The following is a 52,442-nucleotide window of genomic DNA, read 5'->3' as shown; positions in this document are numbered from 1 at the left end:
TAGGCACTCAACATATTTTTTGAATTAATGACTGAACGTGTGTCCCTAGCTTGCATATAGCAGGTATTCAAAACTCTTCTTCTTTTTTTTAAGATTTATTTAGCTATTTATTTTTATTTTTTGGCTGTCATGGGTCTTTGCTGCTGCACGCAGCAAAGTAGTTGTGGCACATGGGCTTAGTTGCTCCACAGCATGTGGGATCTTCCCCAACCAGGGATAGAGCATATGTCCCCTGCATTGCAAGGCAGATTAACCACTGGACCGCCAGGGAAGTCCCAGAACATTTCTTAACCAATATCTTTGGGTTTACTGGTGGGACCATAGATGGTCTCCAGGGAGTGTGCAAACACTTGAAATTGTCTAAAATTTTGAGCATGTGTGCATTTTTCTGGACATAGTCCTCCTAGGTTAGGTTATTAATCCTGAAACAGATGTGAAGTACTTTGAATGAATGAAGGAATGACTGTGTCTCACAGTCTGAACCCATGAGTGACGGTAACTCTGTGTTGAGTGCATCTCAGGGCCATCGGTGACACTGCCTGTATACAGAACACATGCTGTGTCACTCTTGGCGGAGGCGGGGAGGAGGTGCCACCACAGAGGTGATTCAGGCATTTCTTCCAAATCGCTTCACGGACTCCAACACCAAACAAAGCCTAGATCCCCATCAGAGCGGGAGAGGGTCAGGGCTACACTACTCAGGGGAGGGAGGCCAAAGGGGCTTCCTTGAGGAGCGACTGCTTAAATTGGGCTTTGAGGACAGCAGTTCAGCAGAGAAGGGCATGCAGGAAGTGGGAAGGAATGCCGGGCATGTTCCAGGACCTATGATTTGTTCAGTATGGCCAGAGTACAAGGAATGTATCAGGCGGCAGCAGCAGATAAGAGGAGGCAGTCAGAGGAGCTGGGTCTTGCTGGTTCCTTGAACCAGAGGTGGTCACTTCCTGTGCTTCGGCTGCTCCATCTCAGCACAGATTTCCCCTGCTGTCCTAAGGCAAAGTGGCAGAAAGTGAAAAAGCAGTCGCCCTACGATACATCTTGCTATTGGATGTTTAAAATAAATCTGAATGAAGCACAGACGCTCACAGACAGTTCAAGGCTATGGAGGCTTTATGCTGAGTTTGTAGTTCTTGGGGAAGGAGCTTGCGGTGCCAGTCTTGCAGCTCTGGGTGCAAGATGCCTTTGTAACAGCTCACTGGGAATGCTATCTTTGCTTTTTGCCTTTTTTGTGAGAGTGAAAATCTTCGGGTTTCTTTTGGTCAGCAAAAACCAGTACTAAAATAGGTCTTTTGTAAAAAGCAAGGGATAACTGTACTGAGAGAGAGTCTCATTCTGCCTATTCCCCAGGTGTAACATGCTCAAATGAGTTTTTGGGCCTATACAATACCAGACAAGAGGCATGGGTGAGTCTATTCCTAAACAAGGTTACACCTCAAAGCTCTCAGACATTGAGGGCTTCATCTCCCCATTTGACAGATAGAGACACTGGGACCCAAAGGAGGGTGGAAAGGGGTCCAGAATTATTAGGTGTCACTGCTTTGGTCTTGTCTTCCCTCCCTCCCTTGAGCTCTGTGGCATCTAGTCAAGCAAGGTATTTTTGCTTTGTTTTTTTTTTTTTTTTTTCTTTTTTAAAATTTATTTTATTATTATTTTTTGGCTGGATGGGGTCTTAGTTGCAGCACACCAGATCTTTCACTGCAGTTTGTGGGCTTCTCTCTAGTTGGGGTGAGCGGGCTCTGTAGTTGCAGAGTGTAGGTTTAGTTGCCCCACGGCATGTGGGATCTTAGTTCCCTAACCAGGGATTGAACCCATCTCCCCTGCATTGGAAGGTGGATTCTTAACCACTGGGCCACCATGGAAGTCCCTCAAGTGAGTTATTGATGCCTCTGGAAGCTAACACAGGTGGCTCCTCTTTGGGTTGAAACACACCGTGGCAGGTTCCCTGGGCCTCGACCCTTTAAGAACTCCTACATCCACGTCCTAACATTCCAACAAAAATAGGATGTGGTGGAAAGAATACTAAACTCCAGGGCAAGGTTTTGGAATTCCAACTGCTGTCACTTATTGTGTGTGTGGTTTCCAGAAAATCCTTTCTCCTCTCTGGGCCTGGTTGCCCACTGTGTAATATGCACGGGATGAACTGCACTGCTTTTCAAAGTGTGGTCAGGATCATATGTGCTTGTTAAAAATGCACATTCTTGCTCCCACCCTAGAAATGCTAACGTAGTATCTTAAGGTGTGGCTGGGACCTAAATTTTCAGAAGCCACTCTGGTACTATTCTGCTGCACAGCAGGAATTTGGGAACATCTGGTCTCTTGTGACTAAGTGTGATTCCTTTCTGTTCTAGGTGACTCAGATGGTCTGAGTGTCTGTATGGAGATTGTTGTTGTTCAGTCACCCAGTCGTGTCTGACTCTTTGCAACCCCATGGACTGCAGCACGCCAGACCTCCATGTCCCTCACCATCTCCCGAAGTTTGCCAAGTTCTTGTCCATTGCATTGGTGATGCCATCCAGCCATCTCATCCTCTGACGCCCTCTTCTCCTTCTGCCCTCAATCTTTCCCAGCATCAGGGACTTTTCCAATGAGACGGCTGTTCGAATCAGATGACCAAAATACTTCAGCTTCAGCGTCAGTTTTTCCAACAAGTATTTAGGGTTGATTTCCCTTAAGATTGACTGGTTTGATCTCCTTGCTGTCCTAGGGACTGTCAGGAGTCTTCAGCATCACAGTTTGAAGGTATCAATTGTATAAAAAAACAAAAAGATATGGTGATTGAGGGGTACTGAATTTCCCAAAGACCCCTGGTGAATATGGGTCCAGAAGAGATCACAGATCCCTGAGGTCAGAGTTCTCTGGCCTGATGACTAGGATGAGAGAAGGAGGAGCCTGAAGTGTTTTTAGAGCAAAAGAGACTAAAAAGACTGTATTGAGAAGTGCCACATGGGGGTGAGCCCTTGCCCCTTCTTAACATCTGTTCCTTCATAGATACATGAGTACCTACCACATGCTACATTCCATGGGGTCACAAAGAGTCAGACACCACTGAGCGACTGATCGACACTACATGCTAGATAGAAACTATCTATCGCGGTGCTGAAAGATACAGTAGTGAACACAACAAAAATCTCTGCCTTCATAAACTTACTGCTCTACTGGGAGTGACACGTAATGAAGAATGAAATAAAATACCTAAGTGCTAAGGGGAAAAACAAAGCAGGAAGGGGGACAGAAACTCTTTCATGTTAAGCAGTAGTTTTAGACAGGGTGTTTTGGAAAATGCTGTAATGTCATTGCTTGCTTTAACTTGGGAAAGAATAAGGGAGACTGCCAAGGCTCCCAGGGACGTCACGACTGGCTCTGTGACGCCGGCCAGGGCGTTCCTCGGAGACGGTGGTCTCCTCTATGAAGTCAGCAGCCAGGCCCAGTTACAAAGGAGAGGGTTGCGGCAGGCCACGGGGCCCACCGGCTGCACGCAGGGTTGAGGGGTCCGGGCGGCGCGCACCAGCTGGAGGGCTGAGGGCCTTGGAGGCCACGACGGTGCCTTTGGCGTCGGAAGGCCACAGCCCCGGGTCAGGATGCGGCGAAGCCCTCGCCCGGGTTCAGCCGCGTCCCAGCACAAGCACACGCCTAACTTCTACAGCGACAACAGCAACAGCTCTGTGAGCGTCACCTCGGGGGACAGCTGCGGGCACCGGTCAGCTGGGCCGGGGCCCGGGGAGCCCGAGGGCAGACGAGCCCGGGGCTCGAGCTGCGGTGAGCCCGCCTTGAGCGCTGGAGTGCCCGGAGGAACCACATGGGCTGGAAGCTCTCGGCAGAAGCCGGCGCCTCGGAGCCACAATGGGCAGACCGCCTGTGGCGCGGCAACCGTGAGGGGCGGGGCCTCGGGTGCGGGCGGGGTCGAACCCGGGTGAGCGGAGGGAAGGGCTGGGACCTAGAGGGTGGGGTTTGGCGCGGAAGTGGGATAAAACTATCTGGGCACCACCTAGGGGGCGGGGCCTGAAGGGGGAAAAAAGAGTAGGCAATGAATAAGAGGGTCTTGGTGAGGTGGATGGTCCTGGGAAGGGGCGTGGAAAAGCTTGTGATTGGGCACCGCCTAGGAGGCGTGGCCTCGGTTGTTAGCTTCAGCGGCTACCAGGCAAATAGGGCCGCATCAAGACCTAAAGCTGGGGGCGGCACCACTGTTTGCGGGTTGGGACAACGACTAGACTGAGCTTCCCGGGGTGGTGGGGGGTGGGGGTGGCCTCAGAGTGCTGCAGGACCCCAGGGTTGTGGATTCTGTGCGACCAAAACCTGTGAGGCTGCCCTGCTTCTGGGCTAAGAGAACCTGCAGCCAGGTCCTGAGGAAACAGTGGGCCTGCGGTGCACAAGGCCCCAATGGAGCCCTTGGGCTCCCACAGAACTGGCTGGCTCTCCCGCAGTCTCTGAGGAGCAGCTCGACCTTCTCCCGACTCTGGATCTGAGGCAGGAGATGCCTTCCCCGCAAGTGTCCAAGAGCTTCCTGAGTACGGGTCAAGCCAGCCCAGATCCCCTCTGACTCCTCTGGCTCCCTTCTCCGAACTCCATTTCTCACCTCTGAAGCCCTGTTTTCAGTTCTGAGCCCCCGGCCCATGTCTGATTGTCTAGCCCCTTCCCAGAGCCCGACCCACCTTCTCCAAGAATGAGAATCCATTTTCCTTCTCCCCACCTAAGTCTCCTAGCCCACCCCTCTCTTCCTGAGTCCACTTCCTAGGTTTTTCTGAACCTCCAACACCACTCTGTGAGCTCCTCCCCCACCATCTCTTTCCCTCCCTAAGCCTAGTTCCTTCCCTGAGCCCCCTTTCTTCTTCTCAGGCCTACTCTTCCAGGTGCTGAGCGTGTTGTTATCCCTGGTAGGAGACGTGCTGGTCAGTGTGTACAGGTCAGAGGGAGGGAAGGGGGAGCCCCAGGGGCTGCTCTTTGGAGGGGGTGGGGAGCAGGGCCAGACCCAGCTGAGGCTTGAGCCGATTCATACCTGTGTTCACAGGAGCTGGGTCTAGGACCCTGGGGTGGGGGCTGGGGATTCTCTGGGGTCTCCCAGCCTCAGCCTCCCTTCGGTTCCTCAGGGAGGTCTGTTCCATCCGCTTCCTGCTCACGGCTGTGTCACTGCTGAGCCTCTTTCTGGCAGGTGAGAGGGTGATCAGTTCCCGGGGCCCCAGCCCTGGAAGCTCTGAAGCCAAACCAGGTACACTTTCCTTCAGCCCACTCAGTCCCTTCAGAGGCTCACAGTTCTTCACACTCCCCTTCAGAGCCTTCCCTCCTCAGACTGAGCTCCTTCAAGCCTCTTTGCCCCCACTGTCCCCTTTTCGACTGAGAAACCTCCTCCCTTCCCTTCCCCTGAGACCACTCCTTCTTTCTCCAGCACTCTGGTGGGGACTCCTATACCTCGCCCCTCCTTTGGAAAATGTGAGTCGGGGAAACTGTCCTGGGTTTGGATGGTTGGCAGGCTATAAACCTGGAGGTTGTGGGGAGTCCCCTGGGCCACTGGGGAGGGGGACAGTGCCGGAGGCTATCACCCTAAGGAAAGGCTGGCTATAAACAGGAGATTTCTGGGGGATTGTGCGCAGAGGTGCTTGAGGGTCTGTCTTGGAGAGATGCTGGAAGATCAGGAAAAAGGGGTAGGCAGTCCTCAGAGAGAAGGCCTTTTGTATCTGGCCACTCCCACTCTGAGGTGGGAGCTAAGCATTGCTGTTTTTTGTCCCTCCCTCCAATAGGAACCTAAGGAGATGCTGACTCTAAGGTGAAAGAGGGCACTGGGGTGGGGAATTGGGGGCCTCAAAGGTGCTTCTGTTGGGGGTGGGGAGATCCTACGGAAAGTGGCCAGGGGGACAGGGAGCCAACTGCAGCGTGCCAACCTTCTGCCTGCAGCGAATACCACGAGCGCGTGCGCTCCCAGGGGCAGCAGCTGCAGCAGCTCCAGGCTGAACTGGTTAAACTCCACAAGGAGATGTCCAGCGTTCGCGCCGCCAACAGCGAGGTGAGTCCCGCAGACGCAGCCTGCCCTCAGAACCCGGTCCAGGAGCTCGGCAGCTGGGAACCGTGCTCCCTCCGCCCTGAGTCTTAAGGCCCTCCTGAGTGTTAAGGCCCGAACCAGAGCCCCGGAGAACTCCGCCCCAGTATAAAACCTGCCCGCAAGCCCGCCCCTCCAGGCTCCGCCCTCTCTCTTTTCAGAGAGTGGCCCAACTCGTATTCCAGAGGCTGAGTGAGGACTTTGTGCAGAAACCCGACTATGCGCTGAGTTCTGTCGGTAAGACCCAGGGAGGGACTGAGACTCAGAGACGCAGACAGAACTATGCACAAGATCGGCCCAGACAGACCGACCTCAGACGGACACTGCCTTTGCTGTGGGTCTGGCCTGAGAGCCCCTGACTAGTTGCTTCTTCCTGCTCTAGGAGCCTCCATCGACCTAGAGAAGACATCCCAGGACTATGAGGATGCGAACACTGCCTACTTCTGGAATCGCTTCAGCTTCTGGAACTACGCAAGACCGCCCACGGTTATCCTGGAGGTGGGCCTGGAACGCAGATCCCAAAAAGGAACCAGGGGCGGATTCTGGAGAAAGGATCCCACAGCTTCCTGGGGTTGGACCTGACTTAGCTGAGGGCGTGGCACCAGGGAGACCCTGCTGGGCATAATTTGGCCGCCCGGAGGCGGAGGCGGGCCTGGCTTGCCTGGGGTGAGACTCTGGGTGAGGTGGAGGACAACATAATACTGGAGAGACCTGGCAGTGCTTCCTGGTGGCTCAGACGGTGAGGAATCTGCCTGCAATGCTGAGTTCGATCCCTGCATCAGGAAGATCCCATGGAGAAGGGAATGGCTACCCATTCCAGTTTTCTTGCCTGGAGAGTTCCATGGACAGAGGAGCCTGGCGGGCTACTCCATGGGGTCACAAAGAGTCGGACACGACTGAGCAACTAACACTTTCTGGCACTGCTAGGGACTGGAGTCCTGGGTGGGCCCTTGATAGGGTCAAACTGATGGAGGGGCCTACCAGTACAAATGCCCGGGAGGGTGGGGAAGGGCCACAGTTGCTCAGTCCTGTGGTTCTGAAGATCTATCCACCCCCACTGCAGCCAGACGTGTTCCCTGGAAATTGCTGGGCTTTTGAAGGCGACCAGGGCCAGGTGGTGATCCGGTTGCCGGGTCGTGTGCAGCTGAGCGACATCACTCTGCAGCATCCACCGCCCACTGTGGCACACACCCGGGGAGCTAACAGCGCCCCCCGTGACTTTGCAGTCTATGTAAGTGGGGCTGAGGCCAAGGAGGTGGGGGATTTTCCTACAGAGCACAAGGCAGGCATGAAAACTGGGGCTACTGAGTCTTTGCTTGCTCATCCATAAATGGAGATACTACCACTTGCCTCTCAGGGTTGCCATAGGTCTTAAATAACCATACCATACTCAAATATCGGTTATGGTTTATTGAGTCCTTAATCTGTTTTGAGTACTTTACATGGATTATATATCCTTGCATCCACACAACCTATGAAGTGCTATCTCCCCCCTTCATTGATGAGAAAAAGTAATTCTCAGATAGGGGAGGTAACTTGCCCAAGGTCACACAGCTAACAAGTGGTCAGGCTTAAATTTGCAACTTGATTTCTTTGAGCCCAGATTCCACACTCTATCATCCTAACACTGAAAAATAAATGAGAGTGTGCATACAACTACTGAACACAAAGTAGGTTCTCAACACCTCCACTTCCACCTGTCTCTGTTCCTCCACTCATTCTTCACTTATCAGGGCCTCCAAGTTGACGGCGAGACTGAGGTCTTCTTGGGGAAATTTACCTTTGACGTGGAGAAATCTGAGATTCAGACTTTCCACCTACAGGTATGTTGGTCTCTGGGAGGTGAAGGGTCTAAGAGAATGGGACAGTAAGGGAAGATAGGGGAGGAAGGCAGCCCCTTGGGAGAGCAGACACTGGCATCATCCATTTTTCTCTCCAGAATGACCCCCCAGCTGCCTTTCCCAAGGTGAAGATCCAGATTCTAAGCAACTGGGGCCACCCTCGTTTCACATGCTTGTATCGAGTCCGAGCCCATGGTATTCGAACCTCAGAGGGGGCAGGGGACAGTGCCACAGGGGGCGCCCATTAAACATGCTGATTGTTGGAGTAGAGTGGAAGTCTGCTGAAAGAAGCTGATCAGTGCTGGGAGGTCTGTTGTGGGCAGGGAGGCTGGCACTCTAGTTGCCTTTGGTACATAAATGTGGTGGGGGGCGTCTATCAAAGTGCCTTCTTGGAGAAGCCCAGATCAGTACAGCAGCAGCAGTAGTGTGTGTGGAGTGTTTACCATGCACCTAAGATAGTACTCTGGATGTTACATGCCTTTTCTAACTAATCTTCACAACCACAGAGGGAGAAACCGCTCAGATCAGGAAAGTTGCAAGGTCACACAGCTAGTGAAGACCTGAGCCACAGTGGGACCCTGAGCCTACCTTTCTCTGCTGCTGCTGCTGCTAAGTCGCTTCAGTCGTGTCCGACTCTGTGCGACCCCATAGACGGAAGCCCACCAGGCTCCCCCGTCCCTGGGATTCTCCAGGCAAGAACACTGGAGTGGGCTGCCATTTCCTTCTCCAATGCATGCAAGTGAAAAGTGAAAGTGAAGTCGCTCAGTCACGTCTGACTCTTAGCTACCCTGTGGACTGCAGCCTACCAGGCTTTGCCATCCATGGGATTTTCCAGGCAAGAGTGGGGTGCCATGGCCTTCTCCGACCTTTCTCTGGAGGTTGCCTTCTTGCAGAGCCACCAGTCGGCATGAAGCTGTGCTGTGCCCCTCACTTTTCACCCCAACTCTTGCTAGGTGCAGGTGGAGGCAGAACCTTCCCTTTTTTCAGGTAAAATCCTAGGGAGACTTGAGAACCTGTAGGGGGCATTTGAGTCAGAAATGATGCAGGCCTGATTGTCCCTACTCAGGCTGTTTTCACTAAAACTTGAGTGTTCAACTATGCTAGGAACAGTACAGGTGGTAGAGTGTTGACCAGTCCCTGCCCTCCAGGAGCCTGACAGGGAACAGAAGACGCTCCAGAAAATGGGACCATTCATTTATTGATCCAAGAACTCTTCATTCCAAGGGTCAAGAGTAGAATTGGAGGGAAAAAGATGGAGGAGACGGACATCAAAGGATTAATGAGTTCTACCTGGGCAGAGGGCTCGAAAAGGGGAAGAAGTGTCAAAGAAACACATGCAACATCTTGACTGTTAGGATCCTTTCCCGTGTGTTCATGTTTTGGAAGAATCTACAGACTATCAACAGTGCTGTACCTCTAGGAAGTGGAATGCAAGAGTATGTGTGAGGATGGAACATGTATCCCTTTAAGTTTGGGGATTATTACTTTTGTAATTTGAAGACAGAGGGAAAAGAATCTATTGAGTACTCTTAAAAGTCTCAAGTTTTCTAACTAATGAACTAATACAACTTTTCTGGAGGGGGCATTTTCACAATAGGTGCTGAAAAGTCTTAACTTTTTTATACTTTTTAATCACAGCAATTCCATTTCTAAGAATGGATCCAAAGGATACACAGATATAATCTAAGTTACTACTTTAAGGATGTCGAACACACTATTGTTTATAAAGGAAAAAATGGAAATAGTATCTAAGAAGATAAAGTACACTATAAAAATAATATGTAGCCAATAGAAATGGTAATATAAGAGACTGTTTAATGTCATGAAAAGTAAGTAATAATACATGGATAATTTTTTAAAAACCAAGCTAGGTTACATACACAAACATACATACACAAAAGCAAGCTAGGCTGACATAACATAAAATTTTTAAATTTCCATATCAAAAGAGTTACATAGACCAAAAGACACTATAACTGAAAAGATAATAGCCTGGGAGGAAATATTTTTGACATGTATAAGAGATAAAGATTTGCTGAATAACTATAACAATAAAGCTATTCATAAGAGATACAATTGAAAAGTAAACATATAAAATGATACCCAGCCTTTGTAATTCAATAAATTCAACTAAAACTGAGGGTTTTTTTTGCCTGTCATATTAATGAAATGGGTAAAAAACTGTTATGAAATGCAATTTACAGTATCTATTAAAATATTACGTATTCATATCTTTTGATGGAACATTTTCACTTGTAGGAATAAAATTTTCAGAAATATTACTATATAAACGCACAGATAAATGTATTAGGATATTCCTTACAGCATTGTTTGTTGTAATGGAAGAAAACCAGAAGGGACCCAAATCTTGATAAATTAGGGATTGGCTAAGTAAGCTATCACTCCAGTACTCTTGCCTGGAAAATCCCATGGATGGAGGAGCCTGGTAGGCTGCAGTCCGTGGGGTTGCTAAGAGTTGGACACGACTGAGCGACTTCACTTTCACGCATTCGAGAAGGAAATGGCAACCCACTCCAGTATTCTTGCCTGGAGAATCCCAGGGATGGGGGAGCCTGGTGGGCTGCTGTCTATAGGGTTGCACAGAGTCGGACACGACTGAAGCGACTTAGCAGCAGCAGCAGCAGCAAGTAAGCTATAATACACTCATACACAGAGTAATCTATAGGCATTAAAAAGAATGAAGTCAGTAATAAGTTCTAATGGGTAAAATACCCAAAATACAATAAAACAAAGTGCAAACAGTGTAGTAATTTAGAGAAAAAAATTTGTCAGACGTAGGAAATAACACCCTGCCCGTTATCTATCTCATACATGTGAAATCATTTTGTACTAACTAGCATACATTTAAAACACAGTTAAGGCATACAAAAATAGTACATACAGTATGGTCCCAATTCTGTAAAAAAACATGCATCACTGTAAATACGTATAAAGTATTAAAAAATATGCACCAAATATTTTAATGGGACACGGGAGTTTGGGTGGTATTTTTCCCTATAATGAATATACATATTAATTTTCTAGTAAGAAAAAGAATAGCTAATAAAAAAAGTGAGGCTTGTAGCCTATTTTTAGAACTAGAACCACCACTGCTCCACCTTCCAAGGAGTCAGGCATAGCCCTTGATCCCCTCCCCTAACACTTTCCACCTTGTCTGTGTTCCCAGCTCAGCTCTGCTCTGACGCAGGTTGGGCTAGGTGTTTGGCTTATACTCAGTCTTTTCTGACGCAGGTTAGGCTAGGTGTTTGGCTTATACTCAGTCTTTGCATTTTCCAAAACAGAGTCAGTGTCTCTAGATATCTGGCAGGGAATACCCAATTTCTTTGAGTGGGGGCTATTATGTCAGAGGACTCCTTCACTCCAACAACCCCTAAAGTCAACAAGTAAGTTCAGAGAGGAGAACTAACCATGGCTAATAGCAGATTCCCACCTAAAACACAGAGTAGTAGCAAAGGAGTGGGTTTCATCTTTATTGAATGAGGGATTCCAGGGGCAAGCAGGTGAGATCGAGGGCAGCAACAGCAGGATTAAGTATAAAAGTATAAAACCTAAGTACAAGCACGAGGGAATGTGTGTTCAGGGCTGGGGACCTTAACATGGGACTGAGAAATGGCCACGGTCGACCCCTTCAAGGGAATCTAAGCCTGGGGGGCCTGTGCAGGGCCCTTGGCTGCAGGTGGAGGTGGCTTGAATGGGGCCCAACCTTGGGCCCTGAAGTAGGAGACCAGTTGCGTGGGTACTTCTGCAAGTACAGTCTGCGCCAGTGCCTCTCGAGGGGCCTGCCAGGAGAAGAGGGGCAAGTTCAGTGATGGGCCATAACGGCTTCATTTGTACAAGGTCTACATTTCACACCCAAGAAAGGATACAGAATCCAAAACCTAACCCTGCCCCAGGCTCAGGTGAAGGGATAAGTATCCCCACACACATCAGGGAGAGGTGGAAGGCTGAACTCCCAGCTCTGTTCTGTCCCCAAGCTTGCCCCTACTCACATTCTGGAAACGCCGGTAGGGCACAAACTGCACTATGTCACGAGCGGCTGCCTCCCCGGAGCGTGTGTGCAGGGGTCCACCATCAGCGTCCAGCTGCTCCATGGCCTCGAAGTCAGCACAACCCACACCCACTATGATCACTGACATGGGCAGGTAGGAAGCACGAACCACAGCCTCACGTGTGGCCTCCACATCTGTCACAGCACCATCAGTCAGCAGCAACAGCACGAAGTATTGCTAAAAGCAAGTCCATTCATATATTGAGGCAGACCCTCTAAACATCCCAGCTACACATTCCCACACTGACAAGAAGTCTCTTGTTAAATAGTCCTCAAGGGAGCACCCCCCCTCCCCTTCCTCGCCCACTACATCCCATAACCCTCACCGAAGCATTCCTCTGATTTGCAGCCTGGGCTGCAAACCTAGCCACATGGTTGATGATGGGTGCAAAGTTGGTGGGACCAAAGAGCCGAACTTGGGGCAGGGCCTGGCGGTAGGCATCCACAATGCCCTGGATGCCTAGAGAAGCAAGGCAAAAAATACCATAAGACACTGGGCCTCTTGGGGTTCTGCCAGCCCTGACGACACTTGATCCTGGCCATGGAGATTTGGGAACTTGGGTGCATTTCATTCACTCGCCCCTGTAACCCAAGGTTCTTAACCTTACCCTACAGATGAAAAAATTAGGGCCAAAGAGAGGAAGGGCACGTGCCCTGAACCACAGCTTGAATTAAAATCCAGATTGGGGGAATCCCCTGAACAAATGCAGGAGAGTTGAGCATCAAATTATAATGCACCTAATGAATAATAACCCATTTTATAAAATAAGAATCCACAGAGATATAATAGACAAGGAAAAGCTCTTAATGTAGAAGAAATTATAGAATCATTTGACAATCAGAGATAATTGATTAAGGCAAGGATCATCAATGGATGCCAAAAGGTAAAAATTGATGAGTGATTGGATATTTATATAGTCTTAAAGCATCCTCCCAAAGGATGATGATTATTAGTTAAAAAACAAACAAACAAACAAAAAAAACAGGCCCACTCACCCACAGTCAATTAACAAAGGAGGCAAAAACATACAACGGATAAAAGACAGTCTCTTCACCAAGTGGTGCTGGAAAAGCTCAACTGCCACAAGTAAACGAATGAAGTTAGAACACTCCCTCATACCATATGTAAAAATAAACTCTAAATGGCCTAAAGACTTAAATATAAAACATGACACCATAAAACTAAAAAGGAATATAGGCAAAACATTTCTCAAGGAAATAGGAATAAAAGCAAAACTAAACAAATGGGACTTAATCAAACTTACAAGCTTCAGTACAGCAAAGGAAACTATAAACAAGACGACAAACTACAGACTGTGAAAAAATGTTTGGAAATGATGTGATCAACAAGGGCTTAAATTCCAAAATATACAAATAGCTCATTCAACAAAACCCAAATAATCCAATCAAAAAGTGGGCAAAAGACCTAAATAGACAAATCTTCAAAGAAGATACAGATGGCCAGTAGTCACATGAAAAGATGCTCAACATTGGTAATTATTAGAGAAATGCAGGGAATTTCCTGACGGTCCAGTGGTTAGGACTCTGCTTCCACTGCAGGGGGCACATGTTTGATCCCTGGTAAGGAACTAGGATTCTGCATGCTGTGTGGCATGGCCCCCCACAAGTGAAGAGCTGCAAATCAAAATTACAGTAAGGTATCCCCTCACACCAGTCAGAAGGGCCATCATTAAAAAATTTACAAGTAACAAATGCTGGAAAGATGTGGAAGAAAGGGAATTCTACACTATTAGTGGGAATGTAAAATTGGTGCGGCCACTAGGGAAACAGTATGGAGGCTCCTTAAAAACCTAAAAATATAGTTGCCAAATGATCCAGCAATCCCACTCCTGGGCATATATTTGAAGAAAACACTAATTCAAAAAGATACATACACCCCAATGTTCATAGCAGCATTATTTACAGTTGCCAAGACATGGAAGCATCCTAGATGTCCATCAACAGATGAAGAAAGCTGTGGTATATGAATAAAGCTGTCTACGAAACAGAAACAGAACCACAGAGAGATACACTAGTGGTTGCCAAGCGGGAAGGTGTTGCGGGAGGGATGCGAGTGGGAGGTTGGGGTTAGCAGATTTAAGCTTTTATATACAGAATGGATAAACAAGTCCTACTATATAACAGTACTGATTACTATATTAAATATCTTATGATAAACCATAATGGAAAAGAGTATTAAAAAAGAATATATATATAACTGAATCACTTTGGTATACAGCAGAAATTAACACATTATAAATCAACTATACTTCAATTAAAAAATACTAAAATAAAAAATAGATTCAAATAATTTTGAGAAAGATAATGTGTCTTAACTGTTTCTTTAAAAAAACAAAGAATTCCCTGGTGGTCCAGCGGTTAGGAATCCACACTTCCACTGCAGGGTGCCTGGGTATGATCCATAGAAACTAAGTTCCCGCATGCTGCATGGCACGACCAAAAAAGAGAATATTTTTTAAACTAAAAATGAATAAAAATTAGTTAAATATGTGTGTGTGTGTGTGTGTGTGTGTATAAAGGAATGAGATATTGCCATTTGCAGCACCATGGATGGACCTAGCGATTAGCACACTAAGTAATCCAGAAAGACAAATGCCATAGGATGTGTGGTATTTAGAATCTAAAATATGATACATATGAGCCTGTATACAAAACAGAAACAGACAAAGAAAACAAATTTATGGTTAACAAAGAGGAAAGAGCGTAGTGGAGTGGTAAATTAGGAGTCTGAGATCAGCAGATACAAATTACTATATATAAAATAAACAAGGTCCTCCTTTATAACACAGGGAACTATATTCAATATCCTGTAATAAATGATAATGGAAAAGAATATGTTTATATATATAAACTGAATCATTCTGCTGTACATTAGGAACTAATACAACATTGTACATAAACTATCCTTCAATTAAAAATGTTTAAAATTACATATAAAGAAAAAAACTGTACTTGTATAGAAGAGAAACCTGGTAGATTCCGCCTCAACCAAATGATCAAAGTTAATAAGACTGGTAAGAGGAGAAATCAACATGTGCCTCCGGAACATACAGCATGGCTTCTGTGGTATTCCCGCCAAAAATGCGTAACTTGAATCTAACTATGAGGAAATAGGTAAACCCAAACTGAAGGACATTCTACATATTAACTGACCTGTAATCTTAATAAAAATCAGATTAGATCAAGTCAAGTTTTCAACTTCAGCTTGTTTACATGCGGGTGGCTAGGGAAACATGGGGTTTGGTCCTCTCTAGACAAAAGAACCTGGGGCAAAAAGTACCCTGAATAGAGCTGCAAGGAGGCACCAATGCTTCTACTGATGCCCAAGTAAGTACCTGTGAGCCTCTAGGCAAAGATAATAATGATAATATAACAGCTACCATAGTTTAGAGAGCACTTATGATGTACCAGGATTACTGCTTCAAGCTTTATATGCATTTTCTTAAAATATTCAATATCCTATAATATTTCTTACTATGAAGCCAAAGCACACAGAAGCTAAGCAACTGGCCCCAAGTCACATGATTATCAAGTGGCAGGATGAAGATTTGACTCCAGAGGCCTAGTTGTAAAATCCACTACTCTAGACAATGGAGTCAGGTGTCTGTCTCCCCACCCTCATTCTCCCTTGCCCACACGAACTTGGCAGAGATTGGACAGATACACCTTATGCTGGAGGATGGGGGGCTTACCTGCACAAAAGGGGTTACTGGGGTTGAAGTTCAAAGCAAATTCATGGGAAACCTGAGGGCAAGAATAGAACTGAGGTAATGAGGTTCTTTCCCCATGACCACTTGTGTGCTAAGAAAAAGGGCACTAGGATATGTACAAAGTGTTATTTAGGAGGTATTCAGTCCTGAGCATCTGTTGTATACATGTCTGTACGGATGACTCCCTGCAATTCCACATAAAGCTGGGTGCCAAGTAGCAAGTTTACCACATCCCCCCTGATCAGGACCATGAAACCAAAAACAGGAGCAGTGGAGGGGAGAAAACACTCACCTGCCAGTCAGGGGGTACCTGGGCCCCAAATCCAAATGCTGGGAACAGCTTGTCCCTGTGAGAAGACAGCAAAGGAGGGAAGAGGCAGTGAGAGGACCACAAGCCCAGAGCTAACAGCGTCTGCAGGGAGCGGCGAGGAGTAAGACAAAGCTGCTTACGAGTCATAGTCCTGAACCACACTGCCCACGCTCCACAGTGCTGTAAGGTACTCATTGACCCCTGTTGGGCTCAGGTAGTGCAGAGAATCAGGTGAGGAAGGGTCTCCGTTGGAGCCTGTGAAGTCCACGCCCACCTGCGGGGAGGGGAGGAGCAGAGTTGAAGGCCATCTTCGAGCCTCAGATCTGTCTTCTTGCCCCTGATGAAGCAACTTACAGTGAAGTTGATTTGACAGCCTCCCATCACATAGTCCAGGAATGAATGTTCTGTTTCTACCTGTAGTTGAAACCAGGGTTATAGCTGGAGTGAAGGGATTGGGGTCATGGAGCTTAGGAGTCAAAGGCTGGGTCACATGGGCTACTGTCTCACCTGACACATCTTGACACAGATAGTTCCAGAGTTCTTGTAACTTTTCTTTTTCTGCTGTTTCTCAGGATGAATGCATTCAAACTCAGCCTGGTAAGGAAAGAAAAATTAGAGTAGAAAACTTCCAGAGCCTCAGCCAGGATGGGAGCTGCCGTGCATTCCCTCTATTCCTGAGGCTGCAGTCCCTAAGTCCACCTCAATATCCCTGAGCCAGCACTCACTGGGGCTGCCTGCAGCTGAGCCAAGCTGGTGTGGAAGGTACCAATGAGGTCATGTGAACCATCACTGTCATAATCGGAGCATCGCACCTAGGAGGGAAGGCGTGTGTGTATGTAAAGACCAGGAGGCGGGTGGCAGGTGAGAATACATCCCTCCCTAGACTCTGCCCCTGCTCAGTCCATTCAGAAGGCAAGCTCCTCACCTGGATGGGTGTACTGGCATCTCCCCCACAGAAATGTTGAAGGGGAACAGAGAACCGTTTCCAAGTAGGATTCAGGTTGTTCTTGATGACCTGAGGGTGGAGTACAAAGCTTCCAGTGAGTGCTGAGTTGGCCTGTGGGGAGCTGCCATCCTTCCCTAGCCATAAGCAGGCTCCTCCCTGTGCTCCAAATCTTGGTAGTCACAAACCCCAGGAGATTCTCTCCTGCTCCATCACACCCAATCCCAGGGGGCTCACACCTCTGATCTGTATGCCAGGTGCCATTTCCCATCACCCTGACGGAAAAACTCCAAGAACGGATCCGATTTTCCCAGGAAGTCCTGTCAATGTCACAGAGACCCTAGTTATAAGACTCAGGCAGACAAACACTATGAAAGACCTCTATCCCCTCCCACCCTCCCACCTCCAGTACACCACCCCTGTCTGCTTAATTCTTGAACCCCCAGGGCCTCCTTCCATACACACCTTCTTATCCAGGTTTCTGGCTTCCACCTCCATGGTCACTACACGATTATCTTTCAACTCCTGAGCTGAGACCTAGGTAGGGGAGGCAGGAGACTGTATCGTCTCATGAATTCCTCCTCACTGATATGAGCACACTCCCCCACCAAACCCCAGTCTTACCGTGATGGTCCCCCGCCCAGCAGGCTTTCCAGGCTTCAGCATCAAGGGCAGAGTTAGCATCCGACTGGATACAATCTAGGGCAGGGGATGGGCGAACAAGATCTCAGACAAGGTTAGGTCCTGTTGACCCCCACCTCCAAGTTCTAGGCTTTCTGGGTTATTTCATAGGGCTCTGACTCAACCTGTGTCTGAAGGATTCTAATCCTTGGACCTACATACCTGTCCCAGGGAACACTCAGCTCCTCCTAGGAAGTCATCGTCCCCCAGCTCAGGTGTCTTGTTGTCTATGTCATAGATGCCAAATCGGAGCTTTTGGACTGTTTCAAAGTGGTACTCCAGCTGTAGAGTCTTGGAGAACTCAGGGCTCGAGCAGTTCTGTACTCGCTCAGTCCGGCCAAGCTGTGGGCAAGAAGCCAATAAACATTACAGTCATGTACCTTCCACCCTCAAACAGTCCTAGCATCCCTCCACGACTTTAACCCCCATAGTCCTTCTCACCTCAGTCCAGTTACCCCCTCCCACATCCTGCAAAAGGACACAGAGTGGGTCAGACTTGGAGCCGATGTCCTTGTCGATGAGGTGGTCACATGAAACAGACAGCTGAACCAAGGTCACACAGTGGGCCATCTGGGGGCGGGGGCGGGGAGGGGGGGTCGGAAAAGACACAAATTAGCCACCGAGGACCCTTTTCCACCTTTCCCTGACTGTAGGTCCCAACTTGTAAAGCCAGTCAGCTTTAGCCAGGCAAGGCTGAGCCTGTGTCTATCCCCATGACACCTAAGGAAAAGACGGCCCTATAGGTTCCAAACTCCTCCAATCCCCTTGGGTAGGCTCAATGGGATGGGAGATGGCGATTACAGCCAACCCTGATCCAAGAAAATTACGGTAAAATGCACAAACAGTGTACTGGCCTCCATCAACAACTCTGGCCCGAAACTAGTCCTCAGCCCCAAATTGGGTCCTAATCCCAGAGACCAATCAATCTCACTCTGATGCCTTTACTGGCCTCAGATCAGACCTGAGTCCGAGTTCTAAGCCCAACACTGCCCAAAATACAACCGTGATCCAGATTCTGCTCCCCAAAGTCTCTTCCTTCAGTGATTCCCCACTAACCCTGGGGATCTACATCTTGAGGTAGCGTGACAATCCTCATGCTGATTCTCCTAGCCTCTAATCAGCTGTTCAGGTCCAGCTCCTATTTGCACAACCTAGTCCAAGCCCATCACCTCTCACCAGCCTTACTGCGTCACCTTTTAAGAGGTCTCCTTAGCCTACCTATGCCATTCTCACCTCTTCTCATCCTCACACCAACAGGTTACTCTCAATACAGCAACTATGGTGACCCTGTTAAAACACGGGTCATGTCATACCTCTACCAAAACCCAATAAAGATTTCCCATTCCTTAGAAAAAACCCAAACTCTGTGTTGGCCTACAAGGTCATGTAGTGGTAAAGAATCTGCCTGCCAATGCAGAAGCTGCAGGAGATGAAGGTTCAATCCCTAGGTCAGGAAGATCCCCTGGAGGATGGCAATTCACTCCAGTATTCTTGCCTGGGAAATCCCACAGACAGAGGAGCCTAGTGAGTTACAGTCCATGGGGTTGCTCAGAGTCGGACACCACTGAGTGACTGTGCACACACACAAGCACACACTAACAAGGTCTTGAAAGATCTAGATCTGACTTGACCCCTCTTGCTCATTCTGTTCCGGCCACACAGTCTGCTTGTCATTCCACAAATATGCTTGTTTCTACCTCAACACCCAGAAGGTTCTTCCCTCTTTTAATCCACATGGCTTGCTTTTGCCTTACAATGTCTCTAGGTCTCTATTCAAAACCATCTTCTCTATTTTGAATGAAAAGGTTCTCCTTTTCTGGCCATTCTGAAATTTCAACTCTACTTCTACTGATACATCACACACTTATTTCCTGCTTTTTTTCTCTTTAGTATTTATCACCAACATACTGTATATATTTATATGCTTTGTCTTCCCCATTAGAATGTACACTCCATGAGGGAAGGGATACTTATCTGTTCTTTCCACTGCTCTATCTCAAGCACCTAGATAATATTTGTTGCATGAAATCTGAAAGGCCATCTCCAGCCCCTGCTTCCATCTCATCCTGGTCTCAACTGATTGGCTGTCAAACAGCACCAAAGCATCTCCGGTTCATCCATCTCCTTTGCTAGAAACACTATCTTCTTGCATGGATCACCATGACGTCCATATAAACCCGTTTTCCTAAGTCACTGTAACAGTTATCCTCAGACTCTTCACTAACCCTCTGTCCCCGCTGACCAATACACCTGCAGACCATCTGTGCCAAGAGTGCAGATGAGATCAGATCCCTCACCTAGCCTCATCTAGCATCCCAGGTTTCCCAGCACTATACCCCAGGATGCCTCTAGCCTCAGCCTCCCCTAAATCAACCCTCAAGTCAATCCCTTGCCCAACCCAGCCCACAGTCAGTGCTATTCCTATCTTGGTGCCTCACGGTCTCCATCTCAAATGCTGTTATCAAGCAAAACTGGAATGATTTTTAAGAGTTCAATCTGCTTCATATACTGTCCTTCCATAGCATCTGAGCCTTTGCTTGAATGTATCCAATGATGGAAAACCCACCACTCTTATAATTCAATTATCAGAAAGTCCTGCTCCATCAAGTTCTATCCAAATCAACCCAAGTGAATTCTCACTTCTATACATTATTCCTATTTCTTCAATCTAAAATTCGACAAGAAAGCTTTATTTCATCGCCCTCTGAGAACCATCTAAAACCTGGAAGCAGTGAACCCCAAGCTAAAATCTGGAGAAATAGCCCTAGTTCTTTTGAATATTGCCACCAAAATGTGGATTTTAGACTTCTGACCAGAAGTCACTGCTTTGCAGATTCCCCAGGACAGATCTCAGAGAACGACACATACTCCCTAAGGGAATGGGACTGTAACTTAAGCCCAGGTCATAACTGGACCCCACACTTCTCACTTTGCACGTTCTCTCAGGCAGTGTTCGCACAGTACGGAGACAAGGAAGAATGCTCATTTCACTACTGCTAAAAAGTGGAAAACGTGAGACAGCTTAAAGGTCTATCAGTTAGGTGGTGACTAAGTAAATTACGGTAATTAGTCAATGGAATGCTGAGCAGCAAGTAAATAAACAATTAAGGCAGAAGTATATTGGTAGAATATGAAAAAATAAAGTTGCAAAAAATGGTAAGAAAAGTTAACCCCATTTCAAACTTCAGTTGTATGTGAATACACAATAGATTTAAATATATATGCAAAATAAATACAGTCACATTAAAAAATGGAAGACACACCAAATAAATGCAACTTTTAGGTACACTTCAGAGGAACAGAATAAAGGTGGTAATTTTATATACTCTTAGACACTTCTAAACAACAACCTAGGTGGCATAGTGGTAAAGAATCTGCCTGCCAATTCAGGAGACGCAGGTTTGATCCCTCGGTCAGGAAGACCCCCTGGAGAAGGAAATCGCAACCCACTCCAGTGTTCTTGCCTGGAGAATCCCATGGACAGAGGAGCCTGGCGGGCTACAGCCCATGGGGTCACAAAGAGTTGGACACAACTGAGCAACTCTCACGCACAGACACTTCTATATTATTTCAATATTTTAAACTATTTTGTATTTTTTAAAGGGACTCAACTTTTCCCCCCAATCCACTCCTCCAGGTCCTCCTGACAATATCCTAACCCCAAGCCTCCACACATAACACCTTGCACATAACTCCAGACCGCTTTGTTTCCTGCCTCCTGTTTTTTCATCCTCTCAGTCTTACCTAGTCGTCCTTGACACTTTCCTGAAAGTCTCCACGCTAACTAGAAGCCCTGTATATATCTGCTCACGGCCCTTAGGTTCAAAGCCTAATTCCCTAGCACAGCCACCTCGTGGCCCAACTCTAGAGGACCAATCTATACAGAATTAAGTAACTGTGTAATATGATGATTTTGCATCTATAATGCAACCTTCAAAGCCTTTTCTGATTGTTCTACCTCCTGTCATTCTACCACCGACCCAACTAGTCATTGAAGGCTATTTCTTGATCCTCAAACACACACACAGCCACACACACTTGCTGATACCTGAGTTTCTTCCCTAGCAAATGCCTTGTCATCCATGGTTATGCTATGACATTATTCCTTTCCGAAGTCTTGCCCGCCTTCCCCAGGTCGTATTTCTCTCTCCTGTGGATGACTGCAGCAGTTTCTTCAGCAGCTTTTCTGTATATACATGTGCACACATGCAGGCATACACACACACAAAATTCATCAGCCAAACAGAAACCAGCTCATGCCATTTCTCTGCTTAAAACTCTGGAATGGCTTCCCAAAATGCTCAAAATAAAATAATCCAAAGTTCTTACCACAGTCTACAAGGCCCTGCAAGAGCTGACCCTCACCTAACTCATCATCTTGTTATGTACCTTCCAGACAGGTTTCATTTCTGATCCACATACACTCAACATCCATCTCATTCTTCACTTCAGAGCCTCTCTGCACTATCTGCCCCCCTGTGAAAGTGTTAGTCGCTCAGTTGTGTCTGACTCTTTGGGACCCCACTGACTCTAGCCCTCCAGCGTCCTCCATCCATGGGAGATTCCAAGCAAGAATACTTCCCCCATATATACTCCAGAAAATAAATAAGCTGTATTAGAGTAGGAACTATGTCTGGTTTGCCTATCTCCTTATGTATAATACCTACAATAGTACCCATCCTATAGTAAGAACTCAGCAAATATTTAGTGACTTAATGTTGAAACCATTACATCAGAATTTTTACTTTTGTCTACCTTCATAATCTGGACTCCTTGGAGCTAGGGGCAGGTATCATTTCTGCATCCTTAATACTAGTGCTTAGTTGGTACTCAACCATTCACTGATTAAAAGGTACATTCACTGATTAAGAGCTTCTGCTCAACTCAAACCTTCAGGCCTCTTCCATTTGAACTAATGTCAGGCAGTAACACAGAAGTTGTACTCTTCTACAAACTAGCCTTTACAATTTAGAGGCAGGACTCCTAGAACTCAATGTTAAATGACAAGTCAACTTAAAAAATGGGTAAAAAAAAATTCTGATCTGATACTTCACAAAGGAAAACATATGAACTGGAAATAATCTAAGGAAGAAGTCATTAATAGCACTGGTTACCAGGGAAATAAAAATTAAAACCACAGTGAGATATTATTACCTACCCGTCACAATGGCTAAAAGTAAAAAAACTGACAACGCCAAATCTTGGCAAGGATGTGAAACCCTCACACGGTGTAAGCGAAGGTGTGAAAGGTACTGCTTTGATGGTCTGGGAGCTTATTAGAAAACCAAACACATACCTAGTCTAAGAGCACCCACGTCCTAGTCTTTTATCCAAAATAAATAAAAACATTATGTTCACGAAAAGACTTGTACATGAATGTTCATGGCAGCTTTATTCATAATAGCCAAAAAGTTGAAACAGCCCAGGTATCCATCAGTATAAGAACGGTATGTTTGGATATGTAAGAGAAAACTGCTCAGCAAAAACAGAAACAGACTATTCATATCTGCAACATGAATGAATCAGAAGCATAAAATGCACTTACACTCTATCAAGTTTTAGGACAGGAAAAACTATTACAAAAAAAATTCAGAATAGTGATTGTTCTTCCCCTGTTGCCCAGGGGAAAAGCAGGTATTAACTGTGAAGAGGCAGAAGACAATTCTAGGGAGAATGTAAGTTCTTTACCTAGATGGGAATGTGAGTCACAGGTGTATTTGCCCTTTTCATCTAATGGTACACTGAAGTTATATTCATCTTATTATATGTAAATTGTATCAACCCTCTGTCCCAAAACTCATAAACTATATTCAACTCAAGGCATACTGAAATGTTTATGGGTGAAGTACGCTGATGCTTGCAACTACTTTGAAATGCACCAAAAATTAAAATGATTTATGGAATGGATAGATGTAGTAAAATATGCGAAATTTTAAACTATACAATCTAAGCGGTGGGTATATGGGAATTCACTGTATAATTTTTTCAACTTTTCTGTTTGTTCAAAGTTTTCGTAATAAAATGCTAGGGAGTGGGAGAAAAATGGAAGGGGACTTCCCTGGTGGTCCAGTGGTTAAGAATCTGCTTTCCAATTCAAGGGACACAGGTTTGATCCCTAGTTGGGGAACTGAGATCCCACATGCCATGGGGGAACGAAGCTTGTGCGCCACAACTAGAGCCCCCTTTTGCCACAACTACTGAGCCCGCATACTGCAATGAAAGATCTGCATGATGCAACAAAGGTCCTGTGTGCTGCAACTGAGACCTGATACAATCAAAAGAATTTTTTTTAAATAAAACAATGATGAGGGAAAAACTTAAATGGAAGACTACAGGTTTATTCCTGATACTCTGAGTGAACTATAAGAGCATTAGCAGCAGTTAACTGTGGTGGTAAGATTATAGACAACAACTGGACCTGTGGCTCTTCCCCTCTATAACTTCTTAAAAGATCCCAGAAAAAGATGCTTTTGAGCTGAGTCAAACACATGGGGGGAGTAAGGAGCTTCCTCTTGTGCCAGGCCTCAATTTCTGGTAGGCCAGAGCCTTCTATTTCTGGTCTGTTACCAAAACCACCTTCTTCACAGCTGGTCCTAATCTTGTTTGTTTCTTCTCTGCCCAGACTAAAACCACAATCGGAGTGCTGTGGGCCCATATCTGTCTCAGAAGCATACAGGGCTGGCTTTCATTCTGAGAGGTCAGAGCTTCCTGGATAACTAGTTTTGTTTTTTCACAAATCTGATTTTTACTTTCTCATAGTGCTTCTTATAAGCTAATTTTATAATGTGCAGTTTTCCATCCTTTGAGTCATATTGCCTTTAAACTTTCAAATGCATGGGTTTATTCTCCTAAATCCTGTTTATCTCCTTTAAATTTCATCTCCAAACCTGCCCATTTGGAAATTTTCTACAGTTAAAACTAGTCCGTGTCACTCTTCTATCTCATATCCCTTTAACAGCCACATACTTTACACCAATCTCATTTACTTTTCAACTACGGTCATTAATCTCATGGGATTTTCAGTATCCTTTATAGAGATTGGAATTTTATAAAACTTTATTAAATATAAGATTTAAGTGCGTCAATAAAAGAATCTCAAGAATTTTTTCATTTATTTTTGCAAGAGATCTGGCTAATATTTGTCAGGTCTTTTGTGTACTTGCTTCTGAATCAGCGCATCTTGCCTGGATGTCTGTAATCATCTAACTGGTCTCCCCATTTCCACTCTTGGTCCTTTCCCATCTGTTTTCCACGGTGAAGTCAGAAATCTTCCCTGACTCCAACCAACAAATCCCAGCTTCTCACAAACCTATCAAAATGTGTAACTTACTTGCATACTATCTATTCCCCCTACCAAATTATAAATTCAACAGGGGATGGACCAGATTTGTCTTATTTCCATTCCAGTGACTCATACATAGCAGGTGCTTTATAAATAACTGCTAAGTTAATGCTAAAAGAAAGGAGTGGTAACTTAAGGATCCTCAGAAATAACCCAAATAAAGCCCTGGCCTGATGCTAAAGCCATCAAGGGAGAAGTGAGCAGTCTAGGAACATCCAATACAAAAGACTAGCTTGTTCTCTCTCTGTGCACCCACAATTCACATCTTTCCACCTGGGGAATTGCAAATGGAAACAACTGAGTGTTCAGCAACCACTTTTTCTGCTTCTGCTTTCCACCACTTGGGAGTCTCATTCCTTTCATTTGCCCTTGTAGCTTGCTTTCCTCTGCTTACCCCATCACCAGCCAAACTTAGAGCTTCCCACGCCTCATACCGACAGGATACTTTTCCCACTGCTCCTTAAAGAAACTATACTCTCATTTTTATAACTTAAAACTCACGTTAGAAATAAAAAGAAACTGAGTGATCATCTGATTCTCAATTCAAGACGAAGAGGAAAGGTGTGATTTGGTAGAGACATCCATGGGTAAGTAAAATGAGGACTAGAACTCAAATATGCTGACTCCCATCTAGTCCCAAGACTTTGGGCTGTAGTTATACCCTTCTCCACTGAAAGAACCTTCCTTCTTCTATTAATAGTGATATGATACAGTGGGCAAGAGTATGAGTTCTGCAGTGAAGTGACCAGGCTGCAAGTACTGGCTTTACTCCTTTCTAGCCACAATGATACTACTACACACCCACCAAAATGTCTCATCTATGCGATTTGGGCAGAATTCTTTTTCACTAAATCTTAGGTTCCTCATGTGTAAAGTGGGAGGTATTATCTATTTCTAAAAAAAGAACAACATCATAAATAATGTATGCAAGATGCTGCGTACAGACTCAGATACTATTATTACCAATAAACGTTAGCTGTTACTATTATCCTTCAAGTCTAGCTCTCAAATGTCCCCTTGTCATGATCTTTCCAGCACTCAACTTCTCACTCAGGACTACTATACTCGATCCACACAACCCTCCTGGCCTGTCAATGAAATAACAAGTTTCTTTAGAAGATACTGCTTCAGTATCTATGTCACAGGGCACAGATCTGAGCACACAATGGGAATTCAAAACACCTGAGGGAGGCTTGCAGTAGTGTGTTGGGGCAGGGTTGTATAGTTTACGAGAGGACTGTAAACAAATTTTCTAAGTAGGTGGCCTCCTTAAAAGTTTGAACCACAGAAACCGGGCAAATGCTAAAATCAGGGCTTCCCTTCCCCTTTGAGCCAGTTAACTAGCACTCAACTGTTGATAGGGAATCCCACTGTCTGCCAACCTGGAGTAACTCACTCTGTATTTTCTTTGGCTTCCCCTACCCCTACCTTGTGAGATTTTAACTTGGCTCTTCATAAACCAAGAACAGATCTTTCCTCCTGGATCCAGATGGATTCAATTCAGTGCCAATCGAGCTGAAACTCATCAGTCCTTCACACTCAGGAGTTATTTCACTGCCTTCCTCCTTTCCCAAAAGCCTAACAAGGCAAGGCACCAGCCTTCAACCCTATTTCCAGGCTGTGAGGAAGAAAAGAGCACCCATCTGTATGGCAGGATCACTCATTCACAAACCAGGGCCATGCTCTCACTCCTGTTGCCTACCTTGGCACGCTGCAGCAGCTCACATGCTGGATCAAATCTTGAAAACCCATCAGGAAGGTCTCCATAAGCTCCCAATGGGGAGAAGACCACTCATGGAATACTCTCTTCTCGTAAGATTGAAAAGACAAATTACACCCACCGCCACCACTCTTCCTTTCCTTCTCTGCATCAAGGGACATGAAGGAGGACAAGTATTTCTACCCCTGCCTCTCCCTCTGTAACTCAGGAATCCCCCAAATTTAAATCAGTAGCCTAAGGGACAGTCCTCTTGTGTCACAAGCTGAACCAAATAGATAAAGCCTTACTACAAAATTCTTTATTCATTTAATGGCTACTAAAATTGTGTTTATAAACTAAAATCATAAACAATAATTTGGTTTAGATCCATATATTAAGAAGTCTGGTTGTCATGCAGTACTTGGCAATACTAAAAAGCTTAAGATATGCATGTTTACATAAAAAGTGAAAAATGGGAAAATGTGGTATAGTAAATGGTCACAGGGTTTCTCATCCTGCTATATTTCTGCGGTCAAAGTTTGAAAGCCACCGATCCAACGCCAATGTCCCAAAAAGACTTGTCCAAATATGGGCAAATCCAACCATTTGTGTCCAACTCTCCAAAGGAAATCTAGCTTAAGGAGAGAATATGGGGAAGGAATCAAACCAAGGAACACACAGCCTTCAAAGCAAAATAAGGCTGTATCAGAGTGGAAGGTTTTCCTCATGACTGAATGAGCTTAAACAAAGCCTCCACCTTCTAACTTCAAAATGAGCAACTGGAGTATGGGCACAAGGCTGGAGCCCCTTCCCCAGCTGGCTCAGGATCCATGAGAAGAGTGATGCCAATGGCATCATGCACCTCCCTGCACCCCAACCCCCAAAGGTCAAGGAGAGGCAGGAAACAGCTAAGGAAAGGAGGGGCTCTGCCTCGAGTCACACAGACAGATGATCATTTAATTCTTTCCCTTATCAAAGAGACTTTGGGCAAGTTATTTTGCTTCTCTTTGCCTGGATTTCTCCATCTGTAAAGTGGGGATAATAACAACATCAACTTTACAGGATCGTTGTGAGACTTAAATGGGATCAACTGTGGAAAGTGCCCTACATGTGTTGACTGCTCCTCTGTTCAGTGCTCATAAATGGTTCCTTTTACTGTTTAATTACCTATTTGGTGGTTGACATCTCTGGTCTACCTGCTCCAGAGAACTTAACTGGCAGGAAAGGAACAGCAAGGGAAACGAAGACCCTTTCCTCTCCTAATGAAATCTTCAAGCTTAAAGGTGAAAATGCTATCACTCAGGAAAAGCCATAAAGCGATAGCCAGACCAATATTTTTAGTTCCACTGGTGTTTCATTCAAGGTTCAAATTAACTACAGATTTCCAGCAAGAAATGAAATGGCTGGGTTCACAGAAGTTTAAAACCAGATATAATGAGATTATCTAACTTAATCCCATTTTGTTCATTAATCCTATTAATCCCACTGAAGACAGAGAAAGGAAATGATTAGTCCTGGGACACACAGTAACTTGGGTGAACCACAACTTGACTCCCTGAGGATGTGGTTTCCACCCATTTTACCAACATCCCACACTTTGTAATCCAATTCAATCCAAAACCCACTTGGCCACTGAAAGAGCAGTGGGCTCATGTGGCCTCCATCTACACTAACTTTGCACACAGATCGAAAATAATTCTGCATCCACCACACGTTTTCTTTCGTTATTTGTCTGCCAAGGCAGGAATGGAGACACTGTGGTACTCCATATTTATTACATTTTTTCAAAGGAATAAACTTTAAATTACAAGCATGAATATAGCACATAAAGTAGAATTTGCTTCAGAAAATGAATTATACCCAAAATTTCAAAGAACACCAACTGGGCAGTCACTTCTGCCTTCAACCTGCCCTGCTGGAATCTATGTATTATTTAAATGAGACATCTGCCTCTATTGCCTGCAGTGTATGTCTGAGACAACAGTACTAGACCACCTTCCTCAGCATCTCCAGGACAAGGACATCAACAAGAACTTGTGCATCTGCAGTGTGCAATGTGACCAACGGCACAAAAGGAGCTTAGTTAATGAACAAAAGCAGCAGAACCAGAGCCCTTGAGTCCTACCTACAGTTGATAATGTAAGCCCCCTCACTGGAATAAATTTACAAGGCATACACAGGAGAACTTAAGATGGGTGGATCTGCAGAATTTCTGTTAGGGAAGTTGAGAAGTTAAAATGAGGATTTGAAAAATGAACACACATTACAGACACACGCGGATCTGCCCACTTGCCATTGTGGATGGGGTGTGGGTGGAGGGAGATTCTAGCTCTGTGGCTGCTGCTGGTTGCAGGATCAGGGCTTTTACAATATAAAGCTGTCACCTAGTTAACCTCCAGTGCAACGAATAAGAAAGGTAACTGAGGCAAGCTCTCAAAAACAAACCTGCAAACACAACAGGAGGGGTAAAAGTGAGCAGGAATGCAACAACATTTGAACACCCAAAAGTGAAGAAACAGCTGAAAGAGGCAGCAGAACTAAGAGAGAAATGACAGGGAATAACTTTTTTTATACTGTAAATCTGGCCTGTCCGAAAGGGTAGTTTTGAACCACATGTGGCTATTCACCACCTAAAATATGCTTAGTTCAAGTCATAATGTGCTATAAAATATACACTGAATCTTGAAATCTTAGTACAAAAAAAGGAATGTAAAATAGTTCAATAATCTTGTATTGAGTATATTTAAAGAAATTGTAACATTTAAGATCTACTGGGATAAATTATATCCTTAAATTTCACTTGTTTCAACCTTTTAAATGTGGCTACTGGAAAATTTTAAATGACACTGATTCTTTTTTCTATTGGACAGTGCTGCCCAAGATCTCTACACTTGTGCTGCTCAGTACAGTAGCCACTAGTCACATATAATTCAATTACTGCATTAGTGCAGATGAGAACACTTCCACTGCAGAAAATTCTACTGGACAGTGCTGGTGAAGAACAAGAACTAAAAGGTAGACATTTTACACAGAAAAGCTAAGACTGTTTTGAAATGTATCTAAGCCCAGAAAGGAATGCATAACTACTATGCATGTAAGTGGTTAAGTTGAAGGAGAAATTCACAATTCTGAAGTGTTTATCAATGTCTTCTTAGACCGCTTGTTTATAAAAAGTGTAATCTGGCAGATACTCAAAAGACTGTTAAAAAGGGAAAAGATTCTGGCCTTCGGCTAGGTCAACACATCCCTAGAACCAACGCTTGCCTTGTCTGCCTGCCCTGCAGACCATTCAGCTCAGTCATACCACTTAGGCTGCTGGAACCTCAAGCTATGCTGTTATGGGATAACTTAAAAGCTCTCAGGACAGGCAGAATTTGAGATACTGCCACTGTGTTGCCTCAATCATTTCATTCTACTAAACTAACAAATATTGTGTCCCCAAGAACCCTAGTTAAGAGATCACACGTAAGGCTTCCATTACACTTGTTTCTGTCCCACCATTTAGCAACTGGTTAGGAATCCCTTTATCTATTGAAAGTTCCAGTGGGTCATGAGTATATACCTTGTATATATACAAGCACAACTGAGCACTTGTATCATTTAAAACTTAAGTCTTTAGACTTTTTTAAGTCATTTAAGTCTTTAAGACACTGAAGAACAGGTTATCTTTTATACTCCCTTTTCCAAAACAATGTGTAAGTGCTAGAATCACAACACTGCACAAAACACTTACTTAGCATGAGTTAAATGGCTAGGCTGTATATCCATATGAAACTGTCGGTAAAATATGTTTCCAGTTCCAACCTGCCAATTCAGTGGTCAGAGAAGCAAAGATGATTAGCATTATTTACTTCAGTAAGAGTAATGCAACTAATGCAAGTCTTTCTACCACCTAAGCCAGATTTATAGCAGAGGGATCCTCCCGGGCCCACACCACAGAAAGGAGTTATGTATAAAGGATATGACATTTTTTGTATTGCAACCCAACACATAGGGAAGGGCGGAACAAAAGACAAAAGAGGAAATTAGCAATACCACCTGTTAGTATGGTTTAAGACCACCCTAAGTAACTGAACTTCCTTAAGACTTTCCCACTCTGCAAGGGCTAACAAGTGACTTCTTGTACAATGTGGTGGTTACATTTGATGTGTAGCGCAAATGCATAAATGACAAATCTTATTTCACTAATCAAGAGCGGTAGGGGAACTCACACTCACTCCAACTCAATTAAGTTAGGGTTACAGAGAGCGGTGAGGGGGCTTCAGTCTAAGTAAAATTTAATAGTGCTGGTTACTAGGCAAGCTTACTGTATAAGCATGTAAAAGGGGAAAATTGACAGCATCAAAATAGGGAATCGAACACCAAGAAGCAGTGTGATACTGGAATACTGGGATGTGTTATGATTACTTAACATCTCTGACTCTGTCCATATTGAATTATGTTCTCTGCCTGGTCATGGCTCTATTTTCCCCAAATAGGCACCACCTCCTTTGCTTGACATGAAACGGCAAGCCATCGGTTGACTAGGAAAACTGATAAGAGACTATTAAGTCGCTAAAATCCGAGTCCAGATGTCTGGAGCAGCTAGAGGGCCAACTCCAATGTTCTGCTGTGCTATTTACCCACTTCTCTACAGCTGGTGTTTGCTTAGTCTCTATGACCTAATGGTCAATATTTTTGCTGGCAAGAGGTTCCTGGGGCTCTCAACAGAATTTATGGAATATGGTTAATGAGCACTACTTTCCTTTCTCCGGAGTTTTAAGAGTGCTGCCCTTTGGTCGCTGGGGCTGGAATGTTTGCCCCAGGTGGCTTTTTCCCCTTCAGTAGGAGAACAGTATGTAGAAAAGCAGTGCCTTGGTTGCTAGTTGCTAGTTATGGTGATGCAAAAAAGGAGCCATATGCTTGTGAGATCCTCTGGCACAAAATAGCTAAGGCACCAATAACAAATCCAAGAACAGCACAGTGAAGAATTAAGATTTACACAAGCAGGCACCAACAAGAGATGAGCCCGCTTACTGGTTGAACAGGTTCCCTAAAGTCACCACAGCATCAGAGGATTGTGCCACCACCAGAGTACACTCTTCCAAGGGCATTTTAAAATAAGTTAATGTCATCTACCAGATTCCATGCTAAAAAGAAGAAGCGGAATATCAAGCAATTTTTTTAATTAAAAAGAATAGCCATTAAGTTTGGAGTCTACCATATCCCATAAAAACTCCACTTTTGGGAGTAAGGAGAATGGTGGAAATGTACATAATTGACAGATAATTACTTGCTGTAAAACAATGGAAAGTAGACAACCGTGAGTTATAGAAATTGAGTAATCTCTCCTGAGCAAGAAAAGGAGACATATTAGCACACAGTCCACTCTTTTAAGATGGTAAAGACCATTCTAGATATTTCTGGATATTCCAAACAGCTGATTTCATTCTGTAATTTTTCAAATGCTTAGTCAAACTGTCATGATTTTAAAAACAGCTCAGCAACTATCTGGAATTTATTACGTCTAGTCTAAAACTTTCTCAAACAAGCTGGGAATTCAAACTCAAATTCAGGCTAAAACTTTTAAGATAAAGAAAAAAGTTATAAACATTTTTCAAGAGTTCTGGTTAAAAGGAACAGCCCGCTATTTTCTCTGCAACTCCAATTCAGTTTTTTGTTTTTTAAAGAGACTCTATGGAGTTTATGCAAACTTTTTATTTGCTAATTTTTTTCCAGAAGTTGAACAAACGTGGAATGGACAAAATCAGAGCATCAGTGTCAGAAACCAGCAATATTTTTGATTTCTAGCCCCACTTCCCCACTTCAAATACCTAACATACTCATGCAAAAACAAAGAAGGAAAACAAAGTTTTAAAGATATGTGCAAGTGACAATATATTCTGAATATTTCTTTTCCCATTTCCTAACCATTAAAAAAAAAAAATTCACAGCCCCCTTTAAGACTCCTTTCATGAAAAGGAGCATCTGGTTTCCAGTTCTTTCTCAGTCCACATTAAAAAAGTGGCTTGCTAGCAAAACACACATAGTAAGTCTGAAAAAGTGGATACCACAGACATGACCTAGAATCAAGATTCCTCCCTGCAGTTCCAGGTATCCTCTTCTTTCCATACTTCAGCATTAGCAGACAAGGATAAGCAACAATCGTTATCTCCAAGATCACCAAAGCCACGTTTCCAAAGGCACAAAATATTTTCAAGAGTTTTTAAAAGACCCCAAAATATCTAATGGTATAGCTCAATAGAGTACGTCTGTGCAGTTAAAGCATTAAAAGCATCAGCCTGTTTTATTTCGTGACAAGTTTATTGAACAATATTCAAGACTTCATCTATAAAAACAAAAGTCTCTGCTGAATGAAGCCAAGGCAGTATTTTGCTGGCAATGTTGTGGCCATATTGGCAATAAGTCATTTTATTGTGTCTGCTTTCTAAAGTTTGGACTACTACAGAACTGCCAGTAAAACAATTTAAATGTTTGCAAGAGTGGGAAATAATTTTTTAAAGTAATCACCGCCAGAAATTCTTCCAGAAAATTTAACTAGCAGCAATTTTACATCTTCTTTACTCATTTTTAAAGTGTTCTTCAACTGATTGGTGGATTCATTTTTAAACACTTGACCCACACCTGTACACAATGACAGAACCCAATAAAAGGGACTCAGCTTGATTAAGGCTTTTGTGCATCCTTATTTTCATCCAAGGTACTTCCATCCAAAATGTATGTCTGTTTACTTCCATACACAGCCCTATATTTTCATCCAGTGGGTTAAGACTGACCTAATTACACTGAGTATTACTCTCTGAAATTCCAAATAAAGTTTCCTAATGGAATTTCCACTATGAATGCTTTGACAACTTGAAGCACAAAACTAGAAACTTATCACTTAATAGTGTTGTTAAAAAAAAAAAAAGCCACTAATTCTACATCCAAACTACAGTGCACACAGAACACACCTCCAAATGTTGCTTTGGAACTAAATGTTTCACTGAAGTTCAAGAAAAGTTTACAAGTTTGCTTATTTATAAAATACATTTTATAGATTTCACTAACCCTTTAAACTAAAAAAAAAAATAAAAAACATAAAAAATGGAGGGGGGACCCACTAAATCTAAAAGTTTCTCTTCTATTAATGTCAGAGTCACCAAAAACAGGCAATAAAGTTTACACAGAAGATTGAAAACATCATGATAGTGTTAACAAATGCACAAAACTTTGAGCAAAGCTTTACAAATCCTTCATACCATACAAAGCAAATGAGAAAATAATGTAAATTTTCATCCCAAACCTTATTCTTAGGAGAAAATTTGCAGGAAGAGAGGTATGAATAGTTTCACAGAACATATTTTCAAGAATTTTTTAAAAACTCAAACTCCAATCAGAACTAGATGAACAGTATGCTTAGCAGTTAGCACTATGTTAATAAGTCTTAGATACACAAAAATCAAGTTCCAGAGGGCAAAGTATTTAATTACATTTCACAACAAGAGAAGCACTGTTGTGAGACCAAATATGAAACACAATTCTCTCCAATTTCTACACAAACCACTATTTTTTAAATTTATTTAATTTGGTAAACAATGAAATCAAGTTTTCCTTTTTAGCATTTATCTAAAATGTACGAATAACAAAGTAGTTGCAATGAAGTATATGAAATATTTAATAAGAATTTATGAACACATAACCAAAATAAATTGTGAAAAATAAAGACTTTCATCTTCAAACAACCCATTTTTCTAAAATGAAAATAGCTTTCCAATTGGGAAAAAAATCTGCAGTTGAAATAAGATTCCCAAGCAGTGCTGAAGTTTTCTGCACTCTCTGTCTTTGGAATGAGAAATGATTACTTAACAGAAAACTTAAATTGAACAGCATATACAAACATATTGCTTTTTTAGTTGAGGAGGCAATTATCTAGTGATCTGTCAAAGCAAATTTGTATTCGTGAATTACCAAAAGACCCACAACACAGCCATCTCGTCTTTGAAAGTCTAAATAATCCTTTCCCTAAACAAAAAATCCTGTACTGTCAATCCTCTAAGATTGTAGTGATGAAAAGGCTTTCCAAATCTTACCACACAAATGAAACTGTTGCCATTCTTAACTCTAAATTACAAGAGACGCTGTATTTAAGCGTTCTGCTGAATTGCAACACCAAAAAGGCACTATTTTTCTTAAATAGAAAATACTTCTTTTAAAAGGCTGACCCCTTTACAAGTACATTGATTTGTAGGAAATGTTGGGGATGTTTCAAACCAAGACAGAGGCCCATGTAAAAGACAAATTTGTTTTTCATGATATCTCACCAATCTCCCATTCCGTTTATAATATGTGACACATCTTTAGAGCATTTTAAGAAAAGTAACCATAAGTAGAGCCTTTTGCGGCAGTGAGTAGGACGTTGTAAGGCAAATGTTTTCATGACAAGGACACTCACCAACCAGAACCCATGTGGTCCTCCTGCCTTAGTGTCCTGAATGCCAAAGTATGAAAGGGCAAGAAGTCTCAGTTCTCTCCCCTCTAACAGCGGCACTTGTACTCTTTAGAATTTTTGCAAACAGGCTCCTGATCAATCAACTAGACCAAAAAGCCTCCAAGTAACAGGATTAAGTACATATCAATCTATGGGCTAGTTTATGGATCTTTTCCTATCACACTATTAATAGTTAACAAAACTAACAACTGCAACTTCAATTTTAAAAACCTATATATAATGATGCTTTCTTATGAATGGACGATTATTTAGTTTTATAAGTCATTTCAGATAAATTTGGGACAGGAGGAAATTGCCAGAACATTAGAGTCCATCTTGGGCAGGATTTCAACTTAGGCATCTTAAACAATGATTACTGAAAGTGGTTTCTGGTTTTTTATGCCGTCCAAACAACAGGCACGATTTTTAAACTGACTAAACTACAACTCGGCGGTCAAACCAAAAAGGCTCTGGTAGGTAGAGGACTCTGTTTTACTTTTGTGGCAAATGTCTTATTCCACACAGTTTTAAGTGTGACAATAGAAATTAAAATTTCAAGGTTATAGCAGAAACCAAGTGTGGAATTTTATAATAGAAAAACAACAACAAAGCAGTTCTACTCATTTACAAACGAGTCAATGAGGCAAACAAAGCAGCAACTTCAGAAGCAGGACTGTCTATACAGCAAGAACCCTCAAGAAGCAATAAAGGTACATACAGTGAATCTGTATACAGAGATTTTATTCAATTTTAAAAGAAAACGAGAACTTTAGACAATGCTTTGACCCTATAACAAAGCAAATCTGTCCAGCTTTGAACCAAATTCCAAGAGTAGCCAGCTTCTATTTTTCAGCAGCTGGCAAGAGCACCCTTAATGAGCTCTATTGACATTTCTATCTTCTTCATCCATATGGTATAAAACAAAAACCAATCTAGACTCCTTGATAAGCTTTATGTGGTCATTTGAGTTTTACAAATGGTTTCTCTAATGGTATGCCAAAATCATTTTTGTGTTCTCTCGAGACAGCTTTACTATAACATACAGCAATGTTTATCTCGGTAGTGAGTCTTCTGTAAACAGTCAACCAACACTCTATGTCATGGAAACCAATCTATATGCAATTGAAACAATCCACAGGTTCTAACCTGGAAACACTAGAAAAACAATCTGAATGCATTAATCACAGCACTATGAAGACTATATCTACCCTATGAAGAATGATGTGAACAGCTACCCTAATACAAGTTTTACTTTCCTAGAGCCAATAGGTCTGTCATTTAAGTCAATGACAGCAGCTGTGGCTTCATCCCGAGATTCGAAAGCCACCATAGCTTCACCGGTGGGCATACCTTTTTCATTGTACTTTAAACACACTGAGCCTGGGATCACTTGATAACCGTAAAAGAAATCTAAAATCTCATCAATAGACACAGTGAAGGGCATGTTCTGTACTTTAATTATTGTTGGTCCTGGTTTTCCAGAACTAGATCCAAAGCCAGGAGGACCACCAATGTGGATTGGGCCAGGGCCAGGGCCAGGACCAGGACCAAAGGCTGGAGGGCCACTCAAATGCCCAGGGGCATTTCCAAGGCCAGGGGGCCCACTTCCAAAGCCAGGGGGGCCACCTAAGCTACCAGGGCCATTTCCAAAATTCTGAGGGCCCCCTCCAAATCCTGGTCCACTTAAATTATTTGGTCCACCTCCAAAACCTGGAACATCCAGTCCTAGACCAGGCAAACCACTATTTCCAACTGAAGGCATTCCAGGCCTAGCATCACCAAAGGCCCCTCCTAATCCTGGAGGAGGGAGTGGTGGTCCAAAGGCATTTGACCCACCAAAATTACCAGGAAAGTTAAATGGAGGCCCACTGTTGGCCTCCTTAGATCCTACAGCCAAGAAGGCATGCTCTTCACCTCCTGCACTAGGCATTCCCGCACCGGGCATTCCCACACCAGGCATTCCCGCAGCAGGCATTCCTGCACTGGGAATTCCTGCATTAGGCATTCCTGCAGCAGGCATTCCCGCATTGGGCATTCCCGCAGCAGGTATTCCTGCATTGGGCATTCCCGCATTAGGCAGTCCCGCACTGGGCATTCCTGAACTGGGCAATCCCGCATTGGGCATTCCCACATTGGGAATTCCTGGAACTGCAGGATTACCTGGCACAGACATCTTTAACCCCTTTTTTCCTTGGGCAGGAGGATTTTTCTCAATCTCTCTCATATCTTCTAAAGTAACTACATGAACAAAAGCTTCTCTCCCATTAAGTTTTTTACGGTGTAAGCGTTCAGACTTACGTGCATCATCTTCATTTTTAAACTGAACCAATGCCTGTCCTAGACCTTGCCCATTGTTATCAACAAGAACATGTACAGCATTTTCATCCACTGGGATTCCTTCTAGGAACTGAAGAACATCCATCTTGGTAATGCTGAAGGGAATATTTGTTATATGGGCACAGACTTTGGCAGAGGTGACATCCCCCTCCGGATTTAAGATCATTTCCCTCTGGTCATAGCTGAAGTTCTGCAGTCTTTTTCGAATCATATCTATCTTTTCTAGCATACCTTTCTTGGTAATTGGATGAACTTGAATAAAGCGATTACCCATGTATTGTTTATGACGACACAGAGCAGCCTTATAGTCAGCCTCATTCCTGAACTCTACGAAGCCTTCACCCGTTGCTTTCCCATTGGGTCCATAAGCAATATAAATACTATCTTCCACAATATCCAACTTTTTAAAAAAATCAATGACATGTTTGTTTTCTGCTTCAAATGGCAGCCCTTTCAAGTAAACACAAAAACCAGCCTCATGTGGTGATCTTGACCTTGACCTTTTCTGCCCACTGGGCGATTTTGACCTGGGAAGTGGCTGAGGAGGGGGATGGGTTTGTCCAGAAGGTCCTATACTTTGCTTAAAAGTGATATGGCCTCCAGCAGCTACCCACTGTCTCTCTGTGGCAGGACTAACTTCCACATAGCGTTGAATCATCAGCATTCTGTTTCGTTTCAAAGCTTCAAATGTATCTTGAGGGGAGAGAAACTTAACCAATCCATTCCCATTATTTCGACCTACATGATCTTTCAACAAATGCACCGCATCAACGCGGAGCCCATGGAAAAAATCTCGGACATCATTTTCCATTGCAGAAAAGGGCATTCCATGCACACTGACATACAGATCATCAGGGTTGATGGGAAGTGGTTTCACACTGCTTTGCGAGTTCATCTGGACAGGGTTAACAGGATTCAATGGACCCAGAAACACAGGGTTCAGGTTATTGTTCAGATTCACAGGTGCTCCAGAGCCATTCATTCCAGCAGGTAGAGGTGCCACAGGTGGTGGGTTCAAAGGTGGCATGCCTGACATGGGTGGCAGTGGGGTCATGGGTGGCACAGAAGGGACTGGGGGAATTGGGGGCACAGGAGGCACAGGAGGCATTGTAGGTACCGGAGGAGGAACTGGAATTGGGGGAATAGACGGCATCGGCGGCAAAGATGGCATCGCTGGGATTGGAGGAATTGGTGGAGGTGGGACTGTGTTCATCGGAGAGGCTGTGCTTGGAACAGTTGAGCTAAACGTTGGGCTCCCAAAGGAAGCCCCCATATTTGGAGGAGCCGTTCCTATGCTGGCTGTGGAAAATGTCTGTATGTTTTTGCTGCTTTCATGAACAGAAGTGGTGGCAGTAACTACACTGGGTGAAGGATTATTAAAGTTGGGTACTGTTGTAGGCAAGTTCACCCTGCCACTCATTCCTGAGCTAGGTGGCGGTCCTGATCTACTAGCATTTGCCGGTGGTATATCTAGGTTGGCAGTTTCAAAACGCCTACGACTCAGTTCAATCATATTCTGCATTTCCGTTTTACTACTCAACAACAGTGTTACTTTTGACCCTTTAATTGTACCACCTGTGCGCATCATACCAAGCCTTGCATCTTCATCAGTGGCAAAAACGATGAAAGCCTCACCCAGTTCACCCCCTACAATATGCACGCCCCCATCAGGAATGGTCAATCCAGAGAAGAAGTGGCGAATGTCCATGGTCCCCGCCACAATTGGGAGACCTTGCAAACGGATGACCACAGCCATGCTGCGCTGAAACCACACACACCTGCAGATGAGAAAAGGCAACGGCCAGGTCAGACTCCTGTTTATCACACCAAGTTTTCAGCTATAAGAATGACCAGCTACCGTATTAGGCCCTCAAGTAGTCCCTTAAACTATCACAAGCAATGTCATTTTTTAAAATGTGGATATTCTAAAAACTGGGTACTATATGCCATTTACAATGTAACCCAATTTCAACGTCCAAAAGACATTAATTCTGAAAACAATTAAAAGTTCAAGACTCAAAAGTTTCAGGGGAAAAAACCACCAAAGGACAATAAAATCACCAATTATTTCATCAGTCTGGCCACTAATTATTCAATAAGATTTAAAAGAAATGTGCATGTCAAATCAGGAAACAAAGTTTATCTACAGGGGAAAAGATACAAAGAATGTGTCAAAGGTAATAGTTAAAACTGGCTCAGAATCTTCCTTATAAACTTAATAACTTTGTAGAACTATTGTAAAATTATTCTATATGGCTTGATCTCATAACAATGAATTTCAAATAACACTAAAGCAGATTCAAGTCTCAAATAAGTGGTTCCATATTTCACCCTAGGATGAAACAATTTATTAAAAAAATATTTTTATTAAAAAAATGATACATGGGATTATGCATTACATATAAGGTTAACACGTACTAAGCATCCCAAAGAAATACTGAATAAAATAGCCAAAATGTTAGATATCTGAAGTCATCACTCCAAAAAGTAGAACCTGGTTACAGCGCCATTCAACATGGCTGTTCCAGTTAAAACTCAGGTCCAAGGACTCATTCTCAAACCCTCATTTAATAAGGTCTTGTTTATCCCACAGAGAGGGCTGATAATGAAAAACAGCTATTTTTTGTTTTTGAACTAGTGAATGAACTTTATTCAGTGATTGTGACCCAACATAACTCCTATGGTATTTCTGGGTGCTCACTCATCTCCATAGATAATGTCCATTTTGATATAATCAAAAAGAAAAATTTCTCCCAGACTTAAATAAAATTTCAGTATTTCAGTTCGTATAGTTTCTAAGAATAAGTGCAAAAGCAGCCATTTGTAAAGTGATCCAAAACAAATTCTTGGGGCTGAAAAAATATATTAATTTGAAATTTATGTGGTCAACAACATAGGATGTTTTCCAAGCCATTTTAAAAATCGACTTTGAAACATAAATCTATTAAACTGGCTCTGTGATCTTAGGAAAATGATAAATTATGTGAGCTGTGGCTTCATCACTTCTCAAATAAGAACAAAGAAGAGCAAAGTTTCCTGCTGCAAGTTCTAAGGATACTAACTCCATGAAAGCAGCTTTCCAATGTCAAATATTACATGAATACTAATTTGAGGCAACAAAATCTGCAATTATATCTCAATATTACGACTGCTGTACACAAGAGAAATACATTGTTTGGCTTTCAGACGCTTTTCTCACACACACCTACACAAAAATAAAAGCCACCTTCAAATTTAACCTAGAAAGATGGATTGGCAAACACAAAATAAAACCATATAAAACACTAGAAATCTGAAAAGAGGGGGAAGCTTTTCATTTTTGGTCGAAAGGATCAGTAAGAAAAATTAATACTAAACACATCACACTGATAGACTCTTTTGCCCTTATTTACTATTTAGCAGTCTCTAAGAAGTTCATCAAGAAGGTTCTGATTCATTAAATCAAATTCTCGTTCCTTACTAATTCTAAAAGATTGGCTATACAGCAAAGCTAAGACAATAATCCATTCAACTTCAAAAATCACTTAATCACTAATTGGGGGAAACATCTTGGGTAATCTAAATCCCCAAAACTTGAGAGAGAGACAAAGAGTATGTTAGTTTGCATTAGGACAGTAAGATGAGAATTTTAATATGTCCCAAGAATTAAACACAGGGCTAAAGTGACATACACAGTTAAGTCTTCAAACCATCTGCCGCTGAGAGAGGGGATTTAGTCAAAGTCTGTACAAGGTACATACGAAAACATGATATTGAAGGTCTGCCCAGATTACCATCTAGAAAAGGGCTGAGTAAACCAAAGTAGCGCACAAGATTTATTCATACAGCCATCCAAAAAGGGAGAAGGTTTTAGGTTCTGAAAAAACATGAAATAAAATCTGCTATTCTGCTACAAAGTACCTGTCTGACAGATGAGTCATTTCAATCTATCTTGCTTGAGCATATCCTAGTTATTTAACAAGAGGGTCAGATTCCAATCAATAAGGTTCCATCTAAAGTCAATTTGTACTCTAAAACATATGACATATATACTTCTACCATTTTCTCTACCTATTCCACAAAGGAATATTAAAAAAACCATACCAATAATAAGCACCTCTATTTGTAGGTGGTCTAAAATGATACCGAGGAAAGAAAACAGCGACTTACTTCCTAATAATGAGGAATTCAGCAGGAGAAATGCATCCATAGGAAACTGACTCCCAAAGGAATCAACAATGTTCAAGACACCCATCCACCCCAAAACCATCCCTCAAATAAGCTTGTTTAAAAACAAAGAATAAAAAACACAGTTATTATATGTATTTTCATGTTATTTAATAAGCTATCTCATTTTATTTTGTATAAAAACAAACCCTCTATTCAAATTCTCTTACCTGATAAAACAAGAGATGTATTTTCTTAACAAGAAGTAGAGGTCAAGTCAATCCTGTGGGCAACCAATTAAAACCAACTTTTAGACTGCAATAGAGAATAAATGGAGGCAAAAATCAATGCAGGAAACACAAAAATACGCACAGGCCACACTGAACTGTATATTACGAAGGCGAGTATGAAACCACTGGAGTACATCTTTATGAAGTATTAGAAAAAAATATAGATACCAAAATCCCACATGTTTATTATTTATTATTTGGTATTGCTTTCAAATGCTTTCTCTCAAAATATTATATATTTACACACATCAAGAATGTGTCATAAATTAGCCCAAGAAGAATGAATCAATTGAAAACTAAAACAGTCACAAAGCTCAACTTCACATCTGGTAATTGCTTTAATCACTTGATGATTAAACCAGTCCAGAAAATTCCATAACACAAGTCCAACTGCAATCTATCTCCTCAGATTCCCATCAAATTTTTATGAAAAAGCACAAATTCACAAAGTAACAGTTACTGGACAAATTAAGTCATCAACTCAAGCGTATTCATGGAAATTACTGCCGTTACTCTTTCAAGATATTTTCCTTTGCACCAAAATAGCAATCAAACAACAAAAAAACACAAATGAAGTAAAAGTTCTGGCTGTAGGAGTAATTCCTAGTTAAAACCACCAGAGTTCAAAATATTAAGGGAAAGTTTTTTTCTTCTAACATACCAAACTTGTCCCAAGAAACTTGTTAAAAAAAAAAATCCAGCATATTAAGAGTACTTCCAAAGTAAAAACACATCACTCATCTTTCACTGCAATTTCTCCCAAACTGGTGAAGTTATGAACAATTCACAAGCAATTTATATGACCAAACGATTAGACAACTATATTCAAGAGTAGAAGAAAATTGTCACTGTTAGGTATTAAGATTACCCACAGAAGCCTACTTAGAATGATGATGCCTATTTTTAGCTATCTGTCAAGATCAAGATACCACCACTGAGCTTAATATGCATCACTGGAAAGACATATTCAAAAGTTTCAGTGTTACTCCAAACTTTTCTGAAGAACAAGCTAAAATAAACATCAACATCCACTCAAATTACTAAAGAACACTGAGATTGTTTTGCCACAAAGTTATGCTGTATGTCATAAACAACACTTACAAAAGTCCAGAGCATTGTGTTAAATCTTTTAATAGCTGTACAATCAATACTAATTTGTGTAGAATTCTAAAACTCTTTATTTAAAAAGCCACATCCAGTAGTTTAACAGGTCACAAAAGGCAATGTAAAACAGAAAAAAGCTTGCTTTACATAAAGTTTATGTTCAAAGAAGAGCATGAATTATTGCAGGTTTTTTTCCCTAAATGTACAAGTTTGACTAGGGTAATTTTCTAGTTAAGCACTTGTGATGATTCCTACTGGAGATTCCAATTCAAAAGGTCTGGTGGGGGGAGGGGGGGGGTCAGGCCATGTGCCCTGAAGGCAAGGGAAACAAGTTCCTCAGCCTCCTCCCTTTCAGACCAGAGAAGGTAAGTAAGATATGTCCACCCACAGAGGAACAAGCTTGGTATCAGCCAGTTAAGCCCAAAGGGAACATGCTATATCTACTCCCAAAAATGTCTCCAGGATTGCCAAAAATTACTAAACAAGGAGAAAAGTTAAAAGAACCAGCTGAATTTGACAAATCTCTAGCTGAAGTGTATGTAACATGTTGAATTTACATGTTACAAAATCAATCAAGACATAAATTGTTAATCTTCACTATTTCAGCAAAAGAGAAGCTCCACCTCATCCCATACCAAAGAAAAGTACACAGGAAGCTCAGGCTAGAAGCCAGAACTTCAGAACTCTTCGTACTACATCCTTTCCTTCAAATAGAAATCCTGAGAACTAAAGTACTTTTGTTTTCAACATCTCACTTGGAAAGGGACTCAATGATTTAATAGAAGCATTACTGTTTAATAGAAGCATTAGGAACCTACTCATTACTGCATTCTAAATGTCAGCAAGCAACTAAAAGTAGGATACCAAAATGAAATATTCATTCCAATCACCTTAAGCTTTAATGAATTTTACAAAGACTGAAAACAATTCTAAGCAACAAAACATCTAAAATTCATGTTTTACCTTCTCATAGAGCTAAGGGAAAGAGAAAATGGGCTTGATTTGCCATTAAATCCACTCATATATTTTAGAACTAAAACAAGAAGCTTGCTTTAGTATACTTTTGCACTTTATCTTGAGGATTAACTCACAGTAGCTTTGTTTCCACTTTACAAATACCAGATACATGCACAAATATTTGCTACAAAATTTTAGCATATTATTATGAGAAGACAGATTTTCTTATTTACTAGCCATTCCAAAAACTTGGAATTTCAGGATAAAATGTCTGACAACAATCTTCTTTACCAGGAAGCCAAGGCACAGATAGGAACTTGACCATTTCCACTATTCATTTGGTAATAAACATCCAAAAGTGAATTTTAACTTGGTTTATCAGTTTTTGATCACAAGAACCAGGGTACAGGTACAATCTAAGATCTTCAGATTCAAAAGAAAACAAACATAAGCACCCTTTGAATGTTCACCACAAAGATGAGTAATAGAGAACCAATTACATCGGGCACCATGCTACACGCAACATAACCACATCATGGTATGCATTATGAAAAAGAACATAGCTTCATCGACTTAATTTTGTCTCCATCCCCAAATGGATCACATTTCAGGTTCTGGGACCGGTCTTAAAACAAATTTTCTGACATTGAGGGAGATATAAACCTTTAATAGCATATTTCTCCACTTTCTCATTTATCTCCAGTCAGTATTCAAAGGCAGTGAATCAAAAAGACATTTCTAAATATGATATTTACGCTCTTGCAAAAAAGACTATATTATTTTTTATATCCCCCCAAATGCCAACAAAGTTCATTGTCTTACTGGCTTTAGACTTCAAAGAAACAATATTTCTTCTAATCTAGCCAACCACATTCACCCTCACTACTGGTTTTAAGGCTTTAAATTTAATGAATTAAACTCTATGCAAACCAAAAGGTGTATGTGTGGTGGTAGTAAAATCTGACAAAACTATAAGTGATTTTTCTTAGTTGACCTAAAACACAACAACATTCACTTTTCCCACAAACATTTATCAAGCACTTACTGGCCAGGCAGAAGATCAGAGAAATGGAAGATAGTCACTGCGTTTTAGGCAGGGATATCTAAAAACATCTTTTGCGCAACCGTTACTGACAGAAGTTCTTCCTATTTCATCTAGAGAAGAAAATATTCAATAGAAGGATGGAGTGACTATCTACAAAATGGAATAAAAACACCATGAATACTGTCGCTGAATTTCAACACCTGGAAAACACTGGCCCACAAAATCAAGTTTCACGTCTAAAAATTGTACCAACAACCCCCAAACTCATCATGCAAAAATCAAGTCATTTGGTATGTCAAAAAAAATGAAAGAAGTCTGGAGTTTTCTGGAATCAGCGTATAACAATATATTCCAAGTAACTACCATGATGGTTTCTAAAGCTTCACATTTTTCACCTAACAGATATGAACATAAAAAAACTGAAATTATGCATCACAATCCATAAACAAAATAACCAATAATAGAGCATATAAAAGTGATATAAAAATGTATTCCCTGCTTCATTAAAATTTTCCAGTAATAATCCCGAGCACATCCTCAACTTTTACAAAACAAGCCAAACGTATCATTTTCTTCAGGGATTAATTACCATAAACATAATTTTTTAACCTCCTGTAACAGTTCCTCCCAGCTTTTTAATATTCTTAGAAAACGGCTGAACACAATTTCCTTCCACTAAATCCAGAAATCCTCCACGCTATCAAAACTACCAAGTACGACCCAGTCTGGTGTATGCCTATAATTAAAATACAAAACGCAACGAGAATAGCCTATATGTCCAGACTTCTAAGATTATTTTTTTCAATTGCAAATGCTCTGAAATGCATTAACAATGTAAATTAGATAATAAAATCCAAGGAAATTCATGTTAGTACTGCATTTTACAAAAATTATACCATTTAAAACCATACAAGAAGCTCTAAAACAAATACTTGTCCGAAGTCTCTCCTTCAACAAAACCTTCAGTTGCAATCAGTTTTTTAGTAGGTTATATCGACTGGCATCACCTTAATCTTGTATATTTTGGTTCCTGTCAACTATCCCAATTTACATTATGTCATCTCTGGGAATCCGGAGCAAGAAGGGTTTTAAGATCCAGAAACCTCGCTTATGTTGTCTATTTCCACTACACAGCTTTCGGTACGTTCAGAGCTGAATAACCCAGAGTAACCCTCACAGGAGCTCAAATTTCCACTATACGGCAAACAGTCCACGCACTTACAATCTAGCAACTAAGCCCCCTGCACTAGTGATCTTCCTGTCATTAACCTGTGGATTATCAAAGCCGCTCCCACTCATTTTTTTCACGTGGCCGCAAACTACCATCTCCAGCCTTCAATCAAAAACTCAGTTCACTCTCCATCAAAATCACCCAGTCTCCGCATCCCATTGAACCTCCTCCACCTTAAATGCTGGAGGATCTCTCCCAAGGGACACGTAAAGTGATGCTCTTAGCAGACCCTTCCCTACGCGGGAACCAAGGGCCTAACGTCTTAACAATTCTCATAAGGCTCGCGAGGCGGACTCAACCCCATGCTACCCGTGCGGCCTTCTCCAATTAACTACACACCGGAGAACAAGCCCCGCCCCAACGCTGGGCCTCAGCAGCTTTTCAAGCAACCCCCTCTACCTTCAGGCCTCCATGGCGGCCGGCCAATTCTGACTTCCTTCCTACACTCAAGGGAGAGAACCGACTACAGCTCCCTCCCCACAGGTGTGTCCAGTCCCTTTTTTCAGGGGCCTCCATCCCACTGCCGGTGGAGGGAGTGTCCTCACTATGATTATCCCCTTACTTCGGGACACAGATATAATCTCTGCCCCACATGAGAGCATAGAGAATCTTGTTCATTCGGAATGTAGCGTGTTTTCACTGCAGTTCCCGTTCGTTTGCGGGCAGCTGGAGCACCCAGCTCTGGCTTCCTCCCCTCTCAGACAACGGGGGCGTCCTCGCTATGGCCTCGGGCCCTCTTCGATAGGCAGACCATCCTCTCAGGACTGAGAGGCGCAAGTGGCGCCCCAAGACCCCCTTAGCTAAGCCCCGACCCTTTTGTGTAGGGCGCTCGCTGCGGCGGGCTCCGAGGCCTTCGAAGGCCCCGCCCCGGGCCACCAAGGGGCGGCTCGAGCCCCGCACAGCCCCGCCCGTTCCGGGGCTGCAGGAGTCTTACCGGCGAGAGCTGCGCGGCACCTGAACCCAGACCCGAGTTACCCCCCGCGCGAGTGCCTCCGCCCCGCGGCCGGCAGCCCCAGCCCGAACGGCTTCCCGGAGCCCAGAGCAGCCACCTCCTTCTCCTCCGCTTCACAAGATGGCCGCCGGCCCGCTCCGCAGCTCAGCGTTCCAGAAAGGGCGGGGCGGAGTGACTAACGTCACGGGGCGGAGCGGCGCAAGCGGGCTGAGCATCTCGGGAAGCTCCCGGAAGTTGCCTGTGTTTCTTGTGAGAAGTTTGCGACGTTTGCGCACTAGCTTCGCCTTTAGGGGAGCGACGCTGCTTGATGGGATCCGCTCAAGTATTTGGCGCCTGGGTTCAAGCAGTTTCTTCTTTTCGAGCCTCTGCGAAAGGAGGAAAATACTGCCTACCTCGCAGAATTGTTTTGAGATTAAAAGGACCACAAAATGGTGGTGAAATTTAAAATTTTCAGCCCGGGGAGCCTTACCAGTCCTCGTTAACCTCTCCACGACTGCACTTTGGTATGGTTTTATTATAGAAAAAATTATTCTTGTGCTACTTAGGTCCTAAGCCTCGCAGACTCCACTCGCTCGTATATATCCTATCTCTTGATTAATGTTACCATAATTGAACTAATCTTCCAAGGCAGAAAAAGAGGCAATTGACTAACAAAATCAGAGACTAAATTCCCCAAAACTCCCAAGTTTGGGGAAGATTTGTGTTGCAGACTAGCCTGGTGCTAGCTGAGTGTGACTTAAAACAGATCACGCTTTTAAACAAATGTATGATGCTGGGAAAGACTGAGGGCAGGAGGGGAAGGGGACGACAGAGGATGAGATGGTTGGATGGCATCGCCGACACAATGGACTTGAGTTTGGGTGGACTCCGGAAGTCGGTGAAGGACGGGGAGGCCTGGCATGCTGGGGTTCATGGGGTCGCAAAGAGTCGGACACGACTGAGCGACTGGTACTTCATTATATATACTTTTTGCAGGTAAAATGCAGTGCGTTAAGAACAAAATCTACTAAGTACAACATGGTACCCAGGATTGAATCCTGGAGTAGAAAAAGGACATTAGTGGGGAAACTGGTGAAATCTGAATGAAATCTGAAGTTTAGTTAATACTGATGTATAGATGTCAGTCTCTTAGTTTTGACATCATAGTTTTAAGTAAGATGTTAAAAATTAGAGGAAATTGGGTGATAGACATGCAACTCTATACTGTCTTTGCAACATTTCTCTAAATCTAAGATTATTCAAAATAAAACAATTTATTCAGAAAACTATTAATTCCATCTCCTCCTCCTCATTTGTCTGCATTTACCATACTTTAGCCTAGTGGCCTTCAAACTTTGAGTATCATTCACATAAGAAATATATTTGCAACCTGTAAACTCATTAAAATCTGTGATAAAAATAAGATACTTAACATATGTGCTATACTGTTGGTGGGAGTGTAAATTGGTGCAGCCATTACGGAAAACAGTATGGAACTTCCTCACAAAACTAAAACTAGAGTTGCCATATGATCCAGTATCCCAGTATTGGGCATATACCCAAGTAAAATTATAATTCAGAAAGATATTTGTACCCATATGTTGATTTTTTTTGGGGGGCCATGCCTGCAGGGGTTTGATCCCTGGTCAGAAACTAAGATTCGCCTCAGGAACACCCTCAACTCCCTGAAAATCTTTTGCTTCTCCTTGAGATGGCCGATGGAGAAACGGACACTGTTTCAGTTCATTTCTCCTTTCCTATGTCTGATATGTTACAAGTCGAAACTAAATTCAGATCTTTTAGTCAGGAACCCACCAATTTTATTTGAGAATTCAGAGGACTCAGAGTGGCTTTCGGTCTGAACTGGCAGGACATAGATGTCATCTTGACCACCTGTTGTACACTAGAGGAAGATACAGAGAACAGAATTGCAGGTGCCAAGGGGGAGGCAAGTAGGGAAGAAAAAGATCAGGTGTTTGGGATTAGCAGATACAAGCTAGTATATATACAGGATGGATAAACAACAAAGTCCTACTGTATTTCATAGGGAACTATACTCAATGTCCTATGATAAACCATAATGGAAAATACGAAGATACATATAACTGAGTAACTTTGCTCTTCAGCAAAAATTAATGTAACATTTTAAATCAACTATACTTCAATAAAATTTTTAAATATTTACATGTGATGTACTCTAATAAAATTTCTTTCTTCCCCCTTTTAATGCTGGTAACCTCCCACTTATGGTTTCAGACCCGCAAATCGCAAAACTCTACTCTGGCTGTTTTGACCTCTGTTTCTCAAACACCATGCTTTTTCATGCCTCAGGCCCTTTGCTGTTACTGTTCCTTCTTATTCCTCACCAATCCCCAGTTCTTTTGATGGCTAGAAATCATGTTTGTGCTTAATTAACACCTCCTCAAAAAAGCTTTCCTAGTATACCCAGCATGGTAGGTTCTTTCCCTGTTACTTTCTCTACCACTCAATTTCTGCCACAGCACTCATCACAGTCTATAATAATAGCCTTATTTAATTATTATTTTCTTTCTGTCTGCTAGAATGAAAGTTCACCGAGAGTACTTTTTGGTATTGTTAACCAGTGTATCCCAAATATCCAGAATAATGTGAGGCACCCAAATAATTGCTGACTAAAGAAATAAGCAAGCAGACTCATCTGTTGACATCAAGAAGTAGTCTGCCCTACGATTCCCAAGCTTGGAATTCTCCTTGCTGCTGCTGCTCAGTCGCTTCAGTCGTGTTCGACTCTGTGCAACCCGAGACGGCAGCCCACAAGGCTCCCCTGTCCCTGGGATTCTCCAGGCAAGAACACTGGAGTGGATTGCCATTTCCTTCTCCAGGAATTCTCCTTGAGCATCTCATAGAATAAATACAGGAAGATGATTTTATTCCTCTAATCTTCAAATTAACAATTTTTTTTTAAAAGAAACATAAATTACTACAAGACTAGGTAGACTCAGTCATACAGATATTTCTAGCTCCATTAGGTCAAAAGAAAAGAAGGACAAGAACACAGAGGAGACAAGCCTTCTAAGAAACTTGCAGTTCAGTCTATAGACGATATGAAGAGGTAGCCTTTGGAGCCACAAAAAAGATGAAGTCATAGATGATTATGCTTCTATCGGAAGAAGTGAGTCTCTCAGCAGCGGTAAGCAACAACTCAAATGTCCACCCAGGGCATCAGGGTCCCTGAACAAAAGCGTTTTTGTAGTTCCTCTGGCTCTCTCCACCAAGGATACAGATGTGTCCAGCAGCAGCTCATAGCAAATGTCCCTCCTGGTTCAGGATAAGAACATCCACTCACTATAAGACCAGAGAAGGATTCCTGGAAAGAAATGGGGAATGTTCCCCACCAAAGGAGCTGAGGCCAGAGAAAGACAGTTTTCTCATGTTTCTGTCTTAGAGGCAGGCCAATGCTGAAGTCAGGTGGGCTACACCAGTTCTGGTTTGAACATGGAGCAGCCACTGGGGTAACGAAATGCCTGGCTGTGCATGAGTTGATGAGGCAGGAGGAGCCAGCACAAACTTAGAGGCCCACTCTTCTAGTGTTGGGTCCACTTGATGCTCTTGAGGTCAATGCCATCCTGCACCATCTCCCAGAGAGGGCTGCCAAAGAGAAGAGGTATTTGGATGAGTGAAGGCTTAGGAAGCAGATAGCACTGAGCCCTAACTTGCCTCCATCTGTTCTTGTCTCTCCTCTACTTCCTACCCTGATAACCCCAAAACAAGAGGTTATCAAGTCTTTCTCAGATGTCTGAGAAAGTCCTTGTCAGCTCTAGCCTCTCCCCAGCTGCCAACATTAATAACTAAGTACCCCAGGCTCAGCTCCAATGAAGCCACTCCAAGAGTGTCAAGCGTGGTTATATTCATGGAGCTCTCAAGCCACTTGTGAGAGGCTATGGACACAGTTTCCCTGGGAGAACCAAGACCCTTAGAGCAAGTATAAGCAGCAAGTTTCAGCCTCTCTACTAACCCCGAACACAAATGGACTTTTCGGCACCTGCTTCTTGGTTTTGCTCTACTTCTCAGAACCTGGCCCTAAATCACCTGGGTATGTATCACCATTATCCAACTCCCACAAGATTCATCTCCCCAGAGGTGACTCTACTTCCAACATACCCACCTCCAATTCAAAAGGATCTTCTGAGTCTTGGACTTGGGCATCCCATTTCATACAAGAACAGCTGCTGAGAGATCTCTGCTAAACTCTGATCCCCTTCAGCTTGAATGCCTTAGATAATGTTCCCAGACCAGATATTACTTCAATGTGTTACAACCATAGGATTTTGGAGTTCTCCAGTTAACTTGGTTTATCTCTCTCCATTACACTATGCATTCCAAGCACACTTTTTTTTTTTTTTTTTTTTAACTTTATTTTTGGCTGTACCACATGGTATGCTGGGATCTTAATTTCCCGACCAGGTACAGATCTGTGTGCCCTGCGGTGGAAGCACAGTCTTAACCACTGGACTGTCAGGGAAGTCCCCCAGCACCTTTCTATTTGACATTTTCCAAGACTCTGAAGTTAGCCTTCTCTTTAGGGAAGGTGACTTAATATCACAGGCTCACAAAATAAAACTCTGGCTGAGGGCTAATGGGACGAGGTTGAAATTGTTTGCAAGGCATCAGAAGGAATAGGGTGAAGATGCTGAAAACACACAGTTATGAGGAATGTCTCACTTGGCAGCACAGTCAGTAGAAATGCCCCCTGAGTGTGCCAAGTGAGAGAGTATGAGAGAGCCAAGCCAAGGAGGAATCCTGAGCCTAACAAAGCTAAGCAAGCTATAGATATTTAAGCAATACAACCAGACTCTGTGAAGGAAAATTCACAGCCTAGAAAGGCTGGGGAGCTCACGAAAGCAGTATGTACCTGAACTACCTCACTCTTGCCAACTAGACCAAGAAAATCCTGAAAGTCAAACTGAACCAGAACAGAGTTCTGAAGAATTCCAGAGGCCTTTATGTTCCCATGAACATAGAGCCTATGATTATTAGGAGAACCCCTAGTAGCAGCTGGTTGGTAAAGGATCTTGACCTTTGTAAGCATCTTTACAAAGCAAACTGAGTAAAAGTTCTTAACCTTTTGAGTATCTGATGAAAACTATGGACTTTCTTCCATAGAAAATGCACAACTGTAAAACACAGCATACAATTTCAGGGTTATCCTGAAGTTCAGCCACAGAACCCAAATTAAGAATCCCTATCTCATAGAGTTTTCCTAAACTTAGTCTACAAGTCATGAATTCTGCATTGATATGGCTGCAAGACC

At 43.0% G+C, this 52,442-nt stretch overlaps 3 protein-coding genes across 17 annotated transcripts in view; 1 reads left to right on the top strand and 2 right to left on the bottom strand.

Moving 5' to 3' along the window:
- The first annotated feature begins 3,227 nt into the window (after positions 1-3,227).
- On the top strand, positions 3,228-8,129 carry SPAG4 (sperm associated antigen 4). 2 transcript variants are annotated; one of them, XM_027558698.1, is made up of 12 exons: positions 3,228-3,885; positions 4,419-4,502; positions 4,831-4,897; positions 5,082-5,143; positions 5,378-5,421; positions 5,730-5,755; positions 5,884-5,992; positions 6,187-6,262; positions 6,408-6,523; positions 7,089-7,256; positions 7,759-7,848; positions 7,965-8,129. In XM_027558698.1, the coding sequence occupies exons 1-12, from the start codon at positions 3,576-3,578 to the stop codon at positions 8,112-8,114; spliced, it is 1,302 nt and encodes a 433-aa protein (XP_027414499.1). In that variant the 5' UTR covers positions 3,228-3,575; the 3' UTR covers positions 8,115-8,129. The 2 variants fall into 2 exon arrangements, with proteins under 2 accessions (XP_027414499.1, XP_027414500.1); XM_027558699.1 differs by having other exon boundaries at positions 3,794-3,866; positions 4,398-4,502.
- Positions 8,130-9,658: 1,529 nt separating this feature from the next.
- On the bottom strand, positions 9,659-47,336 carry LOC113903074 (copine-1). 13 transcript variants are annotated; one of them, XM_027558679.1, is made up of 18 exons: positions 47,156-47,331; positions 41,825-41,909; positions 36,355-39,226; positions 18,042-18,170; positions 17,763-17,942; positions 17,544-17,618; positions 17,385-17,456; positions 17,159-17,239; positions 16,902-16,991; positions 16,702-16,788; positions 16,484-16,570; positions 16,331-16,390; positions 16,117-16,250; positions 15,959-16,013; positions 15,649-15,700; positions 12,262-12,395; positions 11,877-12,113; positions 9,659-11,666 (listed from the first exon to the last, which is right to left on the bottom strand). In XM_027558679.1, exons 3-18 carry the CDS (start codon positions 39,202-39,204, stop codon positions 11,526-11,528), a joined length of 4,464 nt encoding a protein of 1,487 aa, XP_027414480.1. In that variant the 5' UTR covers positions 39,205-39,226; positions 41,825-41,909; positions 47,156-47,331; the 3' UTR covers positions 9,659-11,525. The 13 variants fall into 13 exon arrangements, 12 of the variants coding, with proteins under 12 accessions (XP_027414480.1, XP_027414471.1, XP_027414473.1 ...); XM_027558670.1 differs by having other exon boundaries at positions 37,410-39,226; positions 47,156-47,322; XM_027558671.1 differs by having other exon boundaries at positions 9,665-11,666; positions 39,084-39,226; positions 47,156-47,322.
- A 1,613-nt stretch (positions 47,337-48,949) lies between these two features.
- Positions 48,950-52,442, bottom strand: part of NFS1 (NFS1, cysteine desulfurase) — an 18,375-nt gene continuing 14,882 nt past the window's right edge. For both annotated transcript variants that reach the window (XM_027558693.1, XM_027558695.1), the window contains exon 13: positions 48,950-50,779. In XM_027558693.1, coding sequence (XP_027414494.1) covers positions 50,716-50,779 — 64 coding nt within the window. In that variant the 3' untranslated portion in view covers positions 48,950-50,715. The remainder of the gene's footprint in view (positions 50,780-52,442) is intronic.

The sequence above is a fragment of the Bos indicus x Bos taurus genome, chromosome 13 (genome assembly GCF_003369695.1).
Source record: "Bos indicus x Bos taurus breed Angus x Brahman F1 hybrid chromosome 13, Bos_hybrid_MaternalHap_v2.0, whole genome shotgun sequence".
Taxonomy (NCBI): domain Eukaryota; kingdom Metazoa; phylum Chordata; class Mammalia; order Artiodactyla; family Bovidae; genus Bos; species Bos indicus x Bos taurus.
This window is presented reverse-complemented; position numbering and strand designations above follow the sequence as displayed.

Coding starts and splice junctions, on each gene's coding strand:
- SPAG4 (XM_027558698.1), top strand. CDS start 3,576: ATGCGGCGAAGCCCTCGCCCGGGTTCAGCCGCGTCCCAGCACAAGCAC. Junction 3,886..4,418: donor CGTGAGGGGCGGGGCCTCGG/GTGCGGGCGGGG, acceptor GCTCTCCCGCAG/TCTCTGAGGAGCAGCTCGAC. Junction 7,257..7,758: donor CCCGTGACTTTGCAGTCTAT/GTAAGTGGGGCT, acceptor TTCACTTATCAG/GGCCTCCAAGTTGACGGCGA.
- LOC113903074 (XM_027558679.1), bottom strand. CDS start 39,204: ATGGCTGTGGTCATCCGTTTGCAAGGTCTCCCAATTGTGGCGGGGACC. Junction 16,992..17,158: donor ACCTGGCATACAGATCAGAG/GTGTGAGCCCCC, acceptor CTCCACCCTCAG/GTCATCAAGAACAACCTGAA. Junction 16,391..16,483: donor TCTGTGTCAAGATGTGTCAG/GTGAGACAGTAG, acceptor TTTCAACTACAG/GTAGAAACAGAACATTCATT.